Raw genomic sequence first — 72,089 nt, 5'->3', positions numbered from 1 at the left:
AGATTCAAAGAGGCCTCCGATGTGGAAAAGATCCTTGAAAAAGGGTCCCTTGTATTTAATAGGACTACGGTTTGTGTGGTGCCTTGGGAGCCAGTGTTCGACTCAGCTGAATCTCTACAAGGGTTTCATCCAGTTTGGGTTGAGTTTGTGGGACTGCCTAGCTGGCTGTGGGAAAATCTCAGGATGCTTGGCAGTCAACTGGGCACCCCCTTATTTATACCTAGCAAGAGAGGGTTTGGCAGAACCTCAAATAGGGTTTGTATAGGCTGGAATGCTTCTAAAACGCCACCTAAGAGCATGGTAATCAATGTTGGAGCTGGGCTTGTTACTATTCCGCTAAACTTTGGGACATACTTTGGAGCATGTTTTGAATGCGAAAACTTTGGACACTTCGCCGAGGATTGCCCCATGAAGGCTAGTGGTAGTGCAGCTCCAGCACCACAGGTCCCTAGTGAAAAGGAAACCCCGATGGAAGGGTTGGAGAAGCAAGGAGGCAGTAACGAAGGGGCAAATGCAGGGAAGGATAAAGAAGCTATGGTATGCAACAAAATGGATATAAAGATGCAGGGAAAGAATGTGGAGAAATTGATTCCCATACAACAAATACTCGAAGGCTCATGCAATGGTAATGTGATCATTACTCCCGCTGCTACCCCAAAATTTATGACGGTGATAACGACGACGATTGTTTAAGTCCCTGGTCTGAAAAGAGCCAAAAGGGTGAAGGCAGTGGCAAGAGACTCCAAAGTGCTCGAAGTCGTGAGAACACTTGAGGTGAAAGGATCTGCTCCATCCTCCACCCCTTTGAAAGGAGGGGGGTATACTATCCCACTTCACAATCCATTTGTAGCCTGCAAGAAAAGAAATCCCCTGACTTGGAACCTCCGGATTCTCCTGAGACCAAGGAGAGGGGGTGTGGGAATGATTAAGATGCTGAAGAATTCGTTCCTCTATCCCAATGAACCCCTCAGTAATGATGGAGTCTCTCACTATCCAATCTTGGAACATAAAGGGGTTGAAGACCCGTAAGAAGAGTACCCTATTCTGGGAGGAAATAAAAAAGGAAAAGTCACTCAACTGCTGAGCCATCTAGGAACACCACTTGGATGCTCATAGCAAGAGAAAGCGGGCTCTAGGAAAGAAACTTGTATTCTATGGAGAAGGAAGTAATGGTTTCAGTGGTGTCCTCGGCATTGCGGACAGGGAATTGGAGCCGAAGTTGGTTTTGAACCACCCCTCCGGCAAAATCCTGGGGATTAGAATCACATGGGAAGGGCATCCCTTCACCATTGTAAATGTGTACGGCCTTTGCAGTGCAGAAGATAGAGCTAAATTATGGATGCATCTTAGAGATACTCCTATTGAAGGAGAGTGGTTATCGGTTGGCGACTTCAATATGGTAGAAAAGAGCATAGAGGCTTGAACTCGAATGAACATTGTTTGTGTGTGTGTGTGTGTGAGTGAGTGCGTGCGTGTATGTGTGTGTGTGTGAGAGAGAGAGAGAGGGGGGGGGGGGGGGGGGGGGGGGGGGGGGGGGAGGAGAAGAAAAAATATATTGAGATCTATTTTATAAAGTTTTGCGCAGAGAGTGAAAGGACATCTAATGCCGATGGAAGAAGGAGATGGTTTGGTCTTGAGAGTATGATGTGGAAATGTCGAGCCCCGTTTTGTCAAGGGCTCCAACCAGGAAAATGGATAAAACTGTTTTGAACGAAAAAGTTTCCTCTGGGGGAACAAGAGATAAAATGGGCTCAGCTCAAGGGTTTAAATTCGAAGTAAAACCCTCAGAGTGAAGGAGATATTGAAAAACTGCAGAATGCAAGAGCTAGACTCGAGCAAGAGCTCAAGGAAGTCAACAAAATGGTTGAGTCCGATCTTTTTTTTCTTATAGCAAAACTCACAATTGTGAGTGAATTATATTGAACAGCCCAAAAATTTGCAAGGTCTTGTCATGCTCTTGCTGAGCCATGACATCATCCAGGGACTGTAATTACATCGACTATTAGGGCAGCCACCCCCACCAACCCGCAGCCTCCTCCTCGATACACAAGGTCCATAAAGTTGTCCTTTTGAGATCTTTTATTTACCGATGGCCAATATTTTCCCCCGTCCTAGGCATTCCATCTCCTGACAACAAGGCACAAGTAGTCCTAGACCAATCCTCCGAGTGTTGCTTGTGCCCGAGCGTCCATATTAGCACTTTGCTTTCTTGAGTAATTTATGTGAAGCTTGCCACCTGTGCAACTCCTTCAAACACACGGCGGTTCCTTGTCTGCCATACATTATGTAAGAAGAAGTACCTGACAATTTGAGTGCTGATGAGGAGGGCAGAACTACCCAAATTCTTACCTCCAAGAAATTAATCAGTCTTGAAAAAACCAATTTTCCATGTTCTTTGGATCCACTTGCATATTTTCACTGCGAGGCCTCTGATAGATGGGCATTCCATGAATAGGTGGGCCAGATCTTCACTAGCCAACCTGCACCCCAAGCATCGATCTGTCCCAACCCCTCTCTCCTGAATCCTCACCCCCGTCGGTAGAGCACCCCAAATTACCTTCCATAGAAATACCTTCATGTGTTGCGGAACCTTTGGCTTCCAGATAGTCTCCATTACTTGCTCCCACCTTTCCTCCGGCCATTGTTTTTTCCATATCTTGTTAAGGGGGCTAGAACAATTCTTCTTCAACATCATTGTATGATAAATGCCTTTAGAATGGGGTTTCCATAAGAGACTGCTTTCGGGACATTTCCAGGAATTCTAGTAAAACTTTGAATCATAGATTGGCACACTACATTATCAAGCTCTTTCATCACTTTGTTGACTAGCAAAACCTCCAAGCTATTAGGTTGGTATTGAGTTACCAGAAGGTCAATGGTTTTCTAGCTGTTGTTGTCACTGTCCCAAAAGTGCCCAAGTCGATTCAGACCCTTATTATTCAGTTTCTTGGTTGTTTCTATCCAATATGAATTTTGTGGCAGATCTACAACTTTGGAAAGCCAGGGGGACCAATGAAAAATGGAGTTCTTGAAGTATCTGGTTTCTTCCCCCCACTTTAGGACTCCCGTTGCGCTGTTGCTTTTCCTTACCAATTCCCCTGAGCAGTCCCCCCAGACTTAGGGTAGACCACGTCGCGACTGATAGTTTGTCATGAACCTTTACCTCTCCACTTTCCACCTTTCGAGCAAAGTTTAGCTGCTTCTATCATATCTCTGATCATGATAGCCCAAGCTTGATCCTGTTTAGCCAAGGAGACTACAAATTTGGCACAACAAGCTTCTACATCGGTCAAAGGGTTCAGAATTCCACGGTCTCCTTGATTCATTGGCCAAGCGACTGACTCCCAACAGGCCCATTGCCATGGCCTGGAGGATTTCGTGTTGTTTTTCCATAAAAACCTTTCTACTGGTTTTAAGAACTCTTTCCAGTGACACTTAGCCATCTTGAGAAGCGGGCTAGAGAAGGCAATATAAGGGAGCATAAAGGCATTAATCACTTTTATCCGGCTTGGTAATGGGAGAAGAGCATACTCCCACCTACTCATTTTTGTTTTGATTTTTTCAAGTACCCATTGGAATCTTTGTTTGTGAGTTACGTCCACCCCCAAGGGGGCCCCCAGATGTTTGAAAATATTTACTTTTGTGACAGTCTCTCCCGACTAGTCAGAAGGGTCAAGTGAGTCATTTTCCGACAGGGAGATCAGCCTTGACTTCTCTATATTACACTGGGACCTCGAAGCTACTGAGGACGTTTGTACAATCTCCAGAGATTTCTTGACGACCTGGGGGCATGCCTTCAAGAAGAGGAGAGAATCGTATGCAAATAGTTTTGCTAGTAGTTGGTTATTTCCTGGTAAAGCAAGGCTTTGCAATTCCCCTCACTCAGCACTAGCTTCGAGCGTCATGATTAAACAATGTGATCCTATGGCAAAAAGCAAGGGGGCCAGAGGGCATCCCTGGTTAATAGACCTTTTGACCTTAAAAGAGCCCACTATTCTATCGTTAAATAGGAGCTTTAACTGGCTACCAGCCCCAGTGCACGTATAAGTCGACATAGGCGAGACCCAAAGCCTAGAGCTTCCATAACTGCTTCTATATATGTCCATGTTATTCTGTCATAAGCCTTATCAAGGTCCAATTGTAGCAAAATGCACTCTTGCTTTGTGTAAGTTGCGTATTCGACGCCCACTATTGCTGCCAAGATGTTATCGTAAATGGACCTTCCTTTGATGAACCCATGTTGATGGGGAGAGATGATCTTAGTAAGTAAGGGGGCTAGTTTGAGGGCTATTGCCTTGGAAATAATTTTGTAGGCCACCAACATCATCGTTATAGGGCGCCAGTGTTTCAGTTGAGAACAAAAAATTTGTTTGGGGATGGGCTTCATAAGCCCTCTCTTTACATTTTAACTCCAACGACCCTTCGGCAATGGCTTTGTTGGCCAAACTTGTGACTGGGACCTTGAAATCATCCCAAAATTCTCTAAAAAATTCCATCGTCATCCCATCCCAACCAAGGGCTTGTCCTTGCCAAGGGCTTGCAATGCTAGTGAACATTAGTCTTCGGAAAATGCCCCTTCCAGGCTATTAGCGTCTGGCTAGGGAATCCTTCTTCTTGACACTAGGTCCCTCTGGCTTCATCCACTTCCCGGGGCTGGGGATCTCTGGCCGTCCAATGATTTGGCTAAGATAGCTCAACATCAGACCAGCCATCTCATCTTGGTTATGAACTGTTATCCCTTTCTCATCATAGAGCGAGTGGATGTGGCCCCGGCTCTTCTTGATTTTTAAAGCCCTAAAAAACTGAGCTTGATTAGAGGCTTCTGGTTGTAGAAAGGTCTCCCTGGAGAGAAGCCTTGCCTTTTTGATATCTTCCAGGTGCTCATTAGCAAGATTAGATTTGGCTCCGAGCCATCACTTGTGCTCATCCTCAGTAGCAAGCCCATTGGCTTTTATGCAGGTAAGCCGTTGTACCTCAATTGTAAGATGCAGAAGGTGCACCTCCCTAGCTGTTTTGATCTGGGGGACACGAGGTTTTGATTGCTTTCTAAATACTCCCAGAAAATAGGTCCCACGCATTGTGTTTGTTGAGATCGACATCTTTTGTGAGCTTTACCCAGTGCTTTCTTGGTTAGATTCGTGAAAAGAGGGTCTTTCAATAGGTGTGCCCCTGTTACTAGCAGTTTTTTATCCACCTCTTGGGGTCTGCTCCTCCCCTTTATTCTTCTTAAAATGTATGTGCAGGTGTATGTAATCCGAAAGGATTTTTGTTGGGACTACCTTCATCTCTAGCAACGACGGTATCTAGTCAGCTTGGTGTGAGCAATAACATATGTCAAGCCTGGAGGTAGTGCGGGCATACTGGAGACTTGTGTAGGTGAAATCAGGCGTGTTGTTCCATGGGCCGACTTCCCATAAGTCGATCATCATCCACTTTTTGCACAAACTTTGCCATTTAGTCCTTTCCGAGCCAGCCAACATACTGGCGGATCTTGTTCTATCTTGCTCTTTTCTACTATATTGAAGTCGCCAACCGATAACCACTCTCCTTCAATAGGAGTATCTCTAAGATGCATCCATAATTTACCTCTATCTTCTACATTGCAGAGGCCGTACACATTCACAATGGTGAAGGTATTCCCTTCCCATCTGATTCTAACCCCCAGGATTTTGCCAGAGGGGTCGTTCAGAACCAAATTCGGCTCCAATTCCCTGTCCGCAATGTCGAGGACACCACTGAAGCCATTACTTCCTTCTCCATAGAATACAAGTTTCTTTCCTAGAGCCCGCTTTCTCTTGCTATGAGCATCCAAGTGGTGTTCCTAGATGGCTCAACAGTTGAGTGACTTTTCCTTCTTTATTTCCTCCCAGAATAGGGTACTCTTCTTACGGGTCTTCAACCCCTTTACGTTCCAAGATTGGATAGTGAGAGAATCCATCATTACTGAGGGATTCATTGGGATAGAGGAACGAATTCTTCAGCATCTTAATCATTCCCACACCCCCTCTCCTTCGTCTCAGGAGAATCCGGAGGTTCCAAGTCAGGGGATTTCTTTTCTTGCAGGCTACAAATGGATTGTGAAGTGGGATAGTATACCCCCCTCCTTTCAAAGCGGTGGAGGATGGAGCAGATCCTTTCACCTCAAGTGTTCTCACGACTTCGAGCACTTTGGAGTCTCTTGCCACTGCCTTCAACCTTTTGGCTCTTTTCAGACCTGGGACTTGAACAGCCATCGTCGTTGTCACCGTCATAAATTTTGGGGTAGTAGCGGGAGTAATGATCACATTATCATTGCATGAGCCTTCGAGGATTTGTTGTATGGGAATCAATTTCTCCACATTATTTTCCTACATCTTTATATCCATTTTGTCGCATACCATAGCTTCTTTATCCTTCCCTGCATTTGCCCCTTCGTTACTGCCTCCTTGCTTCTCCAACCCTTCCATCGGGGTTTCCTTTTCACTAGGGACCTGTGGTGCCGGAGCTGCACTACCACTAGCCTTCATGGGGCAATCCTCAGCAGAGTGTCCAAAGTTGTCGCATTCAAAACATGCTCCAACGTATGTCCCAAATTTTAGCGGAATAGTAACAAGCCCAGCTCCAACATTGATTATCATGCTCTTAGGTGGCGTTTTAGAAGCATTCCAGCCTATACAAACCCTGTTTGAGGTTCTGCCAAACCCTCTCTTGCTAGGTATAAATAAGGGGTGCCCAGTTGACTGCCAAGCATCCTGAGATTTTCCCACAGCCAGCTAGGCAGTCCCACAAACTCAACCCAGACTGGATGAAACCCTTGTAGAGATTCAGCTAGTCAAACACTGGCTCCCAAACGCACCACACAAACCATAGTGCTATTAAATACAAGGGAGCCTTTTTCAAGGATCTTTTCCACATCGGAGGCCTCTTTGAATCTCACTGAACAAAAACCTTTAGTTAGGTAGAAAGTACTTTCAATTGCTCCTCCATGTCCAAGAATTTGCGGGCCCTGAATCCATTGAATCATCTCAAAATTGTTCGAGATTCTTCCACTGAACCCAAATACAAGCGTTAGCTTAGCTTGCCTTGCTAACTGTTTTTTTATAAGTGTTGGTGGAATTGCTACAGTGATAGCCTCGAGAAGTAGGTCCAAGGGTCCTCTGGGCAAGTGTTGATTGTTTAGCAACTGATGATGCCGTGTTGGAGGGTGCAGGGAATGCTTCGAGCCACCAATTCTGGAGTTTCTCTGTTATTGATATTTTTGCAAAAAGCGAGGCCTCCCTTGCTATCTTGAGTGTGGGTGGTGGGCATCCCCATATACGGATCGCGATCGATTACAACTTGCTTGATTAGTACCAAGCGAGACATCAAAGTGACTAGGTTGCTGAAGACACAGGTTTGTAGGAGTTAGAGGGTGGGCCGATTTTGCTTTTGCAAGTCCAGAGGGTCCTTGCCCAGGTTTGGAGCGGAAGGTGTTGAGAGTGGAGGCCTTAGCTTGGTCTGAGCTCCTACAAGGCCTGGCAGTGCGGTCTTTGAGCTTGTGGTCAGGGATCGCGATCCTTTGGGTGTTCATCGATCGCGATTGACCGCCAGGCAGAGAAGAATTTAGTTAAGAAAGGAAGGAAGCACCAAGCACCAAAGCTTTAGAAAAAGAAAGAAGAAAAAAGAAAAAAGGAAAAAAAACAAACAATCAAAAACAAAAATTGTCCTCTTGGCACCTAGTTGTCTCGTGCTACTTGGTAATGGAACTCGACACTCTGGCCGTAGACGAAGATATTGTCAAATTTTTGCATATGTTTGTGGCAGAAAAAATACTCGAAAAGGAGTTAGAACCACACAAAGGATGATACACACAAGTTATGTGTGTGTGTGTGTGTGTGTGTGTGTGTGTGTGTGTGTGTGTGAGAGAGAGAGAGAGAGAGAGAGAGCTACCTTCTACCTTTTTAGAAAATTCCTAATACCCTATATACTATCTCGAAGACCTAGCAAAGCAAGTTTTATTTGACTCAAGATGTGTGTGCGTGTATATATATATATATATATATATATATATATATATATATATATATATAGAGAGAGAGAGAGAGAGAGAGAGAGAGAGAGAGAGAGAGAGGGATATCTAATTGACAAGGCCAAACTCTCTGTGGTGAACTCAAGATGTGTTGAGAGAGGGAGGCGAACTTTTAAATTCATAGGAACACTTCCAAGAGACCTCAAGACCTATGTGAGGAGTCTTCAACTCGGAGGCACATGTGCGTGCGCGCGCGTACACACACACACACACACACACACACAGGGAGGTCCTATACGATCTTCTTGAATGGTGACCCTATAGTGTACTTGAGTGCATGCACTCATTTTTATGTCCATCTTAATTCCTCTGTCATGTCAGTGTTATTATCATTGGGTAGATTAAAAAAATTATTAATATAGATGATAGAAAAATTTTAAGTTTTAATTTTCCCAAACTCACAATAGTGAGTGTATATATATATTGCAAAATCAAAAAAGTTACAGTGGCAGCCATGCTCCAATCGCCATGGCATCTACTTCCAACAATAACATCCTACCCATACATCAACTGACAAAGGGAGCCACCCTAAGACCGTAAGTAGCATAAAGCTCCCTGACCACGAGGCCATGACACCGGGAACCAAACATTGAAAGATAAATAGAGAAAAGTCATCTTTTCTTCTTCCTTTGCTTCTGTAGATGATATAAATTTTATCCATTAATGTAACCACCATTGTATAATTGATACTACATCACAAGAACACAAATCTAGCATTGTGTTTTACCCTTTGAAATGGAGGTTTGTTTTATAAGAATAAAGCCCATGCTAGACACTCTCTAAGAAATCAATAGGGTTAGGATGGTGGATTTCAGGGGTTGTGGATGCGTCGGGTGTCTCATCTGATGACGCTTGTTTTACAGTTGTCTTGGGTTACGCTCAAGAGACTCTGGTTCAATCGCACGAGCTATAGAGACTTTGCTCCATCTGCCTCCCTTAAGATCTACCCTAGGGTGGTCTGAGGCTTTTCTTTTTTGAGCTAGATACCGCGTGGGCGACGTTCTATCCCCGCCTGCAGTCGATGCTTGCTCGCCTTCCAACTTCTTGTCATATGTTAAGGAGTGGATCGCGATCCATCTCCCTTTGGATCACAACCGATGTAATAATCTTTTGCGAGTTGGTGGCAATCGTGATTGATGATCCCCTGTTTTTTCTTACTCCAAGGTCAACAAACCTATCATCCAATCCACACCCCTTTGTTCTACAAGCTCTCTAAACCCGCCAACCAGCAAAGAAGTCCTACACGAATTGCGATTCGTTGATGGCACTTAAGCTCAAGGGAGAGAAAAATAAAAGTTAAGTGTGTAGTCTTTGGGGCTCTTATCCCGGGTCATGACGGCTTTAGTTCTAAAGTGCACGGAGAAAGCAAACAAGCCTTCATACGCGGAAGTAATGATGGGGGAGGAACGGGGAGACTAAGGTCCCTTCACCAACCAGGAATGGTAAAGGCCCGAAAACAATCGGGGACGGTGTAGGCGGAGAAGGTGATAACCCGGAAGTGGTAGGGGGTGGCCAGAACGACATATTAGGAATGAATAAAGAGGAGTAAGAGGGCGCAAGGCCCCAATTGAGAAAGAATTAAAACAGATATTAAGCGTTCTGTCCTTGAACAAAAGGAAACTATAAGAAGTTGAGACACCCTTCAGTTCTTAGGATGCCACAAAGGGGGACAAGGCATACCAAGCCCTTAAAAAGACACTCCCTCAAAGTGTGAAAGTGGAGGACGCACTCACTATTGCCATTCCTCCTACTTTGGTTAACAACCGCTTGCCAAGATGGCTAAATCTATGCTAATCTTCAGTTTCATGGGCAGAGTGCTTGCAAAAACTGAGCTAATCAATTGGCTCCATAGCCCCAACGTCCTCAATGAGGAAGAATCTATTTATAATGCACAATACCTAGCTAAAGGCTTTTTTCTGTACAGCTCAGTGATGAGTTGTGGTAGTGGCCAAGGTCCTGGCTAGAAGTCCGCTGATGCTTAATAGGTCACCAACATGCGTGCTCCCCTGGGATCCTTCCTTTGAATCCCCCAATGAACTCTAGGACATGTCCAATGTGGGTAGAATTTGTAAGCCTCACGTTGTGGCTGAGAAGTGATCTAAAAGAGCTTGCAGCAACACTAGGCACCCCTCTGCTTATACCATCTAATAGAGTAGTGGTCTCTGCTCCCAACAAGGTGTGCATACGATGGGATCTCAAAAAGCCCCAATGTCATAAAATATAATATCTAACTTTACCAAATGATTTTCTCATATTAAATTGATTATTTAATATGGGAAGATAAAAGGAGAACAAGAGTTAGGATATAGATATGTTCTTCTAGACATATCTCAACAGGGGACCGAAAGGAGAAATGGTTGCATCTCAATAGGGGTCCAAAAGGAGACGGTCTACCAAAGAGCAATGTGCAATAAGTGCTTCTAGACTTATCTCAGCAGGGGACCAAGAGGGGAGATGGTTACATCTCAGTATGGGTCCAAAAGGAGGTAGTCTATCAAAGAGCAACATGCATCTAATGGAGCTTAAAAGACCTTAGGGTTAGCTTCATAAAGACCTCCAAAGGTTAGTGTTAAAAGTACTTAGACCTTAGGCAAGCTAGGGCTGTGCTTGAGGTGGGAACCCGACCCAAGCTTGAGATGCTTGTCATGCTTGGTGACTAAGGTGCTTGTCATGCTTGATGAGTAAGGTGCTTGAAGTGCTTGCTAACTAAGGTTCTTGAGGTGATTGTCGTGCTTGCTGACTAAGGTGCTTGAGGTGCTTGTCATGCTTGATGAGGAAGGTGCTTGAGAAGCTTCCCATGCATGGGGAGTAAGGTGCTTGAGTAAAAAAAAGACCCTACAAAGGAGGGGGAAAGCCTCAAAGTTAGGGGAATCTTTGACTTAACCTCCCACTCACCCAAAGGGCACCCCCTTTCTCAAGGGGCACATGGACACATGTGAAGCTCTCCCTATGCTTAGCCACATGGTGTGCTTGAATCCTATTGGCTTGGCTAAAGAGGGGTCCAATGAGCTTCTAATTCAATTCAACAAATATCTAGATATTTTCAAGCTCTCTTTCAAAGGGGTAAGGAGGACACTTGTCCAAAGGCTACCCATGTTGCTTGAAATGCATTATGCATGTAATTGGCTAGGCTTAGAGGGGTCCAATGAGCTTCAAGCTTGAGAAAAAAGGAGGGGTCGACCAAAGCAAGCAAGGGATGTGCTTGGGGTATAAACCCTCTCACACACTCATTTTTTACACATTCTCACTTGGTGAAAGTGGAAGAACTCCATCTCCTTCACCAAGCCTTGTTGAGAAGTTAAGAGCCTACACCAATACTCTTGACTATGGAATGCAAATCCAACCAAGAGGCATGCTTCAATGCTTAAGCTTGTCATCTTCTCCATCTTCATTACTATATTATTATGCTATGCTAAGAAAGAAGAGTAGTGATAATTGAGGAACTATTTCTTTCTCCTATAAATGTTTCTTCTTCCTCTTCCCTACCCTCATTCCCCGCTAGCTCTCTCCACCTTCGAAGGTGTTTGAGGCCTTGGGATTGAGGCCGGGGATGGTTAATGATTTTACAAAGTTTATGTTATGCTCGTGATGCATGAAGCTTTCCATGTTCATAGCATCACCAAGGTCACAAGGAACACAAAGATTGTATTATACCAAGTCTGTCTTTATGGGAGAATTTATAATACAAAAGCCTATTGGAGCGGGGATCGGCTCCACATACATCCAATCCTCAACTGTTGTCAAGTTCTCTAATTCTTTCTCTCTCTTGCAAAAGTATTGTTCATACCAATTTAATTAAGTATAATGGTTATGTTTCTACCGCTAATTAAGTTCACTCTCTATGTTCTCAAAGTAGTCTCACAAAGATGCTCTCTTTAATTCTCCTAATTCCGCTATTCTCAAAAATCATAGGCCATTTCCATTACACCCAATCTAAGAATCTTGTAATGAACATAGGGACTGGGTTGAAGGTTATCCTGCTGAACTTTGGCACCTTTTTGGGGCGTGCTTCAAGTGCAATAAGTTCAGACATTTTGCTCGATCATGTCCAACTGCTGCAATAACGTCCCCTAGCCCAGTTTCTGGTGAAGAAGAGACTCCACAGAAGGATGCTGGGAAGACCCCAAAAAAAGGACAACACAGCTAGAACACAGGGTCAATAGGGAATGTGTAGAAACAAGCCAAATCCTTCTTAGCAATGCTAAGGCCACAATCTGTTATCATTTTGCGTCTACTACCCAGAAAAAACCAACATCCCCTATGATTCATGTGAGAGATAGGCCCTTGGGGCATTCACATATACCAGCCTCCAAATATGTTGGCACGGCTTCTCAACTTGACCACTGCTATTGCTCGCGTCAAGGCGACTAACTGCCCCAATGACTGGAATTGACAGTGGTAACCTCTCAGAGTATGTCGGATCACCTGCCATTAAGCATAAAATTCAAGGAAATTAAGCAGGAATATCATTGTCCCCAACGGTCTAAGAAATTACTCTCGTTTGGGGCTCACCTCTTTAAGGACCCACTTTTCAAAAGCCTCGCCCTTAGAGCTACGAGCAAGCTTAGAAAAGACGTAGGATCAAGAAGCTTTAAAGCCTGGGATATTTTCACCAAGAGCATGCAAAAAGAAAACAAAATTGTTAGCCCAAGAAGAAAAATACCAGGAAGGACGTCTTAAGCAGCTCGCTGATGAAGTTGAGCTTCTTACCACCAAAAAACAGGAGGAAACTGCTTCAAAAGCTAATCATAGAAATGGTTGGAAGCTAAAAGGGACCTAACTGACCACCAACTGGAGGAGGTAAAGAAGGTCAGAATCGTATCTAGAGAAACGTTTCTACAACCGGAGGAGGCCAACCATGCACACTTCTTTAGGGCCCTCAAAGTCAAAAGAAATAGGGGTATGGTACATTCATTCACAAATGGCGAGGAAAAAGATGTTAAGGATCCGGATGAAAGGGCTCAACTAATGCTTAACTACTTAAGCCAAATCAGAGGCCAACCCGAGGTTCTCTCCCAGGAGGTGGATAATGCCGGATCAACTCTCCTTGAGAGTGTTAAAGAACGATTGCCCTCTCTGAAGCCAACAGCTTGGAGAAGGGGTTCACCAAGGATGAATGCTCTCTAGCATACAGACTCTTGGCAAAGAACGATACCGGATGGATTAACTACTGAATTCTTCAAAGAATTTTGGGATGATCTTAAGTCCCCAATCACGTGAATGGCTAATGAAATTGATGGGGTCTTCAATGACCTGAGCATTAAAAGAGGCCTCATCAAGCCTATCTCTAGACAAGTATGTCTTTCCCAGTTGAAGCATTGGCGCCCCATTACGATGATGTCAGTTCTCTATCCCTCAGGTCTCATTCTCTCCCTCCTCTTAGACAAAGTCCTCGCTCCTCACCAGCATGGATTCGTAAAGGGGAGGTCAATCTATGATAATAGTCTGGCAACGATGGTCGGTATTGAATATGCTTTTGCCACTAAACAACAGTGTGTCCTGCTGCAATTGGATCTGGATAAGGCCTATGACAGGATCACATGGTTGTTATTGAAGATGTCATCAAGTCTATGGACTTTGGGCCCCGGATGTGCCAACTCTTTGCGCTAGTAGCCAATCAGAGCTCCTCTTCAATGAAAGGATTGTGGGGGGCTTCAAGGTAAAAAGATCGGGTTGTCCACTTGCCCCTCTGAAGTTTGCCATTGGATCACATCCTTTGGTAACATTATCGAAGACAGTGCAGGTAAAAGGAAGATTCAAGGACTTATTTACCTAATAGCAACCAACTTGTGACTAAGCTCTTTGTGGATGACTCCTTGCTCTTTCTCAAAGCATGCTCTCAAGTCATTAGGAAGGCCCTAGATATTGTACAAACATTCTCCTTAGCAACAGGGTCAAAATTCAGCATTGAAAAGTCGAGATTAATCTCTCTCTCTCTCTCTCTCTCTCTCTCTCTCTCTCTCTCTCTCTCTCTCTCTCTCTCTCTCTCTCTCTCTCTCTCTCTACAAATGACTCATTTGATCCATCAATGTGGACATGGGAGATTGTAACGAAGGGGAGCATCTTTTGGCACCTGGGAGGCCCTTTGGGGGTAGATGTAAACCACAAGCAAAGAGTCCTTTGAATGATGGAGAAGGTGAAGAGCAAGATGCGAAGGTGAGAGTGCTCCTCTCCTTTTCGAGCAGAATAAGAGTTATCAATTCCTTCTTGCTTCTTGATATAGCATTCAATGGGCCATTGCTCAAGCTTGCCAAATGCAACTGGAAAGAGTTTCTGAAACGAGTTAAGAAATTCCTGTGGGAGAATAGCACTAAAGACTCTACGCCCTAGCAGTGCGCTAAGTGGGAGACTGTTGCCAGACCTGTGGAGCAAGGCGGTCTCGGGATTCTTAACCCTAGCATTCATGTGAAAGCCCAATGCACCAAGCTTGTGGTTGCACTCAAGAAACAAGACCAGGCTTGGGCGATTATGACTAAAGCTATGATAGATAACTCTAAAGTATGCTCGGAAGGAGGTTAGTGGAAAGGGCTGGAAGGGCAAGACAAATTGCTTGCCCCTCATTGGGTTGTCCTTAAACTTGGGGGAATGATAGGAGATCTCACTTGAAAATGCAACAGGGCGACGGAGTCCTTGGAATGGTTTAGATACTTTCATAATTCCATAACTCACTGGTTCCCTTGGCTCTCCAAGGCTAGTAGCATCTTGCTCACCCCTTTTTGGAGAGAAGTTGTTAGGAAAATAAATAACTAAGGTATTAAACGTCTTGGTCAACTCTGGGATTACAAGAGTTGTAATTAGAAAGGAACGGACCAACTAGCTCTCCAGTATACATAAATGGGACAGAAAGCCTATTGATTAGTTGAGCCCTTGAACAGGTTATTAAGGTGTGTTTATCAAACTGTGAATCCAAATTCTAGTGAAAATCTTGGCAATGGCCTAAGAATAGACACTTCCTTAAACCTCCAACCAAGGAAGTTTACTGCACACTAACGTATTTGAAGGATTGGTTCTCTCCGCATAATAAGCAGTGGATCAAGCATTGGCCTGAGTCAAGGTGGGAGATAGTTATGAGGAATATATGGCGCCCACCATGGCTGCATAAGATGAAGGTGTTGGTGTGGAAAGTTCTATGGGGAGCCATCTCGACTAGGGTGAAGGTGTGCACTAGGGGAATTGGACCAGATAGATGTCCACAATGTAGATCGGCTAATGAAGACCTCACTCACCTATTCAAGGAGTGCCCAAGGGTTTGTGGCCTAGCTGGGAAAATCTGCAAATAGGTCCAGAAAATATGGAAAATAGGTTTCTTCAAGAATGACCTTTTTTTGGGAGGGAAGGTGTTTAAGAGTTAAGAGATTGTCATCGTCACATAAATTGTGAGATACGGTTGGTTATTCGAGAGCACATTGGAAACAACTAAGTTTACAAAGATAATACAAGAGAGCAGAGAGGCGATCATTGCCATCAAGAGACATATAAACTTAGATGAGTGCAACAAGGCCTTAGATGCCACTATGACTAACTCTCTTGGGTAAACCTATAAGCTCATCTCTTGCCATGGGTGACTCCCCCTTCAACCGATGTAATCATGGCCCTGGGAAGCTGTCATGGCTCAACACGGGCATTACAAGAACTTGTAATTTGTTTGCTTTATTGATATAATCTACTCACAATTGTGAGTCTTGCAAAAAAAGAAAAGGGATTACCATAGCAACGAGCAGGTCACATACTAGTTCCCATCATAAGATATGTGATTGATGGAGCTTGTGAAATGTGGTGCCATTTTATTATGTGAACAAGCTCACTTGCACGTTTTGTTGATTACATTAGCCAAAGAATCCATAAGATAGAATGCCCTAGTGTGTTCAAGGAAAGAAAGAAAGGTGAATATTGCGAGTATGGCAAAAAGAGTGGTGGACCTCTATATCACAATATCAATGGTCAAGCCGAAGTAGTTGGTCATTTATGAATGTGGCCCGTCATAGTTATTACCTCAATGAATAGGCCACATCCATAGTTATAAGAATTTAATTGGCTAGGGCATAGTGAGACCCGCAAGAAGTTAGTTGGTATCTTATGCACTAGGTAGTGTCTCACCCATCCTCCTCCTGGAGGATTTAGCTTTGATAGTTTTACCACAGTGCCCCAGAAGTTGGAGTTTTAAGTTGCCATGAAACAACTTGAAATTGACTCATTGCACTATTATTTGGTAAGGCTTAGTGCATCCATAGTTTAAGATGAGCCTAATATGAAGAAGGTTACAACATTTTGTTAAGGTGGTTGCTCAGTGTGTTGCCCTCACTAACTATTATTCGTGACTAATATTGCAAGGAGAGACGATCACACTATTCAGTCTAGTTGGGTGTACACCAGTTGTATTTTGGACTAATTTCATGGTTATAGCAACTATCCTTGATGGTTGAAATGTGTCTAGGCAAAGGGAGCGAGTTGGGTTTGCTTTAAACATAAATGAGGTGCTAATTTCTCTATATTTACTAAACCATGAAACAATACCTCAGGCACATCATCATGTAACTTTTCATACAGGTTTTAGCTAGAAACCTTGACCATATGGGGTGGTGCTTTTTCTTTACACCACATGCTTATCATATCCATCAATAGTGTGGCCAGAAGGGTCTTACCCTCCCTCCCTCTCTCTCTCTCTCTCTCTCTCCACACACACGTGTGTTGGGGCCCTATGTCTAATCCTACCATCTCAATTCGTTGCCTTTTCTGTTTCCTCTTCAAATGCGAAATTCACCTTTTGTAGTGAGCTTTATCCACTCTGATTCCAGTCCAACTCCCACTCATGCTCATACACTCATGGATCATGAGTCATGGACCCAAAATGAAAGTTGTTTCTTTACTATAGATAAAAACGTGGTCTGTCCCAAATTAGCAAGGCCAAGAAGCTCAGTCATTGTACGGTTAGAGGAAATTCATCAGAGCAACTAACAAACAAATAATGCAGTATTGCTTTTTCAGCTTTAAACAGCGATTTGAAAGTGTGCGCTGTATTGAAAATTGTGTATCTGTATATTTCTCACATTTCCAATGGATGAAGTTGTGTGTGTATATGATCACTGTTTCATAAAAGTTGGCATGTGCATACGTATATTGACTTTTAAAGCATAGATAAAGAGAAAAGTGGTTGTGGTTGCCGGCTAGCTGCTTTCACTACTGCCTCATATATCAAGTCTTTTCGTGTGGATTATTAAAATAATTTTACTCATGTGCGGGAAAGGCATGGCCTGTAGGTAGTAGGAAAGTGGGAAATTGGACATCCCCATAGGCCAATGCTCAACTCAATTGAATTGTTCTCCTACTTTCTATGCGATTTGCTACAAACAAGATTGGCATAGGGCAATGCTCAACTCAATTGAATTGTTCTCTACTTTCTATGTGATTCTGTTGGGGGGAGAGGCCTAACTATGGACGTAATTGCTTCGGTTCCTTCGAGCCCCGGCTAACCACTAACCGGCGAGGATGTGGAGGTGAATCATTTGATTCCCTTTTCCCTCTATCAGCTCCATACATTCTCCACAAAGATCATGATGTTTATGTGTGGTGGAACATAGCAAATGGAGCACAATAGGGTAGTCCTACGTTCCGGTCACGAATGGCTCCTCACCACTGATGTGACTCACCCTACTATAGTGGCAATGCAAAACGGACCAAGTAATGTTCGGGAAAAATGTGTCTCAGTTTAATATCGTGCCGTTTTCAATTTCAAAAATGCCGATTGAGGGCAAGGGGAAAAGGAGAAATTCTACCCCAAAATAGAGAAAAATAGTGTAAAAACCCAAAAAAATGACCTGATTTCCTAAAATTTCCTCTTTATAAAATCAAGAAAAAGGAATTTTGTAAGGGAAAACGATTTTTCCCTAACACTGGGACCAAGAGAAGGGTTATGAGTCATGACGCTTAAGCCTTAACCACTAGATGATGAGGTCATATGGGAGCAAGAGAGAGTACTAGAAAACGTGTACTTACATGAAACTGCAAAGGAAGCAAGATTCTCTTTCCAGCTTTCATGTAATTGAGCAGCGTGTGAGGAGAATGGAAGGCTTTTGGAGGGTCTACACAATTGCATAATGAGGAGTCGCATGGCTTGTTTGTTCTGTGTGTTTTTTTTTGGTTGGGATGGTGGGTGGTGGTTGTATGGACTCTGCAGCCCCACAACTTGACGGAAAGGGAGGGAGGGAGGAAGGAAGTATAGTGAAATGAGGGTGGCTCTGACAAGGGGCACATGGGCGTCATTTTTTTTTCTTTTGAGGGAGCTTCTTGTTATGGCAATGGTGTCCAATCATTGCGCTGAACATGTGAATGCTTATGACGCTTAACTGTCTTTGTTTTTTTTTGGCTCTTTCTTTGCAGCTGACGCTGTGAGCTTTTCAGTTGAATGAAAGCCAAAGCTGCGAGAAAGAAGTCTACGAATACTTTAGCATGAAAAATCACGGATCTGGAATTGTAACGAAAGAGAAATTCCCTCCACTGAAGAAATCTTCCGTGGCATGCAGGCGAGGGAGGCAGTTCACGTCGCTCGTCCTGCTAGCCACCATGTGCATGTGCCCATCACTGTAGCATCAACAGCATCCTCGACTCACCACCTTCGCGCGCCCGCGCACACACACACACACATTCTGCAAGCAAGGCCAGAACTACAAGAGAATGGCAAGTGGATGAGCCAAAACTTCCCTCAGCTCTCTCTCTCTCTCTCTCTCTCTCTCTCTCTCAGCCACACACATTGATATACTAGCATCGGACTTCTACTCAACCTCTGCATAGCTTTCTGCTCTTAAATCGCTTCTGGTCTCCTCTGTCTCTGCCTCAACTCGCCTAACATAACCAAGGTAAACAAACCTCTGCAACCTTCGCCCGGTAGCGGTTGTAGGATGCCCTCGCAATTATTTGATTTTCTGAGTCGTGACTTTCTTACATGCAGCTTCCCGATTCAGTATGAGAGACGTGGATCCAGCATTTCGCCAAGGCGGCGTCGGTCTTCAACTGTATCCTAGCCAACTTAGCTCTTTGAATAGAAGATCACCAAATCATTAACAATTCCGTCAACCAAAAATGTTGATCGACCAACAATAAGAAATTCTGACCTCTGTTTCTACCTGCTTTAACAAAAAATTATCTTAGTAATATAAAAGGAAATTTGAATGTCAGCTATTTTGTTGCATTATGGCCTACAAACCCACAAGTTAAAACCATTCCTCAGATTGTGTGCATCTGCAAAAACCCACGTTGAAGCTTGATAGAATTTTGGCTCTGCTTAATGGCAGCCATGCCAGTATTCAAATCAGCGAAACAACTGGCCGCATCTCGGCAACAGAGACCCTAGTTGACATGGCATCTTTACACGATTGTGTGCACCAAGATTGCAAATCAGCATCCTAGTCATCCATAGAAGCATTTTCTCACTGGAACAATTCTCCATTAACACTTCGAAGTGGGCTTGAGATATGGCAGATCAACGACTCTCGACCCAAGAGACTAGAGAAGTCACAGCATGGCCAATTCTTTACCGAGCAGGCTTACATCGTTTTACAGGTGTTCACTCATTCCAATTGCTTCTAACTCATCATTCAATGGGAATTGCAATCAGGTTGAACCCGCTCAAATAGCTTAAACGGTGGAAAACAACTATTTGTACTCAATGATTCCTAGAAGGCAGTTTATGGTTACAATTCATTCTTTGTCTGCAGACTTGTTCACATCCAACCGGCGGCTTTCAACATAACATTCACTGCTGGAGTGGAGCATGCGCAAACCATGTAAGAGAATAACACCCCTTCTATCCATCAGCCATGTTCAGCTAATTACTCTTATAAAAGATTCCTTTACATGGTGGTGGCTGCTTAACCCTATGTATTATTAATTAGGGTGATGCAGCAACAGCAGCCATCAAAGCTGTAGAATTGAATGCATCTCTAGGTGGTCGTGCTGTACAAATACATGAGAAGGCAGGCTATGAGTCAGACAGATTTCTATCATACTTCAAGCCCTGCTTCATTCCACTTCTGAACCACAATAGCGCTGGTCACACTACAAAAACTCCTTACAAAACTCGCATGTTTTTATGTGAAGGAAAGCATGTAGTACGGGTCAAAGAGGTATGAACAGGTCATCCTCCTTACCTGGGTGGCCCTGTTTTGGCTTAAATCCCTACCCAGCAATAAATTTGCACCTAACATTGAGCTACGCAGGTACCATGCAGCAGGTCATCACTCAATCATGATAGCATATTTGTGGTTGACACTCAGAATAAAATATTCCAGTTCAATGGTGCCAACACAGATATGTATGAACAAGCCAAAGCCTTGGATGTCGTGCAGTACTTGATGGACAATTTTCACAAAGAAAAGTGCCCAATTGGAGTAATTGGTACCATTGACAGTTTTTTAGCTCACAATTAGCAGATATAATTAAAATTGGTGGTCTCTCACATACTATTTATAATGTGCACCTGGTTCAGAAGATGGAAAATTTGTGGCCGACATGGATAGTGGAGAGTTCTGGGCCTTGTTTGGTGGCTTTGCACCTCTTATGAAGAAGATGGAAAGCGGCAGTCAGGAAACAGAGCTGTCAAGCAGCAAGCTTCATCTGTAAGCTCTCCCTCTTGACTTGTTAACATAAGCAGCAGTTGGCATTGATTCGCCACAACAAGACCCAACTACATGTGGTTCGTTGGAATTAAAGCAATGCTCTATCTTCAGGATCCAAGACGGTCAAATAAAGAAAACTGAAGCCTCGCCTGTGAAAAAAGAGCTGCTGGATACAAACAATACCTACATTTTAGAATGCGACAAGGAAGTCTTTACTTGGATGGGTCATAGTACTTCCCTAGAGGACAAGAAGGCTGCTGTTTTGCTAGCCGAGGTGGGTGCCTCCACTGCTAACATATGATTCAATAACAAGGAGAGTTTTTCGAGCCAGCCCCTAAGAAACATTGTGTTACGCACAGGAATTGTGCTCAAAAAAGCGAGACCCTCATCACACCAAGCTGATATGTGTCAATGAATACTTTGAGCCTATGGATTTTCGTGCGAGATTTGATTTGTGGCCAGCCGGCAACCAAGTGACTTGCTCTGAAAGTGGACGAGAGAAGGTTGCCGGTGTGTAACAGTATTCTGAAGCATAGCAAGAACTTTTGTTTCATTTTGCACATTATGCCCTTACCTCTGCTGTCAATACTTGCAGTTTTGTTGAAGCAGAGAGGGTTCAATATTCAGGGGCTCTTAAAAACAGCACCTACCACTGAAAAGTTGCAGCCGATGAGCAGCTCTGGAAACCTCCAGGTTTTCTCTTTGTTGAGGTGGATGCTTATTGATGTCCTTGTTGCAAGCCACTGTTGGCGTACTGACAGTTTTGTACTGAAAGGTCTGATATACTTCTCCAGGTTTGGTGTGTCGACCGTGGCTCCACAGTGTGTCTACCACCAAGTGAGATGGTGAAGTTTAACAGCAGCAGATGCTACGTAGTGCTTCACTCATGTTCAATGAATCAAGAACATGAGGATTTTGTATATACATGGCTTGGTCATCAAAGTAGCATGGTACACATCAATTTCCTTGATCCTTTAGGACAAGTTTTTTGCACGATATGATACGCATCATATGCATGAGTTTAGATTGCTCTCATTAGCATGTGAACCATTTACATACCAATTTCTCAGGACACGAGGGCGACAGCTGCAAGCCATGCCAAGGATGTCGTTGGCTCTTTCCAAGGAAAAGCAGTTGAGGTAAGAAACTTGCCCTCAAAACATTGAACCTTCAAGCAATCCACACAAAGACTTCGTAAGAACAGAAACTAACATGCATTGGCTTGAGTTAAATTGGACACAACTCACTCATTTTATGATGCTTTTGTATGGACTCACTAACATTAGGATGCATCTGGTAGGTTCAAATCTTTCAAGACAAAGAACCAAAACACTTCTTGTCCCTTTTCAGCAAGCTGATAGTTACAAAGGTTAGATCACCTTTTGGCTATTTACTTCTGAATATAAATGTTACTTGGTTGTCAAGCTGAGAAAAAAAGCACCTTGCAGGATGGAGAAACTGTTGGAAGACGCAGCTTATTCCAAATGCATCAGTCTGGTCCCTCAAAGTGGAGTGCTGCTCAAATCTCATTGGTATCATTTTCTTCAAGACTTCCACACTGAACAATGATGCTCTCTTTGACATAATTACCTGCACACTAATTATCCTTTGCTAAGAAGTTAGAACAAAGAATAGTAACCAAAAGAGCTATTCTACTTGTTGCAACCACATAGAGACAACTTTTAAACCTAAGATTCTAAACACTCAATTCCTGAAATATGTGCCGTTCTAGACAACCTTGAATGAAGAATTCGTGCCAAAAATACCAGTATGGCAAAAAAATAAAGTATTATATTTGTTCAATATAAAATACCTGTAATGGACATGTTAAACGTCCTGAAAGATCACTCAGGATAGTCATGAAAGCAACAACCTGCATAGAGCGTCAATCAAAAACTGCAACCGACTCCTCGGTAGTGCAAGGTTCAATCACGATACATCAATGTAAGTTAAACGGATGATCGATCAATGACCAAAACTAAAGCCATGGACGAGACAATAGTAACATGTAAGATAAGCGATTGTTGATTGAATTTTCAACATTTTTGATATAATCATCGAGGTCATGGGCGTCTCGATCTCCCTAGCTCCAATGCTCGGTCAATGAGAGTACCGCGGGTGTGACTATGAGCTGAGCTTTGCAGTGGTGGCTGCTCCTCTATCTGTCCAGTGTCTAGTGTGAAGAAATTTGTGATCTCTCTTTGGGATTGTCTCTCTCCAGATCTAGTAACTCAAGTAGATACAAGCCAACATATCTCTGGTCCTGATAGCTCATGACTCTCGAGAAGGGTCCGAAGCCTTCTCTGAATAGACAGTGGAAGCGACCCCGCATCTCGTAATACATTGTGCACTGACATATATAATGTGTCTCCGTCTCTGGCTCTCTATGGCATAGGCGGCATATTGCTAGCTGTTGGTATCCCTCTGAATCTACCAGTCTCAATCTCAAGCTGGTGTGAAGATGTCCGTATCTGACCAATGGCACACCGTAACTCATGAGATAGGTGTGTATCCATATAGCTCGATCAAATCACAAACCCATCCCCTGTGAGTTGGAGAAGATGCTCTCTATAGAAAGACATCTTCGTGCCTAACTCTTATTTTGCCTCTATCCATGTCCTCCTGGTGTCCACAACTGGGTCAGGTCCTGGCGAATGAGTAGTAATTTCCATCCGTGTAAGAGATAACGATGGTGCATTGAGGGAGTACTGGAAGGGAGGCAAGTTGTCCATGCTGAAGCCATGTATTTGGAACCATGATGACATCTGTGCATACCAACATGATGTGTCCTCCTGTAAAGCTAATTGTCTGGAGGATTCAAGTGTCAATCTAGCATGTCTGTCTCTGGTAGTATCCCATAAGCTGTGCATAAAGGAGACTGATCTGGTAAGCGCCTCTATCTCCATAGGGGGGGCACTAACTCCGCTCTAATGATCTCGTGTGGCATTGAGGCCTTGGCTCTGATCAGCCGAGAGATCATAGATACGAAGGGCCTCTCCATACCTCTCCACCCATCCTGACCCACAGAGGGCCCCCAAACGTGAACCAGCATAGCTGAAGCTACCAACTTATCAAAGAGCCAGAGCTTTGTTCGGGGTTCCTGGAACTGAACCTGCGAACACATTCTCTCCAATCCTCCCAAGGCCACATACGCTCTGGTCAGTCTAGTCTCTGCTGCTCTCTTCAAAGAAAACTTTGGCCCAGTGAAGACTACCTCAAGATACTTGTATGCATATGTGTACTCCACAATCTCCTGGCCATAAGTGAATGTAGGTGCTGATCTCCTGATCCATTGCGGTGTGGTGTTAAACACCATAACCTTGGTTTTACCAAGGTTTACACACAATCCACTATCCTTCGGAAAGCTATGTAATGCATCCAAGTGTCGCTGCATACCCTCCGGTGAGTCAGAGATCAACACAATATCATCAGCATATACAAACAATGGAATCCATGTCCGTGCCAGCTGGGCACCTCTGTCACCCTCTCTGTCAATGTAATCAGAAACCTCATCTATATACATAACGAATAGAGTAGGAGACAATGGACAGCCTCGTTTCACTCCAATAGTGGAGTGAACTAAATCAGATATAGCCTCTGAAGTGCGTACATGTCCCACCACTGATCTGTATAGAGCCATGATCCCCCAAATCAACTCAATGGGCACTCCCATCTCGTGTAGTTTGCGCATCAATCTTGCTTTGAGGAAATCCACAAAGCTACAAAAAATCCGTCTCCCATGTTCCCTACCCTCCTCAATGATGGCTTTGAGTGCAGAAGCCTCTCCTAAAACCGGCTTGTCCCACTGCTCGTATGCCCTCACTCTCTACCCATCTGCTCAACTGCTCCTCAAGGATAGATGCATACAACCGTGCCAATTTGTGTCCAATCATAATAGTACGGTAGTTTCCAGGCTCCGTAGGATCACCTGCCTTGAAGATAGACACAATAGTAGACAATCTCCAAGTCTCAAGTAGACCCTCACACATGACACGATTGAATAGAAGTGCAAGAACCTCTGCCATCATATCTCTAGCATGTGTAAAGTGCTCTGCTACTAGACCATCATGATCATATGCCCTCCTGCTCCTCATCCTGTCAATGGCCGTCTTTACCATCTCAGTGGTAAAGAAGGTACTCGTAGATGGGCATGGCTCAAGAGGATCTGGAAGGGGTGTCTGTCCAGGGACCGTATATAAGGATGTTGCATACTGACTCCACACATGAGGAGAAGTAATCACTGGGGGAGGGGAGTGCTCATGAAAGAAACGCCATGTCTCTCATGAGTCTCTACTCAAGAACAATTGGTATGAGTCTTGTTCCATTTGAGCTAGGAATGCTTGCTTCTTATGTCGCACACGATGCCTGAAGACTATCCAAGATTGTCTGTGATCAATGACCCCTAGGAGAAGATCCCTTTGAAGTTGTGCTCTCGTCTCTCTACACTCCTCATCATACCAATTGTTATGAGGCATGGTCCGAGAACAGCGTCTCTGATCAGCAGGTTGAGTGTGTGGGTATGCCTAAGAACAATTCGTATGTCTTCTTACACGTGGGGGAGGCCGTTGACACTTCCTGGATGCTTCCTGAGAGAGAGAGAGAGAGAGAGAGAGAGAGAGAGAGAGAGAGAGAGACTCTAAAACATTAAAAAAATACAAGAAACACTTGTGAAACCCTAAAAAACAAAGAAAATCGGCATCGAAACCTTAAAAAACAGCAAAAAACAGATTTAAAACCCTAAAAAACAGTTTCAAAACCCTTAAAAACAACAAAAAACAAGGACAAACATCTAAAAATAGCAAAAAAACAGTTTCAAAACCCTATAAACAGTTTAGAAACCCTAAAAACAGTAAAAAGTGGTGGCAAAACCCTAAAAACAATGAGAGAGAAGTCCAAACCCATGAGACAAGGGAAGAGAGAGAGAGAGATGACACCCAATGGGGTCCCAACCACCCTATCAAGGGCCCCCCACACCGTTGCCGATGTGGTATTTGTTTTTGATTCCGTAAATGGAATGTGTACACATGTAATACCTCAAATGCAGACTCTACTGACACCTCCTCAAGACGAGGCACCTCAGGGGCTGATTTGATGCACCTTTGGATCCTTCTCAATGTGGGGTTGCCGATGGCCACCAGTGACCAAGGGGCTGATTTGCACTCCCGATGTGAGAGGAATGAAGGGCTGAAAACGCAAATCTCAAGGATGCCGATGATGGACAGCAATGGAGCACTTGATGGGCTGCCAAAGTATCGGACCGCAACGTGGGTGGCTAGCAATGGCAGATTCCGCGCTCTTCCGGCGACGGAAGGGCTGAAAACTGAAAACGCTAGGGGCTGATCTGCAACTGCTGATGGCACCGGGCTGAAATTTGAAAACGTTGGCAGATTTCATGCAAAAACGCCAGGCTGATTTGGGAACCGAATATGTTGGAGCTGTCCTGCAACTAGCGCTTTTAAATTGATGACCAAACGCTAGGTCTGCTGCTCCCTATATAGGTGAGGAATTGGGCTTATGAATTTATTTAGGCTTAGGTAAGGCAATCTATCCACCACACCCAACAAATAAATCATTAAAATGATTTATTAAAAAGTTAGGCCGGGGGGGGGGGGGGGTCAGTTTGGGTGAAACTGTTACACATCTGTCCACTCGGGAATCCGATTGACGCAAAGAATGGCTCATTGGATTCCTCTAACCTAGAACTACATGCACATCATGCCAGATGCCGACCGTAGCGTAATAACATCTGTCAAAATGCGTACACAAACCATTTATGCAAGAAGGTTCCAAAACTGTTAAACCTAATCTAATGGATTCGTCCAAACATGCAAGTCCTACGAACATGCTCACAAAATTGCCAATCTAATCCTCCTAGGACTCTAGACACTCCTATCTAGGAAGAAGGGGAAAACAGGCTTTGGAAGTCAATGAAGCTTGTCCACATGGCACACAGAGCCATGTGCATATGACACTTCCGCTATTGGAGAACTTTTTGTGTTCTGAGGAGCGCGTACAAATTGTAGTGTTTTGTTAGCTGTAGTGGGCTTTGTGTGGACGTCTGACAATTCCAACCTTCAGTCCTTTTGGTATTCTATCAATGATCAATAATTTTATATGTTACGATTGCATCATTTAGATGCTTATGGTTTTCGTCACTTATTGATCATCATCTAACATTGATGTATCATGATTCCACCTTGAACTACCGATGGAAAGTTTGCACATTTATGTTTGATAAACTATTCTTTTCATGACTATTCTGAGTGGGGGTTAATGTGTCCATTGTGGTTCTAGGGTCTTTTATGCTTACTTTTTGTAGTTGGTCAAGTTTTTTTTTGCGAGAAAAAGATCCTTCCATTAGTTTAAAAAAACTTGCCCCATGGGCTACGGACTACCTCTACTAGAGAGGGCTACATCAAAAGGTGGGGAGACTCTCCCCATTAAAAACAAGATATGTGCAATGATGGCTAAATCAAGATATGGGAGATGGAAACAACCACAATGGTGAACGATAGTGCCATCTAGGTGCCCCATAAGCTATGGTGAAGAAAGGCCATGGTCGCCAAAGTCACAAGAAGGCCTCACAGCACTCCCGCATGCGGTCGAAGTTGCCCTGAAGCCTCTCAGATGTCTCGTACAATCTCTGCCGGTGGGATGGGTCAAGCCTCAAAGATGCAGAATTATCGAGCTCTCGAGATGAACCAAATTGTCAGGCTACAGATGAGCTCCCAACAACTCTCTCTATCTGTGCTCCATTCTTGAGATACAAGCTCTCTGGCGGATTGAAGTCTAAGCCAACCCTGCTGAATCACAATCATCTTGCTAATCATCCTGCTCATAAAAGCCATCTTGAAACGAAGTGTTGGGCCTGTGAGGGTGGACCAAGCTATAGCACCCCAAGTGTATTGACTAGCTGTCAAAAGTGTAGGCATCAATCGAAGAATCTAAAGCCAAACCTGTTGTGCCATGGGGCAATCCCACAGACAGTGGCGTTGTGTCTGAAGTGTATGGTCATTGGTGGCACATGCAACAAAGTGACCGTTGTGCACCAACCAACTCCCAACTGCAGTACCTCAATGGGCAACTAGCCACTGGAAAATCTTGACTCTCCTCGGGGCTGTCTGTTGTCCCACATGCACCCCTAAAGTCTACCAAGAACTCAATCATGAGACCCTCCTACCAATTGTCCGCTACAGCAAAACGAATGTCTCTTCTCACTGTCAATATGTGTCGTCCCAACCTTGTTGTGTACTGGAAAAAAGGAGTCCCTGGGTGATTGGCTGGAGTCAAAGAATCCCATCAAAACCACTCCCCTGGGTTGCCGGCTCTCCCATGACCATAATAGGATAAAGGGGCCAACATAAGGCCACTTAAAACATGGAGGCCAATAGAGGGACATTCAATCTTGAATGATATAAATTATTTAATAGGATCAACAGTTTTCAATGAAATTGATACAAAAAGATAGCTCATATTAAGCTCTTGCCATTCCCAATGCCATCCCAATCATAATTCTCATATTTTTTGGTGGTATTTTCCATTTACTTTGAAGGTGGCCTTGTTTTGGACCCCGGTTCGTTATTGGGCCTTGACCAAGCCAACCTAACAGCCCGAGTATCAAACTACAGTCCCTGGGGGAATCCATCTGAAACCCTCAACTGGCATCAAATCAAAAACCCTCACCTGGCATCCAATCAGGCCTAGGCGCACTACCAACCGAGAAAGCCACTGTCTTTCTCCAGTTGATCAGTGCACTTGATGCACAACAAAAGATCTCAAGAGTCTGCTCACACCTGTGAAGGTTGGCCTCTTGGCCATCTAAGTACAAGGCTGAGTCGTCTGCAAACTTACCATCCAGTAGCTCATCTCCCCGAATAGGGAGCGCTAAGCCACGTAGCCAACCTGCTGTGAAACCAAAAACCTGCTCACCGCCTCAGCATAGAATAGGAAGAGGAAGGGGGCAAGAGGGCAGCCCTGTCTGACCGAACGTGAAAGCATGAAACGATCACCTCTACCTCTTGACAAAAGAACCAGACTGTGTGCCCGTCTGTACAGAGCTGACACACCTCTGATCCAAGCATCTGAGAAGCACATCTTGAGTAGAGTGCCCTCCAAAAAATCCCAATCAACTCTATCGTAGGCCTTCTCAAAATCGAGCAGAAGTATCACCAGATCCTCACCACGGAACCGCACGAGGGCAAAGGCCTCCCAAAAAGTAAAGATGTTGTCAAGGATACTACGCTCCTTGACAAAACCTGTCTGTGTCCCATGTATAATGCTCTCTAGAAGTGGCTGAATCCTCAAACTAAAAGCCTTGGCAAGAATTTTGTAGGATGAGTTGAGGATGGTGATGAGTTGCCACTGTCGAATCTCATCCAAGGAGCCACCCTCCTTGGGAATGAGGTAAATCAAGCCCTCACTCATGCTGTCAGGCATCTCTCCTATGTGCAGGATGTACTGAAAAGCACTGCAGAGATCTTAACCAAGTAAGTCCTAGTACTCAAAGAAAAAGCTGGGAGTCAAACCATTCTCACCAGCACAGCTACCATGGGAGAGTGCGCTTAGAGCCGCGTGTAGCTCCTCTAGCTGAAGAGGAAGCTCAAGCCTCTTGCGCATCTCCTCAGTCACAAGACAAGGCATCTGTGCCCACACCTGTTCTTCGCATGCATCCTGGCGCTCTGACTGAGACTCTGCAGACAGTAGATCTCGGTAGAAGTCAGTAGCAACTGCACGCATATCCTCAGGCTCTAAAGCAACTGACCCGTCGGGCTTCCTCAACTGACTGACCTTGGCATGCGTATGCCGGGGTCCCACTGTCTCAAAGAAAGCGCTTGTCACTCTGTCACCCACCTGGGTCCACTGAGATGCCTGTCGATGGAAAGCAATCTCATGGCGCCTCTCCTCTGTGCTGACAAGCTCCTGGCGAGCCTGCTGCAATTGCTCCTCCAACCAAGGACTGTCTGGATGCTGCTCCTGCATCCTCTGCAGGGAAGCAACGCCCCCTCGGAGACGCTGCTCCTCCTCTCTCGTTGCGGCCAGGCGAGCCGAAGACTCTTGAAGAAAGAGTCGACTAAGCTGAGCAAGTCCTGAGGCCACTCTGTCAACAGGAGAATCCTGCATGTCTAAGCTCTTTGTCCAAAGAGCCTCCACTCGCTCTGTGAGCGCAGAGTCCAGCAAGACCCTCTCAAGGATGCATAGCATCGTGCTCCCCCTCCTTTGCCTATCAGTCACTGTGAGGATCACTGGTGCATGGTCCGAAAAGGAAGTCCCACCCAAGTCACAGAAGTGATCACTAGTGTAGAAGCGATCTATCCGAGATAGATTCACTCCTCCCACTCTACGGTCCAAACGAGAGAAGGCCAGGCTGTCAGGTGGCCTCACAAAGCTAGAATGCTGCCTCATATCTAAAACCCACAGTCATACATAACCGCTCCCAAGCTACCAACTCATCTCCATGCACAGTAGTATGGCTACCTCTAATCAGTTGGGTCCTCCAACATGTTGAAGTCTCCCCCAATGCACCATTGCTCTGCCTGCGGGGCAGAGACTCTACAATGTGAGCCCAAAACTCTGCACGTGTGCTCGCCACATTGGGCGCGTAGATGTTCAGGAAGCCCATGAGGCAACCCTAAACCTGCATGGTAATCTATTGAGCCCTGCTTGGCACAATAATCCCTCTGCCCACAATGGCTTGCTGCAAAGAGTCCGCAATGGTCATACATACCCCACCCTGGATGCCTCTAGGTCCAAAAGCAGCTCACCAAAACGTCTCACAGCGACCACGCAAAATTTGACCACATCGCCGAATGCGGCTCTCACAAAGATGATGCTCCTGTAGCATAAGAATGTCAATCTCACCACCCACAAGGCATCTCTGCAACTCCTGACGCAGCCGACCCCTCTGACGCTGAAACTGGGGCCCTCCTAATCCCTGCACATTCCATGAGATGATCCTCATGGAGTCAGTGAAAGAAAACAGATGCTGCCGCAGCAACCAACCTCGCTATCTATGAGACCGGTTTGGATGGGGAGTAATCCGCATCCAAACGACCTCTAGACAAGCGCGCAAGAAGTGACTGTCCCACCCAGGCCCAAGCCGAGTGTGCAGCCTGAAGGGCTACATCCTCTGTCCAAGAATCCTCATGCACAAATACATAACAAGGAGGGCATTGAGTGTCAGCAAACAAATGCACCACAATGTGCCTGCAACCCATTGCATCCGGAGGCGTCACGTTGAACTTGGCAAGATGCCAAAGTGTCTGCACTAGATCTATCACCACTAAGTCCCCTGTGTGGTGTGAGAACTCGGTAGCCTGAATCTTGAGCCAGTCAAGGACTGTGTTGGGTCCACTCTGTGTGATCCCTACCACACAACGGAAAGGAGAAACCCACCGCTGTGTCCAGAGCCTTAATGGCTCTAGCTGCAAGAAAGAGGACGTGGACTCGAAAGCTGACCTCCTCCAAGTTAGGAGAAGAGTCACCCAAAACCGAGTGAAGTTGTAGTCAAAGGAGTCCCAGCGTCTGCGAATGTCGAAGCTAGTCAGACCTCTAGGGACTACTGCAAAGGGAGAAGTGTGCACCAAAAAAGGTGGCCTCAAGTGGGGCTGTCCCTCTCGAGCCACACGGCTCGTAGAGAAAGCACTACCAAGAGAACGCCTCGCGGCAGAAGCGTGTCTAGTACCTTGCGTCTGAGGAGGAGTGGAAGAAGGGTCGGGAGATGAGGTTGTGGGCCCCATCGAGGAGAGAGGAGGGGCGGGAGGCGAAGGTGGAGGGGAGGGGGAGGAGGTGGGGGAGGCGGAGCGGCAGCGTCTGAGGGAGGAGGCGGCGGTGATGGAGGAACTGAAGTGGACGGGGCCTCCTCAGGCAGGTCCTGCTGAAGGGGGTCAAAACGGTTCCCAGTCGGAACCCAGTGTTGCTGAGCTGCAGAAGATTGGCCACCAAGGGGAGCAGTGGGGCGAGCCCTCCCCCGTTGGAGGCGGCCAGGCACCTGCTGCCAACCGTCAGCTATCTGATCACTCATCTCTATCGATGTACCAGCCTGTGCGTCCTGTGTATCTGGCTGCTTGGCATGCTCAGCCTTGGGAGGCTACGCATGCGCTATGGGTCGAGGTCTCCTGCGAGGACAGGCCTTTGCCAAATGGACCATCTGTCTGCAAATAAAACACTGGTTCGGGAGACCCCAATACTCCATACTCTGTCTGATCCATCCCCCACTCACCCTAGGCAGCAATACCACCTTGGAGAGGGAGTGCGTGTCACGAACAAGAACCCACATGGTAGGCAAACTTGCGGCCTTGGCCACAACTGAAGCTGCAGTGCGTGGAGACTCTAGAACTGTCCCGAACATGGAACCAATCCTGGGTAGGAGGGGGAGGTACTCTCGCCTCAAGCCTGAGAAACAGACCGAAATCGGCAAGTCTACCTCCCCCTCGAGCACATCTGTAGTAGGGTCAAAACCGTGATGCCAACATCGGATGTAAGCTCGAGCTGCTCGGATGCCGAGTGGGCTCATCGAAATCATCTTAGCCGTCATGTCTGCAGACTCGAACTCTACCTGATAGTACCCTCTCCCGAGGATCTGGACATCGATGATCTTGCCCACATCGGAGAGAAGACGGGCCTGTAGTAAATCCCGAACCTCGCCTTGACTGGGCTAAGTGCCAATGATCTTACAGATGACCGAAGTGGCTTGCAAGCGCTCCACTTCAACCATCAAGCTCGCTATGATATAATCATCGAGGTCTACACAAATCCCGTGGGCCAACATAAGTAGATTGCAACATCTCCAACAATAAAAAGTAAGACCATAGAGCCATGCATGACACAATAGTCATTGTCCAAAAAAAGTAGATTGCAACTTGACCAACCACAAAAAGTAAGCATCAAAAGACCCTAGAACCACAATGAACATGTTAACCCTCATGCATACCCACTCAGAATAGACATAAAAATAATAGTTCATCAATTACAAAGATGTAGACTTTCCATTGGTAGTACAAGGCTAAATCATGATACATCAAAATAGATGATGATGATCAATAAGTGACCAGAAACATAAACTATAAATGATACAATCGTAACATATAAAATAATTGATCATTGATCGAAAAACCAAAAGAATTGAAACTTGGCTTTGTCAGAGGTCCACACAAAGCCGGCTATGAAAAATATCCACACATTGAGAACTAAGGATTTTCATTCATGGCTATTGTCAGAGGTCCACACAAAGCCTGCTACAGTAAATATCCACACATAGAGAACTAAGGATTTTCATTCATGGCTATCATCAGGCTATGGGAAAATGCATCAAACAAGTCCCATATCCGATGTATAAATTACCTAAACATCCAGTGCCATCCTACGATGTTCACAGCCAGATAATTCAAATGTCGTGATTGATGGTGTCTTCCTTTCTAAAACGAATGCCTTTGAACAAAAGCCTTTTCAGAGCGTGCGTTTTGTGTCCCTGGGTGTGACCTATTCCTGCAATTAGAGAAAGTTTTTTAAGAGGATTAACATGCTACTTTAAGGTTTAATTTGGTGCCTACAGAATCTTCTACATGTAATCAGTTGATGACTGAGCATATAGTTAATTGTATGTTAACACTCTGAGCAGAATCGGAAAAGTCAAAACACTATGTGCTAGCAGTGTTACCATACATATGTGCGTTTGTAACAAATTTTCATTACCATCTGCAGGTTGCCGCATCGTTAAACTCATCAAGTTGCTTCTTCTTACAAACAGGAGAGGGTTTTTTCACATGGTATGGGAAGTTTACTTCAATTGAAGAGCAAGAAGCAACAGAATCTATGGTGCATTACTTAAAGGTAAAGAAACCCAACAGGCACCAACCTTTATAAAACCTATGAAAATACAAAGTGAATAGACCTAGTAGGAACATAGCTTTCTTGTAAGTGTGTGGAATCAATCTTCAGAGTATGGTTTCTTGACTACCTTCTGATAGCCGGTTCTAAGTTGCTATACCAGGGCCCACATCCTACTGAGAGTCTTTTCTTTTGTCTCACTCCAAAAGCAATTTTACGGATGAGATAGCTTTAATAGGGCACACAAAATGAAGGTCTCTCTTCTAGCCACAAGAAAAATCATATTGAAGAACCTGAATTAGACTGCACTATATGTTTATGTGTATTGTTTTAAGAAAACATAACTGATAATGATTGCAGGGGGTGCTAACTACTAACATTACTAGAAGAAAAGGACGAATAGTAGATAGGAGCACCATGGGGATACTTACACCCATCTAGGTTGATCACTTCTTAGCACACCAAAGAGAAGACTTCTAATAAGGTCTCTCTCATTCTAAATCAAATGGTCCATTATTTCAGCCTGATGCAAAGGTAACCATCTTGAAAGAGGGATCTGAGCTACAATCATTCTGGAGTATACTCGGAGGCAGACAAGTTTATCAAAGTCACCATGAACCCACAGAAAGTGCCAGAAACCCACGCTTGTTCTCTCTTACTATTCACAAGGGTAATTATTCCATTATACATGCAATGTTCATAACACATTTATATGTAGTTGCAAAAGTTTAGGAAAAAAAAAAGACCAAAAAGCCCAACAGTAGCTGAAGCACCTGCTAAGCAACACTATTGGCTTATGGCCATCAAAAATTTGCCATCAAAAATTCAAACACACAGGGAAAGAATGTCAAATTAAACTAAAAAAAACAACTATATGACATGGGAACCAATAGACTTAAGTAAAGCCGAAGCAGCTAAATTAATGACAACCAGAGGGGTTTTTAGGAAATCAGCTAGCTCCCTTACATGACTAAAATCTACCATGGAACAAACAAAGGGCTTGCGTACAAACTTCAAGCACACTAGGCGCTTTGGACTACAGGGTTAAATGCAAGATCACACTCTATCTACCTTTCAAAGAAAATATAGATACACATGCATATACATATATTATTACATACACATTCATAGGCATATGTATCTAGGCATATGCACATGCACACAATTACACTTGCACCGTTCATGCAATCAACATACAATACAACAGCCTTGTTTAATTAACAATCCCTTAGTTCTTGGTTGCCTACGAAGGTGCAAACTAATTTTCCCTCTTATCTTGTGAATGCAACTCTACATGGAAATTTCTCAAATGAAAAGCAGACCAATTGAAGGCAAGTTGGATTCTTTGATAGCATGTTGAGTTTCTTGCTGACGCATGCATATTTTGAGCTTTTATTACCTCTTGCAGGCTACAGAGGTGTTCAACTTCACACAAGAAGATTTCTTGAGCAATGAAGTTATGATTGTTGACTGTTACACAAGTGTATTTGTTTGGGTTGGAACGACTGCAAGCACAACAATAAAACTGAAAGCGCTTGAAATTGGACAGGTAGCATACCCAAATTTTCAAGGTGATTATAATTGTTAGAAATCAATCCTTTTTATAATGCTTATGAAAGAAAAAACTACATTTTTACAGAGATTTTTAGACCTTACCGCCAGATTTGAAGGCAAGTCTCAAGAAATGCCTATCTATAGAGTACAAGAGGGCAGTGAGCCTTTGCTTTTCACATCACTATTTAGCTGGGACAGTACTAAAATCAAGGTAAGATCCTTCTTCTCTCAATGATGCCACATGAATAATTAAATTAAGGTTCTAAAAAATACATGAACCTAGTTAATATATGGAAAACTCATAATATCTGCAACTTAAGAGGTTCTCCACAACCTATCCCCTGAACACCCTGAAATTTTATACCAGAAAGTAGATTCATATATTTGTAATCGACACAGCACAGAAATGATGTTACTCTGAAGAAGTCTGAAACATACAATATGTCAGCTAGATTTGGCTTCTGCTCCCCCAAATACAGATGGAAAAAATAAACCATCAATTGTCTGATTATGGATATGGGATACAGCTTCAATGGTCTCAGATTGAAGATAAGATATGATATAGAAAGATGTAAGGGTCTGAGCTTGAAATAATGTAAAATGTCCAGCATGCGGCAGTACACATGGGTTAAACAACACATAAGAGTACTCATCAACAAAAGCATCTACAAAATTTCATCCAAGGAACGGGCCGGAAACAGATATGCAGCATGGACACACACACACTCACCGATGAACATGCTAGTCCTCTAGAAACTACAAAAGCCAGACCAAGAAAGGTACTCTGGCGTGGATATCTCTTTGTCTCTCATTCCAAAAGTCGATCCGATGTGACTCCCCTGGTACCTCCAGCACCCTCTTGCTTTGCGACAAACAAGCAGATGACAAGTCTGCCTGCCATCAGCAAAAACCCCCATCAAAATAGGTAGTATTAATTTTGAAGCATTCATCACAAAATCAGTACCACCACCTGTGCATTAAGTGTATGTATGGTGAGGCTTTGTCACAAAATCAGGCCACCACCTGTCCACCAAGTCTATGTATGTACCGTTTCTTATGCAAAAGGACAGTGCACAAGAGAACTGGTTGTGGAGGATGTGTATTGACTATCGAACACTCAACAAGACAATAATCATAAAAAGAAATTTTCTATTCTACGGATGGATCACATTCTAGACAAGTTGTAGGGATTACTTTCAGTCGGATTGAACTTAAAAGTGGTTATCCTCAACAAGATAACCATCAAAAAAAAAATTCTTATTCACGGATAGATCCCATTCTAGATAGGTTGAGCAGATTCACTTGTTTCAAACACGTTAATTTATAATATGTTATCACCAGATCTTAGCGACATCCAAAACACCACTACTTTCGGCTTGTATGAGTTTTTGGTAATGCCTTTTGGCCTTACCAATGCTCTTGCAACTTAAATAACAGGATGATGGATACAATACTCAGGGTATATAGGCTATTTGCAGTGACTTGCGTTGATGACATTATTGTCTTCTACGAAAAACGAGCTGAGCATCTGCCATCGGGAGCGTTCTGCTCAGGTTTCTCCAGCCTCAGGTAGTACACATTGGTCTGTGATGGCAAAAAGATCGAGCTTTTACGCGTATTTAGAGTGCCAGGCGTCAGTGAAACAAAAGCCAGTTGGTATTGAACGGAAAGATTGAATTTGTGGGTCATATAATCTCTCCACAGGGGCTATGCACGGATCCAAGAAAGGTAGCATCAATTAGGGATTAGCCAATCTTTAGAAATGTGCATGATGTTACAAGTTTATTGGGCTTATGTTCCTGTTACAAATGGTTCATCAAGATCTAGCACAGATTGCAGGACCCTTGCTGTCACGTGCGCAATGCACTAGAGCCACACGTGGACAAGCTACTGCTACAATCTAGCATCAGTCTTAGTTTCTAGCCTAGCACTTTGTGAGCCTCTAGCAGGAGCACCCAGCAGTACCAAGTATCTTTTGCAGTACCCCTCAACATCTATAGCAGGACCCATCAGCATCTCAGCAGTACCAAGCATCCCTAGCAAGTACCCATCAGCATCTCAGCATCTAAGATCATTGTAACAGCATTGTGCAAGTAATAAAAAACAAGTACTTGCTCTGGCAACAGAGCAAGGGGGCCCTTGAGGGTGGTTGGGTCCTGGGACCCGGCATGCAATGTCACCTCTCTTTTCTCTCTCTATGTCTCTCTTCTTCATTGTGTTCAGTTCAGTTTCTCTTTTCAAGCGAAGTAAGGTAACCTTGTGCTTGTGCGGAGTACTAGATCTGAGGTAAATCCTCCGCTACACCTGACATTGGTCTCTGCATAAGTGTACCAAGGAAGGAGTTCTTTCCATTGGGGGTTAGAGATAGATTACAGCATTTGAAGATCTTGTAACACCAAAAAAGAATCTATAGTGAGCTTAGTGCTAGACCCGAGCTAAATCCTTTAATACTTCCGCTACATTGGTCTCAGCATAAGTGTAATAAGGAAGGAGTTCTTTCCATTGGGGGTTACAGATAGATTACAGCATTTGAAATGTCTTCAAGAAAAGCTCACTACAGATTCTGTTTTGGTGTTACAAGATACCGGATGGGGCACCACCATTGCCAGCGGAAGATAACAATTGGACCAAGCTTTAACACTTCAACCTTGGACAAAACTTTCACACTTGAGACGAGACACGGAGTGGCGGAGATGCATTGGCCCCTCAACTTGGCACCTCTTGCAATATTTCTTTATTACTGATCTTCTTTGATGCGATTTCCAAGAGGATCACACTTCCAAACTTGGCAACTACATAAGCCTAAGAATGACTCCCCCAAGGCCCTTAACTTATAGGCTCTCGGCCTCTTGCTTTCACAAAGAGCTCAAAAGCTCCAATTCAGGTCCAAAAAAGGTCCACAAAAGTCAAAACTTTGAATAACTTTGGCCGAAAAGACTGCATCGTCCAAACCACGTCAGCGTGTCCATATTGAAGCCACATCAGCACCTAAATTTCCTACCAGGATTTCTCGTGTGAAATTTGGCGCAATTTCCACAATGACGACCTCAAACTTGGTCCTTCTCTTTTGACAAGGCTTTACTCCCCCAAGGCCCTTAATTTATAGGCTCTCAACCTCTTGCTTTCACAAAGAGCTCAAAAGATCCAAAATCAACTGCTTTAAATTTCAAGTCCCAAAAGCTCCACAAAAGTCAAAGTTTTAAATAACTCTGGCTGAAAAGGTACAGCGTCCAAAACTATGTCTACATGTCCATACTGAAGCCACATCAATACCCAAACTCCCACCATGATTTTTGACATGAAATCCTATGTGATTTTCGCAATGACCTCGATTTGACATTTGGTCCTCTTCTTTTGGCAAGGCTCAATCTAGCTCTTACTCCTCTTCTTTGGCAATCGCCCTCGATTACACCTACAAAAAGAAACCCGATTCTTGAGCAGACACTAACTTCATGCATGCAAGCCATCCTTGCTAGACAGTACATTCTCCAGCATGTATCAACACAAAATCCAGTTTTGCAATCGGAATCTATCTAGTCATCTCATCCTTTTCAAATCTCTTGACGACAGTCTGTCTAGTCATCTCATCCTTATGAAACTCTTGATCCACTAGTTTTACCATCCATCCAGTTTATCGCATCCAATCCAGACACTTTGATGCACTAAGACCATCAATCTAGTTGTGTTCATCAAGCCGAAGCTCTTGATGTACTAGAGTTAAATAAATGCTTCACAAATGCGGCAGAATGTCATGCCAAAGCTAAATGCAAATGTCACACATGCATTCATTGTAAACATTAAATGCATAAAAACTCTTCCACAACTGTAAGTTACTTAGACTCTTGTCTAGACTCTGTCTGCAGTGTGCACAGAAGATTTTTAGTTCTTCCAAAACTATATGGTACTCAAATTTGTCTATCCACATAGAAGATTTCTAGTTTTTCCACAAGTGTAGAGTAGTCCGAGTCTCGTCTATCCACACAGGAGATACCAACCAGATCCAAACAAGTTCAATCCATATCAAACAAGGTCTGACAATACCCATACAAGGTTGAAACAGGTCCAAACAAGATCAGACAAGTTCAAACAATATCCAAACAGTATTTTCAAACAAAAGTCAAACAAATTTGGACAATGGTTCCAAATGCATTCTCGAACAAGATTGAACAAATAGTCAATCCCTTTAGCAAGCAGGTTCTTGTCCTTGTATCCATAGAAGTGGATATTCATCTACCATGCTTCCAAATGATTGTAAGTCCATCTTCCTTGGTCCAAAACAATCCCACTATCTGTTATCTATAAACAAATAACAAGAGGATTAAGAAACATCAATTAGCACATAGGTTTTTGTTGCTGAAAACCCTAATTTTTGGAATGAAAATTCGTTCGCGCCAATGTGTAAGGCTCGTCGAGGAAATTAACCTTGACTTTTGCAGCTTCTCCAAATTCTCATCCATTGCCAAGATTTTTAGAGTTCCCTAAAACCGTCAAAAAGTATGCTTTTTTGGTTGTCTAAAGCAAAAACAAGCTTATGAAGCCATGCAAACTATTTGAGAATGATTGCTGACGCTTGCACACTTCTCCATGCCCTTCTAGGTCGGGTAGCCCTTGTCAATGCTGGTCAAACCTGTCAAAAAAGTAGTCATCATGCTCATTGTTGCCTCCTTGCTTGTCTCTTCCTCTGCTATCACATATAAATAAATATTAAATATTCATATTTTTCTACAAGAATCTCTGAATTTCTCTTCTTTCACACACATACTTCTTCATCCCCTCTTTCTGCCATATTTTCTTTCGACTCTATTACAGGCTTGGGACACTCCATGCGAAAAATCAATAGCAACACACGAACAGAATCTGCAAAATCACTGAACTTTGAGAGAGAGAGAGAGAGAGAGAGAGAGAGAGAGAGTCGACATGGCACGTCAAATTTCCGATCAAGACGCACTCGTACCAAAGATTGGCGCCCCTTTTGGTATTTCTTTATCATTGCTCTTCGCAAAGTACAACTTCCGAGGGTCCAACTCTCTTTGAGACTCTGCGTCCAAATGCTCTTCGGAAGAGTGGCCCCAAGGGCACTTATAAACTTACAAGGGATGCCCAAAAGCAGAGCCCCAAAAGCATCATGTCTACAAGCGATGCACCCAAAAGCTTCTGCTCTCAAAAAATGGCACAGTCTACTGCCCAAAACAACCATCGCAACACTCAGAATTCCGTACAACCTGCCACATCATCGGCCAGTGCGATTTACGGCCAGCCAGCCCAAAGGTTCAAGCTTTTTAAATTTTAGGCTTTAGGCCACTCGACTGGTGCTCCATAAGTTCTTTCAATTGGTAGGGGTTAGGTTTTTAATTCCTAACCCCCATTAGGCCTCTCGCCTAAATCTTCAAGCTTCAGAACGTCCTCTGTTCATTGGGTTCAGTTTCCAATGTCCTCTCGGTCATTTTTTTTCCAATTGGGCACGCCACATCATCACTTTGTGACATTCCTCCCTCTTGAAAGAATTGTTATCACCCTCGATTATGCCTGCAAAACAACCAAAGGACAAAAACTTTCTTCAATAGATATTGACTCTATGTACCCATGCACCAGACTCCACCAATCCAGAGGGTCTCAGATACAAATCATGATTATTGTAACCTATTTAGCAATCACATCCAGACCGCGCTGATCTTTTCAGAGATGTCTTGATCTACTAAATCTTGTTACTATCATATTCATATTCTTTCTTTTTCATAATTCAATCAAGCAAACCATGCCCATGACCATCCCCACAAGATAATACATCCACATAACATGCTCAAAATCTAGAAAAAGAAGATGCATATTATAGTAATTGGTTACACATCAAGGCCCTAGTATCTCATCTTTAAGACCATGCAGTTCACAAATCACACACTTCGTTCACATTGAACACTCATGTTTCAATCATTCAACCTAGCCATCTCATTCCGTCCAAAACTCTTGATGCGCCTAGATCACTGTGCAGTCATCTGATCCTTCTAGAGCTCGAGATCCACGTACACGAATATCCAATCATCTCATCTAGATAGACATCTTGATGCACTAGAATCTCATTCAGTTGTCATTCACTTAGCCATCACATCCAGATCTCGTTGATCTCTAACAAATGTCTAAATGCACTAAATTCAAATCATTCATCACACAAAATGCTATAGACATTTCATCTTTCTCTACATGTCTCTAGCATTACACACAAACTGCTGTATGAACTCAAGGGCTCCATGGGTGTCCCGGTAGCCTCAAACCTGACTGCTTGACCCCATCCTTGAACTCCTTGATCTTCTTGTCATTTTGTTCTCTATTTGAACTATCAGAAGAGGATGAAGTCTCCTCCTCTCAACTACTAGATGGGTCCCCGTGCCTTCTAGACTTTTTCAAAAATCTGCTTTTCTTGTTTTTTCTCCGCTTCTTCCGTCTTTTCTAATCCTCTCTGGAACTAGCGGACGACAAACTGCGGAACTGGGTCATCCTCAAAATGAACACGCTTCTTGAATCTATTTACCACCTCGAAAGTCGCCTTCCGGCCCAAATAACCGGGAAAATCCACTGATTTCCTTTTCTTCCGAGAGTGCTTTAAGCCTTTCATTAATTGGTTCATCTTCTTCTCCAGAGCTTTGTCAAACTCTTTCTGAGAGTACAATTTCTTCTTTTCAGCGCTCGGCTTTTCTTTCAGCTTCACTACTGTCTTGACAAGAGAATCGACGACCTCTCAAATCTCGAGTGAATCTCACCAATCGGGTAATCCTTCAAGTGATTCACATATTTCGAGTCTTTGTAGTACTTGATCAATCTTTTCACATGTGTCAACTTGCAATGGACGTTTGTACTCCGCTCTGCCAAGATTCCCCACCGGAAATTTACCGAAATCTCCGTTGGTTTCCTTTCATCCCACGCTAGGTTTCAACTTTTCTTCATCTCCCCGCAAACTAAAGGTCAAAGGAGTGTTGTCTCTATCAGATTCTCCGCAAGATCCCATGTGTATTCGAGAAAAGATCAGATCCTTCCTAAAAGAAGAATCGTTCTAAGGTTTGATACCACTCTTATAGGCTTGGACACTCCAATCGAGAAATCAATAGTAATACACAAACAGAATCTGCAAAATCACTGAACTTTGAGAGAGAGAGAGAGAGAGAGAGAGAGAGTTGACACGACACGGCGGAATTCCGACGCAAGATACACTCTCCCCAAAGATTGGTGCCCCTTTCGGTATTTTTTAAGGTTTTAGGCCCCTCGGCCAGGTACCATAAGTTGAAAAAACTTATTAAGTTTCTTTTAGCTTAGGCCACTCAGCTAAGTTCCATAAGTTGGACAACTTCTTCTACTACTTCTTTCACTGGGGTTTGGCGAAGTCGAAGCATGCACAGAGAGCTCTGATACCAATGTCGAATGCAGCGGAAGGTTTAAGTATTTAGCTCCGATCTAGTACTCCGCACAAATACAAGGTTATTTACTGCACTTGTAAAGAGAAATTAAATTGAGAGAGAGAAAGAGAGAGAGTGCATGCCGAGACCCAACCACGCTCAAGGACCCCCTTGCTTTGTTGTCAGAGCAAGCACTTGCTTTATTACTTGCACAATGTTGATACAATGGTCCTAAATGTTGTTGAGATGCTGATGGGTACTTGATGTAGATGCTTATGATGCAGACTCCAGAGGGTGGAGATATTGAAGCCGAGCTAGCCACGGGGCAAACTCAGAAAGTGGTACCGCTAATTGGTGCTCTTTCAGTGACTATCCAAGATTATCATGGAAAAGCCGATTTCCACATTATGAAGTTGCGACGTTCTCTTGGGCCATTACCTGATGCAGAAGGACAAGCCAATCGCCCTCAAAGTTGGTTGTCCGAACAAAAACCTGAATGAATTTTTCAGTAAGAAATGATGTTTGAGAATGCTTGCACATACTCATGGCCCGAACCCTTGTGGTTTTTTTACGAGGGGAGTATTGTTGTTGTTACTCATCGCCCGGACCTGGATGGTTATTTACGGGATGAGTATTAAGAAGTATGAGCAGCGGTTACTCTCAGCACCTCCAAATGACACAGGCTGTGATCCGGGGGGCGTTTGGTTGTAAAAGGCCTCTATATCTCCCGGCCCGGACCTTTTTAGGTTATGCGGAGGAGTGATGAGGGAGTCGTTGAACAGCTCATGGCCCAAACCTGGATGGTTATTTGCGGGGGGAGTGTTCATCGGTGACTTGTAACATGCATATGTGAGCATTTCTGTTACATTGTGATGTGCCAACCACCGAATATTCCTTATTGGATGAGATTCTTCTGGGAAGCCAACGACCCAGGAAATGAAGAACTCCAATCTAGAATGAGACTCCTTATTGGATGAGATTCTTCTGGGAAGCCAACAACCCAGGAAATCAAGAGCTCCAATTTGGAATGAGAAAATTGATTGTCCATCGGAATGACCCTCGAAAATTTCTTTTGAGCTAACCTGAGTTGTTTTGCAGATATGTTGTAATCGCAGACGAGTGCTTTCTATCAAGAAGAGGCGATGTCACAAACTGCAACGTGTCAAGCCAGTGAGGAACGGAGCCGACTAGTAGATCTCGACCGAGGGGCTAAACCCTAATAAGAAGTCCTACAAACTTATGAGACCCCGTCCGATGGGGCCCAGAGGACCTAAAGATTAAAGCGGGACCAACACACACACACACACAGCGAATTCAGGTGCTGGCGTGGCAACCAGTACGGATTTCCATGAATCTTGCTGTTGACGTGGCAGGTGTATGGATTTCCATAATTCATGCTGACAGCTTTTTGGGTTCAGCACTTTTGGAGCAGATGCTTTTGAGTTTATAGCTTTTCATTTAAACTCCTTTTGAATGGCCAAGGGCCTTTAAATATGAATTGTGGGCTCTCACTTTGGCAGTCTACCTGCAGGAGATGCACATCAAGAGCCACAGAGTACCTTGTTTAAGCAATATAAAGAAATACCTAAACGGGCGCCACGGTTTGGGGCCAGTACTCTCAGGGGTAGAATTCCACCACTCCGTGTCTCGTGTGCTCTCTCTCTTTCACTTCAGTCGTTATTGAAGTGCTAAAAGTTTGTTCAGTCTGTTCTTTTCTATTGGCACATGGTGCCGTCCCACTTACAGGTGATCAACAAAAAGAAGAGTGAGCCTTACTATCGGCGGTTCACCATACAATTTGCAAACATAGCTTTGCCATTGCATACCCTTACTCAAAAAGGGATACCATTCACTTGGGGACCTTCACAAATTACTGCATTTCAGCAGTTCAAGCAAAATTTGACTAAAAGGCAATGTTGACTCTACCAGATTTACACAAATCTTTTGAGATTTGTTCTAATGCTTGTGGGAGCATGCAGTCTTGATGGAGAACAGCCACGTAGTAGCTTACTAGAGTCATGTAGTAGCTTGCAATAGCGAAGAGGGTTGCACAAATTAAAATTCAACTGTGATCCTTTTTGTTCGGTTCTTTTCTTGCAAGTTCAATTTACGTGTTCAAGTGGATCATCAGCTTAGCAGGTGATTACATTCGGGAACTATCAACACAACTAGGAAGTGTGGAGTTCTTTCTATGGCTTACTGCTCATCAAAGGGTTAGTGGAAAATTGGCTAGTTGGGTTCAACCAATTTGTGCCTTCGCTTTGCAAAAAGGCCTACGAGACTAGAAGACACTGCATTTGAATTTTTGGGAGTGCCCTACAGAGCAAATAAGGCTTTAAGGGCTCAGTGATCCATCTATGATTTAAGGGTGAGGCAAATTTCTATAACTCACACACAAGGCCCCCTCTCCCTTTGCTCGACATGGAACGGTAGATGTACAATTCAGGATATGATCCATAACAGCACGCACTGTTGCTGTTGATGATCGTATCTATAGGAGGCCACAAACACATTTTGGTGCACCTTGGTGGACCACAAGAGTTTACACGAGCAGCAGCAGAACTTTAAGATAGTTGGGTGCATTGAGTGTGATGATTTCTTCCTCAATCTACATTTATATATCCCCACCAATACCCAAGACAGTTGTGGTAGAGCAAAGAAAGAGGTTAAATATGACTATCAATCCACCGCGCCTGCCAACTCTTCCTCAAGATCATCCACTTCAAATTCCTCCAGATGCGCACACTTTCAGCTTGCCATATCCTTTGTGTTTCTTGGGCAATACTTTCTTCATAATAACATCCTCTTTACATATAGTTTGCTTGAATCTTGCAAGGATGCAGTCACGATTCTCACAACAAATTGATCTTGGTTGGGCAATCCAGAAGTTAGCAAACTTAATGCATTGCTTGCTTGAAGAGAGGTGGAATTCCCTTTTCGTTTGAATAGGTTTGCCACAGACACGGCTAGTCTTGAAGGGGCCTTTAGGATATTCATTGAACATCAAATCATCAATGTGGGCCTTTTAGTAGGCAAATCTTGCTCACTGAATTACCTGTAACTTGTATCGACATGCAATGAAATGCCACATCAACTAACTTCTGCAGGTATACTCAAATTACAAACATGTCTCAGAAAATTTATTAAAAATTCTACAGTACCCTGACTAAGAAGAATAAATCTCTATTTAAAATATATCTATAAACTTTTCCAAATAAAAGCGCATTCTTTTCTTGCCTGCAGCACTGGCAGCAATCAAAACATGCAAATAGAGGGTTTCTAATCGACTGATTTGGCTGCTGCAGCAATCCCACACTGTATTCGAGCGGAAACTTCTCTCACTAAAAGGAGAGCCAAAACAGCAGCAAGAAGTAAGCAGTATAATCCTCATAGTATATAGAAGTTGTAAGTTCACAATTTGATTGATTGTGTCTGTTTCAATAGCAAATGACCAAGACCAAAAAACTCTCACCCCTACCAAATGAGAAGGGCTTCCAGCCAATAACAGACAAGGCAAAAAACACTCAAAAGGTGACATTCAGAACCGAGCAACCATTCAGTAAACTTCGCCAGCCACCAAAGAACAAAGCAGGACGTGACAACACTGCTGGAAAATCAAGTTCTATCTCAGGACTATACACCATGTTTGAGCTCCAAAACGGAAGGGAAGCCCCCCCAAATACTCCTATTGTCAAGCTGCCCACTCTCTCCTTGAAGCCAAAAAGGCCAATCAGGGAGACACCTCCTCCCACTCCATGTTCGCGAACAACTCCAAGAACAGCAATATCGCCCGCCATAGCTTCACTGACATGTGTATATGAATCTTACAACGACAGGTTTGCCTTTGCCTGGCCGGGTGAGCACTATCTTGCCTTTATACACAGTTACTTGCACACACACAGAGACACGTAAAATCACATACAGCATACAAACATTTAGTTTGACACCCTTTTGTGAACCATACTTTCAAGAAAAAAGTAACATATGGGATGGGACACAAGCAACTAAACAATTTGTGTGTGCGCGTGCGTGAGTGTGTGCGTGTGTGTTTTCTAGAAGAAACTACAATTTGAAACAAAAATATACAGCAGAACTGGATATAATGATTCAAGTTAGCCTGCAAACTCGCAAAGCTGAGCAATACAGTAATCATATCAGTGTTTCTTAAATTTAAGCAAGATAGATAATGCTGCTTAGCACGGGATGCTGCTTAAATTTAATTCTTGAGGTTTACGCCGAAAGAGATGCTTACCCACAGGAATGAAGCTAAGGCATGAAGAAAGAGCGTTGAGCAGAGACGTGGACGCGTTTGATTTCGAAAGCGTGGAAGTTGATGAAGATGAGGCACACCAACAAACGCCTGCAAGTCCGAGTGAAGCTCAGGTGGACATGGCTGAAGAGACGGAGCGGCAGTGCTACCACTCGTACGAGCGCTTGAAGGTGTCTTCGGGAAATCCGGTCTTGCGGATTGACAGCTCCAAAAGAGAGGTAAATTTCCAGTTTGAACGAGAGAGAGAGAGAGAGAGAGAGAGAGAGAGCGCGAGAGGCGAAAATGTTCATTCACCCCGGAGACCCAGCGGCCAGCCTTTTGGAAAGGCTAGCCTCAGGCCCGTGTCACACTGGGGCAGGCAAATGCGGTCCAAGCTGAGATGGCGCGCCGGTGAAAAAAAGCGAAGTTGGCCGCGAGGTATTGTCAGAGGGGCGGTCTCGCTTGCCCGGCCATCTTCTCAAAGTGGTGGACAACTGAAAAAGTGAGGGCGGGAGAGCGCGAGAGAGGCCTTGAGCCCTATCCTGCAACGTGAAACGCGCCTGCAACGTGAAACGCGCTCGTCAAACCACTTGGCCAATGCCTGTTCGCTGAAGCCTATAGCCAACATTTTAGTATTGACCCAGTGTGACATGAAAAGGCTGCCACTGCCTGCAAATCCCCATGGGCGCCCGTCCCTGTGTGACACGCGCCTCAGCACTATGTAAGAGTGGGTCTTAAATGAAGCTAAGGCGGTAGGATCAACGGTGTGGAAGTGTCGGCACAAAACTAAATGTTGCGGACACAAAACAAATGCGTTCGAAGTTGAAAAGGGCAAGAAAAGTATAACTTGGGTCCACTAGATTATGACCGTGTTCTGGCCCCTCCCCTTCATTTTTGCAAGGCTACCCTTTACTAATTAATGTATCTCCTTAACTAGGTCCTTTTTTTTTTAAACAATAAGGCGCAGTGAATTATATTAGAGAGAAAATAAGATATTACAAGCGAGGTAGGCAAGGAGGCCTACAGGGATAATTACATCAAAGGAGCAATGTACTGTTACTGTTGTACTACACAAAAAACCATCCCTGGCTAATGATCGTAGATACAAGATACAAAGTTCATCTAGCATTGGGGAAGACATTGAGGGTAGAAGGAGGGAGAATGTATGGGAGATCATGCACTGCCCGAACCAGAAAATGAAGTCGGTCAAGGAATCTATCTGCATCTTGAACTTTAGCGATTGTGAGGCTAGCTTCCTACAACATCTCTTCAGTCCAGCCAGAGAAAGTGTTGGATTCTTCTTCAGTAAGAGGGGGAGTAGGCAGGTAAGCATTATGTGCATGGAAGACTGTGTGGATCCTCCCAAAGATAATGAGCCTGCTCCTCCAAACCACAGCTTTCGCATAGTTAGCTTGTCTTTCCTGCAAAGAAAAATCGAAGAACAAGACTTTCAGGCTAGGTGCCTGGTAAACTCCTTCAAAAAGGAACTGGTTCTTTGCCTCCATATTGCCCAGAAAAAATATGCACGGGCCTTGTTCTAGGCCTCAGAGAGAATACCTATATTATCACCCAGAAGCCATTGTTTCCAAGACAAGGGTTTGCCTAGCAATTTGTTAAGAGGAGATAGAACAGGCTTATTGACAATCAATGAATAGGTGATGAACAGTTTCAACAGAACTTCCATATCTGCAACAAATCCCATTGTTTAACCCAGCTTGAAGAGACCTCTAGCCTGTCCATATGGCCTTGTGGAGAAGAAGCCATAGAAGAAGGGACTTCTTTGGGGGGATCATCGGACTCCATAGCTGTTGGAACTTAAAACACCATTGCTTCCTGTCAAAGTTAGTGCACCACCTTCTATTAAGTGAGATGTGAAGAGGTGGATCAGGTTCCAGGAGAATAGGTTGAGAATGTGTTAGTTTGAACTGCCCTCACCAAACAAAGTTGAAGAAAGAGGGTGATTCAGCTAGCTGTAGAGTCCAAGTCATTTCCTTTGGGAAGGAGGAGATTATGATAGTGATGAATTGAAGCTCCCAGGGGGAGATCTCGTAGGCAATCAGGAGCTAATCCGGAGAAATCCATCTGTTCTCAGTGGAGTTCCAAAGATCTTTCCGCTTTCTAAATCCTTTTTTGGAAAGTTTGACTACCTTGCTGCAGTTGTTCGAGGAGATCTGTTCTGTGTAGTGAAGTGGCCACCAGGGTGAACCGTCCGAGATTAAGTTGCCACAGTCTTTGGATTGCCAATTGATTTCAAGGAGGTGCCTATACGTGTTCCAGAACTTCCAAATGGAGAGGAAGAGATCGGAGCCTTTGCCTTTAACTTTTTTCAGCCCGAAGAAAATGGTTGAGATCGGCAAAGGGGCAAAGGCCTTCAGCCCTTCTAGATAGAAGGAGTTGCGGTTTTTGAGAAGTAGGACAGCCCAGGGCTCTTGCTGAAGAGCTCAAACCATGAGTTTGAGGACCAACAGGTCAGCGTTGACCTGGATGTTGACAATGCCCAAGCCTCCAAGCCCTGTTGGGAGCGTCACCAACTCCCACTTGACCTTGGGTGTTTTATTTCCTTGAGGGTCCCCTCGCCATAAAAAATTTCCTGCAAACCTTGGTAATATCTTTAAGATGGGAGCCAGGAGGTCTCCGTCAAGGTCGGGAGTCGGGGGGCAGTCAATCTACGCCCTCCATCTACTGCACATTCTTCTGCGGAATGTGGTGCTACAGGGCTTGGATGCACGCCATGTCAGCAAACGGAATTTACCCAACCGTCGGACGACGAGGGACCTCCAACTCAGCAGGCGGAATGTGTTGAGCTGCTGCCACATCAGCGCCAGGAATTTGAAACTGTCGCTAAACTGTCTGACCAATCGCGTGCGCCGTTACCTGCTCTCAGTCCGCTCAGGCTTCACTGCAGACCCCCCTCCTCCCGACTCTCGACGGCCGGGAAAGGACTCTTAGTGTCCTTTCCCATGAATAATGGCTCCCAGCATTGGCTCCCGATCCCGCCGGTCGCCAGTTGGTCGCCATTATCATGGGAAAGGACACTAAGAGTCCTTTCCCTACACCATCATGAAAGAAAGAAAATGAGATACGTTGTGATGAAGTGGTTGATGACGATTATTCTCCCAGCTATTGAACCTTGTAGACCACTCCACCTCTGTAGCTTTTTACGAAATAGGTTGCCCATTCCCACCTCTGTTTGAGGTTGACCTGAAACCCCATGGGGATGCCCAAAAGCCTGAAAATCTGGCCTTCTTCAATTTGTGTGCATCCTTGGTCAAGAAGGAGTTGAGGAGGATTGGAGGAGGCCTCAAAACCTGTTTTGGTGTGATTAACAACAGAACCTGAAGCTAAGCAGAAAATCTCTAAAGCTGCCCAAAAGTGCTGAAGAGATTGACTATCATTATGAAGAAGAGAGTTAGTGTCATCAGAAAAGAGAGAAAGGCACATCTGTTTCCCGTTGGGGAGGTCTATCCCTCTAATCAATCCCTCATCTATTTTCTTGTTGACTAAGCAGTTGAAACCATCTGCAGCTATAGCAAATAGCAGGGGAGCAAGGGGGCACCCCTGTCTGATAGATTTCTGCAGGTCAAAAGGGTCAGAGAGAGCATCATTGATGCAAACCCTGGCATTAGCATTACACAACAATGTTTTAACATACAAAACAATATTAGGGCCAAATCTCATGGCTGAGAGGGATCTAAGTAGGAAGGGCCATTCAATGCGGTCATAGGCCTTGTCGTAGTTGATTTTGATAAAAATAAAGTCCTGACCCGATTTCTGGGCATATTCAATGCCTTCCCAAATAGCAATGACAGTTTCAAGGATCCTTATGCCCTTAATGAATCCCTTCTGCTCTATGTTAATCCACCTCGCGAGGATGTGAGAAATTCTGAGAGCGATCGCTTTAGAGAAGATTTGTAAGCAGTAGTTAACATAGTGAGAGGCCTCCAGTTAGAGAGCTCCTCCTTGGGGCCTCTTTTATGGAGCAATTTGATTATCCCTAAGTTAATGGTTTTGGGAAGTGCTTAATAATGAATAGATTCCTCCCAGACCCTGAGGAGAAAGGGTATAAGTGTGTCCTTGAAAACTTGGAAGAATTCGGCGGGAAGGCCGTCAATGCCTGGGGTTTTGGGTTTTTTTAATGACAGGATGGCTCTGTTTAAATCAGCAGCCAGGGTTCTAGAATCTTCTGGAATGACATTTTTGCGAGCTCTGAAGATTTCCTCTTCCGCTGCACTTTTAGCTGGGCAGTGAACCTCCGAGAAGCTAAAGAGCTGTTGGAAGTGTTCTTTGGCTAGGAGGAGATTATCTGCTTGAGAAGTAGCCTGCTTCTCCTCAGTGGACAACAAGGGGATGTGGTCTCTAATAAATTTCTTCCTTAGAACTTTAAACATTTCCTTGGACGGTCTGTCGACTATTCCATTGATTTTGTCCTGATTAGAGAGGGAGGAGTCCGCTTCTAGGGAGGCCAAAAGTCTGTACTTTGCAGCTCTACGTTCCTTACGTATGACAGTAACCTTCTTCCTGAAATCAATAAGACATTGTTGAATTTTCTTGACCGCTTTGGACCAAGAAGCAGAGGGACTGGAGTCTGAGTTGAATTCTTGCCTCCAAATTTTTTGGACTGCTTGCTGGACAGCAGGGAGATTGAAAAGAGAAGAATCAGTATGGAACCATCAAATTTTTGAGTTTATTACATTTATGATCGAGGATGCCAACTAAAGGATAGTGTTTAGAGACACAGGTGGTGATGGACGGAGAGGCTTTGACTCTGTTGAAGGTGTTTGCAACTTCTGAAGACACATACATTCTATCTAATCGAGCCTTCCTTGAGAGATTCCCCCTTGAATAGTTCTGCCACGTGAACTCGCCCAAAGTCCAGCATCTTTCAACTGGTGAGAGTCCTTGAGGTGCTTGCCAGACTCGTTTTTCCTTACCCTGAATTACTTGTCCACGGTTCTTGAATCTATCTTCCGAGTCCTCAACCATGTTGAAGTCTCCTATAAGAATGCTAGGACTAGGGATCCCTAGTAAAGATTCCCAGATGGCAGTGCGCTCAGAGAGTGATCCTGTTGCATACACACTTATGATTCTGCAATGGAGGGGGGTTGGAGCCTTAATTGAGCACCAATGGTCTCCTGCCTGGAGATCAAGATCAGCCAAGTTCCATTGCATAGGAAACCCAAGGGCAACCCCCCCCCCCCCCCCCCCCCCCCACATTCTCTGTTATGGTTGGATACCAGCCATTGGTGCTTAGCAGAGATCTACTTCAACCTGTTAAGGAGGTCAGGGCCATTAATCTTCACTTCTTGGAGAGTTAGAACGTCTGATGGGTGGTCAGATACCCAAGCCTTCACTTGTTGGACTTTCAAGGTAGAGGAAATCCTTTGACATTCCATGGGTAATCTTCATTTGGGGTTTGGTCTTCTTAGGGGTACTAGTAGGGGTCGAGGAAACAGTGGCGTGACTTCGCTTGTTTTCCTTGGGTGATTCCATGGGGGCTGGGTGGTCCATGCCTGAAGAAGAAGGAGCTTGGTTGAGGTCTGGGGTGGAGTGTTTAACAACATGGGCATCTTGATCATTAACCTGTTCTTCGAGGGGAGGGCATGATTCATTATTCGAGTCATCCATTTGGGAATCTTCTACCTCAGAAAGTTCCCAATCCTAAAGAACACAAAGAACAACAAACTTGTTGCCAACAGGTTTCTTAGGTCTTGCCTCACCTCTAGCTTGCTGGTCAAACTGTTTAGAATGGACCGGTGTCGGACACTCTCCCTGTGATTGAGGTTGAGGGGCACCATTGGGCGGTTTAGATGGTTGGTCAGTTTTAGGAACCCCCCGCCCCCAAACCCCTCACTTGAGTCGGTTGCCTTGCGTGCTTCGTGCACCTCGTGTTTCCTCACATGGGTAAGAACCCTGTCACGCTACCTGCCTAGTGTCGTGATTCCCATGAATGAAATGACCCCAAAATCGTCACGCAATGCCCAGAGGGCACCCGTCATAGCCACGTGCACAAGGGAACTTTCGTCCTTCTCTGTCTCTCTTCGTGCACAGCAAGGGGCCACACTGCCGGTCATATACCCCGCACTCCGCACTCCACTGTTCTGCGCTCGCATGTGGGACTACTCCAGAGCCACATGGCAGCATAACATCCATCCGGCCCTCAAGAACTTTATCACATTTCAAGTGAGAAAAAACTTCCAAGGCCCTTTTAATTTTAGGCATAACTTACTGCTCCTCAGTCCTATTCCGATGCTGTAAAGCCCATCTGAAAGATCATCACCACATATTTGGCTTCACATAAATAAATTCAAGACACTAAACCCTAAACAAACTCTAGTGAGAGGAAAACGATAGAGTTAAGAGAGAATAATTATGGATGCAAGGATACTTGTTTATATAGAATACAAAAACCTTTGAATTTCCACTTTCAAGAGGTTTTTGATTTCCTAATACTTACCCTTCACTTTTGCATTTAAGGTATTCAAAAGTGAACCTTGTTGAGATCAGTAGGTGATACATTTTGAAAATGCATTTTAGTAGATCATTCAAAAACTCCACCAGTTTTCTCTCTATCTACTTCGTGACTACAACTAGTGCTCTCTCTCTCTCTCTCTCTCTCTCTCTCTCTCTCTCTCTCTATAAATCAAATTGCATGCATGCTATCACGATGCAAGCGTTCTTCTCCATGCCATGCCATGCTAGTCAGCCAGCTGATGTTGTGAGGGAGTCCATGGATGGACTTCAGGTTGAGGTTGCCATTAGTCTAACTCCAAAAATTTGCATGGAATATAGCGTATCAACCCCATCGAGAGGGACTAAAGCCCCCTCTACGCATTCCCCCATGAAGGTTGGTGTGAAAAGATGCATTGAGACAAAGTCTCTTTTTGCATCCCATGTGCAATGAATGAGTTGCACATGCATGGAGCCAAGTTGGCACATTGCCCACTTTCTCTAGAACACAATTAGTCACCACCCAATGTCAATATTGGGATCTACCAAGCAACCATGCTGCTCAAATGCTTTCTCCTCATTAGAAAGGCTCGTAATATAGGGCTAGCTAGTTCTTGTGGAGCTACACGAGACTGAAATATTGCTATCCAAATGATGTCACAACAGGTATCACTCAAAGGCATATATATCTATCTATCTATATATATATATTATATGTAATTATCTCTTTGCATTAGCCTCCATTAGAGCCAACTTTTTCTAGAACACAATTAGTCACCAACCCATGTCAATATTGGGATCTATCAAGCAACCGCGCTGCTCATAAATTCCTTCTCCTCATATAGAAAGGCTCGCAAAATAGAGCTAGCTAGTTCTTGTGGAGCTACAAGAGACTAAAATATTGCTATCCAAATGATGTCACTACAGATATCACTCAAAGGCATATGTGTGTGTGTGTACGTACATACATACATACACACACATACATATATATGTGTGTGTGTGTATATATATATATATATATATATACAATGATCTTTTTTTGCATTAGCCTCCATTAGAGCTACACGGGTGCAATTGTTCCTTAAACATCAAATCTCACACGCCATTTTATCGTTGATAGCATGTGTATATAAACATGTATAATATATATACTCCTGTACAATTAATCTTATCTATAGTTTCCATTGCGTGATCTTTCTTACATTGGCCTCTATTGGAGCTACATCATTGTAGTCATTCCTTGCACATCTAATATCATTTCTTACATCGTTGTAGTCATTCCGTACACATCTAACATCATATGTCAGCTTCTTCTTAATAGCAAGTCTAGTCCTCCAAGGCCAACATGTCTAGTCTTGCATGACATTATTGGTACCATTATTTTTGCATCGTGGCAAACATACAATAGGTAGACCAATGGAAAAACATAGACTAAAGAGAGGAAAACTCAAAGAAGGAAATGCCATTGTTTGGCCTATCTTAGCCCTAACCAATCCAACTAGGTTTTATAGTGCTTCCTTGCTTTTTCCATTGTTGGGAGTCAACCACGAGCGAGTTTGATATATAAACTTGCACTTTGTTTTACCACCATGTATTTTAGAATGAGCAAGTTGCTTTCTTGCCTCAATATGTCATGATCCACTCATCATAGGCATGACAGTAGATTGTAGATAGTGCATTTATGTTTCTCATTGATAGTCACATTGTACGATTGTCGCAAGTTCTTCTTTATATTTCTATAAAGCTTGATTAATCTTCGCAATGTGTACTTGAAATTGTTCAAGCATGACTTTTAGATTATGTGAACCACCATTTTCCACTTTGCAAGAGGTGTTGTTTTAATGGTCTTAGTACCATGCCTTCTTGCCACAAATACTCTCTCTTGCGCACTTACTAAAATTTTTCGTTCCTTTTTTTAGTTGAAAAGTACCATTGTGGCATAAAATTTGCAAGCAACTAAAGAGAATTATGAGCCTTCCTCGATGAAAGAAAGGGAGCACTCAAGTCCTCAAGTGATTTTATCTTTTTTTTTCATGGTAGTAATATAAACTCTCTTTTGCATTAAGTAGATCTCTCTTTGTTTCATGGTAATAGTATAAACTCTCTTTTTCACTAAATAAAACTTTGCTTCATACAAAGGATAAAGAAAACTCGGTAATTTGTCGATTTTGGAAACATTGCATACAAATAGAGAAAGTGAAGTACTCCCCTTCAAACATTTTAGACAACATTCCTTCTAAAGCTTACCACTTTGATTTTTGCTTGTTGTAGGCATCGAACCCTTTATTTACAAAGTGAGATGGCATAAATAGGAAATTTATAATTGATTGATGGCTTGACTTTCTATTAAAAGTTTTAAAGGTTTTTTTTTTTTTGGTGTTTATTGATCACAGAGTTATCTTTCAAATGAGGAGTTTCAACAAGTATTTTTGATGGACAAGGATACATTTTACAAGCTTCCAAAATGGAAACAAGACAAATACAAAATGTTGCTTGACCTCTTCTAAGCATCATACAATAAAATAGCTTATGCAACTCACAATTGATTTCTTGATCATAAGCCTTCACTCAAGAGTATGTACATTATTAATAATGCAAGCTTGTTATCAATATTTGGTTAGAGCCTCTCTTGGTTGTACTTGAGACCTTGCCCTCTTTGTCCTTGACAAACACAACCATTCATGCATAGACATGGAAATGTACATATGTCAAACGAACATTTGGCATTCTACCAAATCTTAATTCACTTCATATTTTAGATGTATTTCCCCCCCAAATAGGTGTGCCCAATTTTTGAAACCAATTGTCTTAAGTGGAATCTAGGCAGATTCTTGTATGCCATTCTCTATTGTTTTCTTATTGAACAACTCTATTTTCTTGCCTTTTTGAAACCATTTGTCTTAAGTGGAATCTAGGTAGATTCTTGTATGCCATTCTCTATTGTTTTCTTATTTAACAACTCTATTTTCTTGCATCGTAAACATCCCATTTTGCATGATTCTTAACATTAGTGAGATCCTTCTTGCACTTTGTGTAGTTTTTATGTGTTGTTTGCTCCATTGTAGAAGCTCGTGTGATAAGTATGCATCCAATGCAAGAAAATATAATAATGTGACGGAAAGCATATCCGCATTTGCAATGGTGTGCTTTGATACATGTACTTTGCTAAGCATACAAAGGAGAATTATGTTTAAGAATTGCAGGTGGGTCTAATCTCAAGAAATTGTTTGTATGTCAAGTTCATTCAATTGGAATGTTATCATTACCTCCCCATTGACATATGTAAGTGTGTAACTTTTTGGAACTTAAAAATCCCCTCTTAATTGGATACTCACATATTTTAAGGTGGATCTGCCAAGGAAATATTCTCTCAAGGTCTTGTTATATCCATGATCTCTCCTACTCACTGAATTTCTTGATTCTACTCCCTAGAATCTTCACAGATTCCTCACATTCCTTCTCGCAACCTAGAGTAAAACTCTCTTCCAAGAGTAGCAGTCAAACTCGTGACATCATGCATTGCATTGAGGTCGCTCTATGCTAACCATCCCACCCAAAGGACTTCATTTTCCATTGTGTGATCCTCTTAGTACAACAAGAAGGTTCTAGCCTCAAGGGCTATTGTCGATGGTGACGCACGCAGGCATGTGTTCCCTATTTGTATGTGACACCCGCTAGCTTGCACTATTCTCCCCTTTCCTACTTGATTATGCATCGACCTGCCACTTGCCCTAGACATCTACCCATGTGTCCCCTCCACCTCGCTATCCTTGCCACAATCTCCTTCTTCATTTTGTTTTTCAGAGGGTATCTCCTTAGATATCATCTAAGGACCCCAAGTTCAAATATCGTACCATCTATGTGTACCTAAAAGTAGAAGAAACAAAGTACCACTTGAAAACCACAACTTAGTACAAGTAAAGGCCTCATTTGCTTTGGCAATTTATGAAAGAATTTTCAAAATGACAAATAGATCTCAAGTTTAGGTGCATGGAAAATAGAAAGTCTTTTCATTGCATGTGGCATGAAATCTCCCCTCTCCAGCCACATGTTTTTCCAATCGTTGGTTTTCAATGGATGCATGTCATGTTTGCATATGTTTGGTCCACATAGCTCATGTCCTTCAAGCAAAAATCTACCATGCTCCTCGTAAATTGTCTTACTCAAATGATCAGAGCGGCGGAAGCCAAGTCGAGGACCATATTTTGGACATGCATGATTGCCCGAGTAACTCAAGCCTGAAAAATCATAAATTAAAATATAAAAACATTGGCATAGCCAAGAATAACATGTATAAGAGGGTCTCAAAGGCACTTACCTGAACACTCACCGAAGCTTGGTCAATCATGCATGGCCCACATGAGAATGCCTTGCACATATACATTTCGTCGTCCGATTGGTTGGGACATATCAACCACATCGATCCCTGTCCACAAGATTTGGAGTTCTTTTATAAGTGGTGCCAGATAGACGTCCATGTTCTTTTCTTTGTACTTTCTTGGGACGATTAGTGACAACAACAGATGTCCCTTCTCGATAGCTAGCTATGGTGGAAGATTATAATTAACCAAGCAAATAGGCTACGTGTTCCATGACGAACTCCGTAATCCAAATGGGTTTACTCTGTCCATTGCCAGACCAAAGAGGATACATCGAGGCTCATCCTTAAATGTAGGCCAACTTTCCTCTATGTGCTTCTAGAGTCAGCGGTACCCACATCACATCATCTGTCGATCTAGTATTTGAGTGCCATGTCATCAAAGCGGCTATAGACTTGCACTTGAATATGCTCTTTATTCTTGGAATGATAGGAAAGTGTCGAAGGACCTTTGCAGGGATAAATTTTCCTTGTGTCCTCTCTATACCTGTTTGATCCACAATTGGGACACTATTCCAAATTTCATACTCATTGCAAAAAAGTATACAATCATTAGGGCATGCATGTATTTTGTGATAATCCAAGCCCAAGTTAGTAAGAAGCTTTTTAGCATCTGGACGGGTAGGGGGCATGTGATTGCCTTCCGGCAAGATTTGCTCGTTTAGCAACCTGTTCGTTACATGAACAAGTCAACCCCTTGATCACATTATTGAACTATAATTTGCACTTTGGTATGCTTAGATACAATGTATTTACCTGAAAAGCTCTGTGACGGAGGCGTCAGACCACCCATAAACAGACTGCAAATTAAGCATTGCCAAACCGGTACGAGAATTGAGATTTTTGCACCATTGTAAAGAGGCATACGTGCAAGAGTTTGCATCATCTCACCCTCTGTATCGTTGCTATCATGCCGTCGATATGGACGGGATGACTGAGATTGGTTCTTAGTATTGCCTTGAATGCTGTCGTCTTGTATGTTTTCAATGATGGGATCCATGTCAAAGAACGCAATTAACATTTGCTCCATCTCTACTTCTTGAAATGTGGAATCAGGTATTGGTTGGGTGGACTTAATCGATGGCTGTTCGTTTGAAAATCGTCTTCTTTGGGATGAAGTTCGAGCAGTATCTACTTGCGGAGGTTGATCTACCGTCTCCAGACCATGAGATCGATAACGCAGGTCTTGTAGTTTCTCTATGGAAAAGAGACTGTTATTGCGTATGTGTTGGTCGCAGATTTTTTATTTTTGAAAGATCTGATGCTTGCAATGCGCACAAGGATACGCCATCCTATCGACGACACTTTATCTACCAATGATGCAATAAATAATTAAATCACTCTTGCTATAAGTACACACTACTAACTACATGACAATACATGACAACCTCACATTCTCTAGCCATGTCCGATCCCCGCACACCTCGGTCTAGAGGTGCACGGAAATTAGGACCACAAGGTAATAATCTCGTCTTTATTGGTCAATGACTATATATTAGGTTTTTTGAAGTCTGTGTGCACTATTGAAGTCCGATTGCGTTATTTACTTTGTTTATCAAAGTCCGTTTGCGTTTTTGAAGTACACAAGTAATTTTCGAAGTCCGTTTGTGTTTTTTCTACTATTTGTCGCTAGCTCTAACAAGCTCCTGTTCTCTAGCCATGCCCGATCTCCGCACACCTCGGTCTAGAGGTGCATGAAGATCATGACCACAGGGTAATAATCTCGTCTTTATTGGTCAATGACTATATATTAGGGTTTTTGAAGTCTATGTGTGCTATTGAAGTCTGATTGCGTTATTTTACTTCGTTTGTCGAAGTTCGTTTGCGTTTTTGAAGTACGCAAGTCAATTATCATAGACTTTACTATTTGCCGCTAGCTCTAACAACCTCACATTTTCTAGCCATGCCCGATCTCTGCACACCTCGGTCTAGAGGTGCACAGAGATCAGGACCACAGGGTAATAATCTCGTGTGTATTGGTCAATGACTATATATTAGGGTTTTTGAAGTCTATGTGTGCTATTGAAGTCCGATTGCATTATTACTTTGTTTGTCTAAGTTCGTTTGCATTTTTGAATTACACAAGTCAATTGTCGCAGACTTTTGCGTCCGAAGTCTGTTTGCGGTTCTGGTACTATTTGCTGCTAGCTCTAACAACCTCACGTTCTCTAGCCATGCTCGATCTTCGCACACCTCGGTCTAGACATGCACGGAGATCAAGGCCACAAGGTAATAATCTCGTTTATATTGGTCAATGACTATATATTAGGGTTTTTGAAATCTCTGTGCGCTATTGAAGTCCGATTGCATTATTTTACTTTGTTTGTTGAAGTTCGTTTGCGTTTTTGAAGTACACAAGTCATTTCTGAAGACTTTTGCGTTTCCAAAGTCCGTTTGCGGTTCTTCTACTATTTGCCGCTAGCTCTAGCAACCTCACATTCTCTAGCCATGCTCGATCTCCACACACCTCGGTCTAGAGGTGCACGAAGATTAGGACCACATGCTAATAATCTCGTGTGCATTGGTCAATGACTATATATTAGGGTTTTTAAAGTCTGTGTGCATTATTGAAGTCCGATTGCGTTATTTTACTTCATTTGTTGAAGTTCGTTTGCGTTTTTGAATTACACAAGTCATTTATGAAGACTTTTGCGTTTTCGAAGTCCGGTTGCGGTTTTTTTACTATTTGTCGCTAGCTCTGACAACCTCACATTCTCTAGGGCATGGCATAAGTCTATTTTTAAAATCTTTTTGTATTTTTGTAGTCTGTGTGCGCTATTGAAGTCCAATTGCGTTAGTTTACTTTCGTTTGTCAAAGTTCTTCTGCGGCTAACACTAAGCGGCTAGCCCTAAGCATGTAGTCTTCAACAGCCTAAATATGGAGTAGTCCTTCCGAGCGGTAAGCGACTAAATACCTAATCAGTTACCTATAAGAGACAAGCCCTAATAAACCATTTGAATCCCGATTAAACCTACACAACTATCCCTAAGTTGCCAAGTGACTAAATAACAAAACTAGCCGAGCTGCGTGTAAGACTAAGCGGGGTCAGCTAAACAATTCAATACGTAAGCAGCTACACGCTCTATTTCAACACCTAACCTTCACCGATCTAATTGCAGATCAGTCCTAAGCGATAAAACCACTTATTACCTAAACCAGTTAGCATTAAATGACTAAACCTAATTAAATGAATAGCCTACGATAAATCACAATTACAAAAATAACAATATATTTTTTAAATTTCTAAATTTATTTACACAAAAACAACAAAACTAATTAGAAAATAACATAAATCAAAATAAATCTTTCTTTTAACGATAAAATGTAGTTATCTTTCTTAGCTAATGATGATTTTTAATTAATATTACTTATAAAATTAAAAATATGTGTGCATCGTATATAGTGTGTTTATATTATTTAGTGTGCATTTTTATTTACTTGCGTGCATGTTTATGTGACTGTGTGTGTGTATGTGTGTATGCAACAAAAAGGAATATTAGAGCAATCACATGCGGCCTATTTGAGCAAGAAAGAGTTGGAAAATCATCCTCAAGCCTGCAAAAACGCGCATACACACACATACACTATATTGCACAAATCTACAAGGAAACTTGAAAAGAATCTCACCTTGTTGATGGGGAGTAGTCCACGAGTGAGAATCTCACCTTCGGCAAGTCGTGAGGCAGCATATCTGCATCAAGTGAGGAGGAGGAGGGCAAGAGAAGAAGAGAAGAAAGGAGGAAAATGCGCAAGAAAGATCTGCGGTTCTGTTTTTTGCAGGGTCCGCAGGTACAAGTGTCAGTATACGCGTTGGTATGAACATTGGTATGCGCGTCGGTAGAGTCACCTATATAAGCGTCGATATGGGCATCGAGATGAGCGTCGAAAATTTAAAAATTAAATTAAAAAAAACTTGATCTCCCTCCAGATTTATCGACACGTATACCAATGCCCGCCATTGACGCCGGTAATTTGACGTCGGAATTTAAGCGAGCTCTTGTAGTGAGTGCTTTTACTGGTGCCTCTAATGGTAGTGCAAAAACATCTGATTGCATCAAAATTGACGAGTTGGATGCACTAACATTAGGATTCGCATTTCCAGTTTGCTCCATGCTTTTCTTTGTAATTGCTATGTCCTTGTTGTTTGGACAATCTTCTAGAAAATGTCCACCTTTTCTTCCAAAATCTGAGCAATACACCATGATGGGTGGTATTTCACTTGGTTCTTTCATCTCAAGCTCTTACTGAGAAGTTTCTGCTTCTATCACTACAAGAGGTTGTGTGCACTTGTGACGCTGTTAGCGACGAAAATACATTCGGTTTTTATACTCCCCGGTGTCGCTAAAGACCGTCGCTAACATCGTCGATACGGAAACGTCGCTATGAGCATCACTATAACTGTCGCTATACGCATCGCTATAGCCGTCGCTATATAGCGACGATGATAGCCAGGTTTATAGGCCACCTATAGCGACGTTTATAGTGACGCTGCAGAGCCTTATATAGCGACGGTCATAGCGACGCCTGAGAGAATTTTTTTTGGTGGCAGGGCACACCCATCAACCATACTGAATGTTTCAATAATTGAGTAAACCTAAATGAATCCAAGATAAGCCCAGATTCACCTTTGAAAGAAAGTGCAAGCTTAGATATATACCCAAAGTAGTCACCCACAAGACAATATAACCATTAACTCCATCATCCATAGTATCATTTGCATAATAAAGATACAAAACTGACAAAAGTAAATTGATGAAAGTAAATCAATGACAATTGTACACATCATAGGCAAAATCACTTGATTGTTAAACTTTGCAAATGTAATAGTTACAACACCATTGTCATTATTGTAAAAATATACATGGTTTTCCAATAGTTACAAAAGGACGTATATCTCATGATACATATGCTATGACAAAAGGAAACTAATTCTATCTAGCTACGGCTAGACCGACGTCGTCTAATCAGACGTCTCATCGCGTCCAAGCGGCATATCTGTCGATTCTCCAAAAAAAAACAATAAGACAGCTTTCTGTAAGTATAAACATATAATTTATAAAACAATACAATAAATAGAAAAGAGTAAACCCTAATACTAACCATGCCACCGCGAGAACTCAGAATGTCCACCAGGGCGTTCAAGCCCTTCCTGCCTGCGTACTCGCGCTCGTACGATGTGGGGTCATGTCCTATCATCGACCACTGTCAAAACATACAAAGAATCCATTATGTTAGAATTTAAAAACCCCTAAATCCTAAACTATCAAACCTAAAGGGAAATGTGAAAACACTTACAAAATCGGCCTCAAATGATGCCACCCGCCGCTCCCCAAGTGGTGTGAGCTCCTTGCCTCTACTCGCGCTCTGACTGTCTCCTTTTGTTGCTTCCACTTGTCGGGATTCTTGCGCGTTGCTTTCCTCGCATTCTTCCAATCTTCTTTGGCCAGCCAATCTGGTCTGTTCCACCCATGATTTATTGCTTTTTGCACTTCGGAACTCTTGTGCTTGCAGTATTCGCGTACTCGAACCTTCATCAGGGCTTCATTGAAGCGATCATCCCGTGTTGAAACAGGAAACTCGTCATGCAACATGCTGATGACTCTATCTTTTAAATCACTTGGTACTTCACTCCAGGTGTTTAGTATGTAGTGTCTAAACACCTGAGAGCAAAGACCGCGCATGTGCGAGATCATCTTCTTGCCTTCATCATCCAAGATGATGCCACAGCTGAAGTCGATGGAGTAAGGCAAGCCCTCTCGTCGGTGACGCATAAACCTGGGTGTCTCGGCAAGGGTCTCTAGCGGCGTGTCGATAGGGGTACGGACGTCAGGTGTCTCCATTGGAGTCTGGGCCCCGAAGCGAGGAGGAGTGGCGACTGGAGTGACTCCTAAAGGAGTAGCTAGTGGTGTGTGGCTGCTAGGAACGGCCGTCAGCCGCGCAAAACCTTGTGTAGATGGCGATGTCGTGGCTGGTGTGGGGACGGGCAAAGAAGGGAAGGATAAAGAGCCTTGTCGAACACGAGGCGGTGTCGAGGCATCGGCGGTGGAATTCCCACAACAACCGCGAATTTCTGTGAATTTGTAAAAGCACTGCGCTCCGGGTGCGATAAAGATTGAAGCTGCATCGCGAAGGTCTGCTCATAGAAGTTGCTTGCCCCACCACTAAATCTAATTGATCGGGTGAAAGAGACGCTGAGAAGCAGTAGTAGTGTTTCTTAGTGTCTCTTTCACCCGATCAACTAGATCTATATTGAGCAGACCTTCGCGATTGCAGCTTCAGTCTCCATCCCACTCGGAGCGCAGTGCTCGTCGTCCCTGCTTGTGAGAACATACCTAGAGCATACGTACCTAGAGTGGACACAAAGACCATTAAATACAATGACACAATGACGCATATAGAGAGAAATGGATAAAAAACCACGTGAATACAGTATATATTATAAAATGGAGCAAAATTGTTCAAATACAATATTTATGGCTTTAAGAGGTCTCTCTCTCATCCTCGCAAAGCTCATCATAACTTCCTATATCTATATAGAGCTCTCCGTTTAAACAGATGTCCTCCGCTTCATTTTGTAGATCCTCTGCATGCACCCCATAGAGAGTAGCAGCTTGATGCTCGTCTGGCACCACCTCAACGGCTTTTGACTGAGCATCTTCTCCGATCTCCTCCATTGATGCCGCTGTGATTGGCACATGATAGCCTTCATACGTCCGTGCACTACGAGGGGCTACCTCTATGACGTACCACCAGTTTGATACAGACTTTGTAGGATGAAAATATCACCTGCCAGAGCCACATAACTTACATGAGAGCTTCCAAGCACATAACTTCTAAAATTGGATGTTAACTATTTAAATACTTGTTCATAATGCTCGGGTAGTACGAAAGTATCTCTTAGGTCAGTCCATTTCTTAGTTGAATCCACCTCAAGAAAACGAGACTCTCCTCTATGCATAGTAGCGTTGCGGCCCTCCATGATTATCTTGAACCATTGCATGTCGAACAAGTCGACAAAAAATCCTCTATAATTGATCCTCAAAATCTCTTGTAGCATGCCGAAGTAAGTGAGTTCCGCCACCACAAGATCTGCATCAGAGGACCGTCGTCGACTAGACTATTCAAATTTTGCCATGATTCCATAATCTTGAGTAAAACGCTTTTTGTCGATCCGTTCCATCCTAAAATGTCGACCTTTACACCATGCTGCTGTGTATGACTTATACTACAACCAACAAAGATTATGAGTGGCCGTTCAAACATCTAGAAAGTCACTAGTCGTACATTGCAAACTTACCTTGGTCGCGCAACCCCGAGAGTACTCCCACTCCTCCTCAGTCACTTCTTCACCGCACTGTTGTGCGCTTTTCAATTGGTTGTGCAACCATCTTAAGCTTATTAATGTTGGTAGGCTCTCCAGACCTGTCGGATAGTGCATCGGTGGTCGTCTTCCCCATCTCCACTCGATTCGTGCCCTTTGTCGCTCTTGTTTTGCATCCTCATATTGTGAAATCCACTTTTGCATCATTGGATTGTGAAGCATGCAAAATTGGTTGATTTTAGCCTCTAGATCTTCCATCATCTTCTTCTCAACACCGAGATTGCAGATGAAAATCCCAAATATGCGCTCATCATCTATGGTTCGCCATAGCGTGTCCCGGGATTTCTCCAATTCGTCTATCCACTCTCCAATGTACACTAGGGACTCTGATACCAGCCTACCTTCTGCCATGCTTCCCTCTGGACGTGCCTTCTGATGCACATATCCCTTGAGTGTTTTTATGAAACGTTCTAAAAAGAACATCCATCTGGAATGTATTGTGCCAGTTATTTCCACCTCATTAACTATGTGAACAAGAAGATGCACCTGAATGGTTAGCATGGTAGTAGGAAAGTGTTTCTCAAACATGCACACAACCTCCGTAGCGTTTAGTTTGGCGAATGGTATGGAGTCTACATTGATCTCCTTTTGTGAGATCCATTGCACCAACTTCGCAAGTTTGTAGATTGTGTTATGGACGTCAAGAGACAAACATCCCTCAATGGCCACCGGTAAAATAAACTACAAAACACGTGCAACAATAATATTAAAGTCCACACACGAATTTGTTACACAATTCCCACTATAATATATTCCACTATGAACATACTTGACACATTTTATGCCAGTCGTGTGACTTCAAACCGATAAGCTTTCCTTCTTTAGTAAAACACGTTCGGAGCGAGTGCATTATGCCAGTGGGGGTCCGCACAGATCGAATGGTCTCTTTTACTTTGCGTTCTTGGGCTCCATTGAAAATCCATGGCGCTTTAGGGAGTTTTATCGATCCATCGGATGCTGTCTACGACCAATATTGCTCCATACAATCCACATTTCTAAGGTCAACCCTGGATCCCAAATTATCTTCCTTGCTGGTCAGATGGTCCCATAGCAGATTACCCACATTCTTGAATATGTGCATTGGATCGAGCAAGTGATTGATCATGAGTCGGGGCCAACATGGTAACTCGTACCATAGAGAGAGTCTCTTCGTCCCTGGGGGCAAACCGTCATCACACAAGTCCTTCTGCTCTAACCATGCTTGTGCAGACATCCTCGGTGGCTCTCTTCCCAAAAAGCCATCGCGTAACACATGATTCTTTGGAAGATACGCTTGATGACCTTCGTAGATTTGCTTCTTCAATGAGGGCGCTCGACGTGCATTCAGTCTCGGTCCACATGTGACACATGCTCTGTATTTGCTTGTTTGAAGCCTGCATGTATACACATGATAATAGATAAGCTTGAGAAAAACCAAGATTTACAGTGTTTGAGTTTAAGTGTAAATCACCTGAGCATTCTGTTAGTCCGAGATAGTCATGCATGGTCCACATTAGAATGCCTTTGATCAAAGCATTCCGTCGACCTGTGTGTCGGCTCATATCCACCACTTCTATGCCAATCCATAATTGTTGTAGCTCTTCCAATAGTGGACGAAGATACACATCCATATTCTTCACTTTATACTGCCCCGGCACAATCAAGTTTAGCCATAGGTGCGCCTTCTTCGTAGTCAACCACGGGGGAATGTTGTAGTTGACGATGACAACAGGCCATACACTGTAAGATGTTGATCTTTGACCAAATGGAGTTACGCCATCCATAGCCAGGCCTAGGTGCAGATTTTGAGCTTCCATGGCAAAATTCGACCATGTTTCATCTATATGTTTCCAGGCTACGCGATCTACAGGAATCCGTAGCACACCATTCGAAGATTTATTCTCCTCATGCCATGATGCTAAGGTGGCCATGGACTTACATTCAAAGAAATGCTTAATGCAAGGAAGCGTAGGAAAATGTCGCAAAACCTTTTGTGGAATTTTTGTTCCGTGGAGATCTACTCGATATCTCTCAGAATCACATTTTGGACACTTCTCCATATCTATGTATTCCCCTCTGAAAAGAATGCAGTCGTTAGGACAAGTGTGGATCAAATTGTAATCCATCCCCACGTTTCATAAGATCTTTCTTGCTGCCTCTCTGGAATCTGGCATCACATTATCAGTTGGCAGTATGTGCTCTTTGAGCAATCTACACAACGAAAAAAATACGGTACAATTGTGTAAAAATCTATCAGATCATTATACATCTAGAGTTTTTTATTAAAGTAAACACATTGTTGCCGATCACCTGAAAAGCACTGTGGCGCTAGTGTCACTCCATCCAAACTTTGTCTGCATGTTGAGAAGAACCAGGAGCGCCCTCAATCTAAAAACATGTGCTCCATCATACAATGGCGTATCGGCTTCACTTTTCATATCATCATAGATAAGCCTTTCTGAATCCATGATCGTCTCGATCATTTCATTGATATTGGGCTCAAACATTGCCTCATTGGGAATGTGGTCTATGTGATCATCCCCCGAGATGTCAGAGGCTACATCTTGTGGCCTCACATATGCTGCTTGAACAAAGCACCTGCGAACCCGTTTATTGGGTTGCAAGATTGCTGCTTGTTGGCCAGCATCAGAGTCCGACGAGTTATAATTGGCAACAACTCGATCTATAATAGATGGATCAAAGTTGCCAAATTCGCGAACGTGCTACAAAGAAACACGTCTTGTCTGTCACACAACATGCTTGCATTGATTACAAGGACATAGGATCCTTGTTGAGAGATAGGTGTTTCGGTTGGACGGCCCCACATCCTCGTCACTACTCATAATGAGGGTAAAAACCTTATAACTGGACAAAGAATTTAATCTTCTATTGGCATTCTCCATCTTTTATCTCTCTCTCTCTCTCTCTCTCTCTCTCTCTCTCTCTCTCTCTCTCTCTTTGTTCACACTGTAAACTACCTCACATGCTCTAGTCATGTCCAATCTTCGCACACCTCGGTCTAGAGGTGCACTTAGATCAGAACCACCGGGTTATAATCTCGTCTTTATTGGTCAATGCCTATATTTGTGGGTACAAGAAATCTGCACACCCACGTCTACATGATAGTGCATGTAGTGGACAAAACCCCTTTGCCTCTTCTCTAGCTATAGCATTTCATAGCATCTTAACATCTTTTCACAGTAGATCTTTGTTCGAGGGATTACTTAACACATTACAAGTTGGCCTCCAATCTGAGTATCATGCCGTTGAAAGCTTTCTAGCTTAAGGTCGCATCCATAGAGAGGAAGAGAGGGATCACCGTTCGTCTAACTCTAATTTTTTTACCGTAATCTCGAAGGTAGACTCCAATATAAAAACTCAATCCAAAATCTAATCTTAAATCTAACCTAATTGAACATGTGGTGATTCGCTCCATTGAAGGGTAAAAGACATACCAATGGGGCTACTAGCTGCGTAGATGTGAATGGGCCTCACTTCATAACACGATTTTGAGTTTCAAATTCGTCATTTGCTCTCCCATGCGCTCTCTCTCTCTCTCTCTCTCTCTCTCTCTAAATTTAATCTTCTATTGGCATTCTCCGCCTTTTATCTCTGTGTGTGTGTGTGTGTCTTTCTCTCTCTCTCTCTCTCTCTCTCTCTCTCTCTCTCTCTCTAAGAAAAGGTAGTCCATCGAACATAAATCTAGATCTAATTTAATCTTAAACTCAAAATAAACCTAAATCTAATCTAATCTATCGTAAATAAACCTAAATCTAATCTAACTCAAAATAAACCTAAATCTAATCTAATCTAACCTAAATAAACCTAAATCTAATCTAACGTAAATCTAAATCTAACTTAATCTTAAACTCAACATAAACATAAATTTAAATGTAATCTAACTTAAATTAAATTTTAACATAATCTCTTTCTCTCTTTGTTTTCTCCCCTTGCCTCTCTCTTTCGTCTTCTCCCCCTCTCTCTCTCTCTCTCTTTGGTTTTTTATTCACTCTCTTTCTCTTTGTTCAACAGGTCTTGAGTTCAACTCCTCGTCGGCTAGATCTTTAAGGTCTCTCGGGATAGTTTCCTACGACAATAAAACTCTCTTCTTCTCGGGTGTGTGTGTGTGTGTGGGTGTGTGTGTGCCAATAAAAAGAGGAAAATGGTATAACCTTTCTATCACCCAAGTGTGGTAGATTGGCTATGCCATTTCCCTCTTGAATAATAGGTCTTGAGTTCAACTCCTCGTTGGCTAGATCTTTAAGGTCTCTTGGGATAGTTTCCTACGACGTTAAAACTCTCTTCTTCTTGTGTGTGTGTGTGTGTGTGTGTGGGGGGGGGGGGGGGGGGGGGGGTGTGTGTGCCAATAAAAAGAGGAAAATGGTATAACCTTTCTATCACCCAAGTGTGGTAGATTGGTTATGCCATTTCCCTCTTGAATAACAGGTCTTGAGTTCAACTCCTCGTTGGCTAGATCTTTAAGGTCTTTTGGGATAGTTTCCTACGACGTTAAAACTCTCTTCTTCGTCTCTCTTCTCTCTCTCTCTCTCTCTCTCTCTCTCTTTGTTTTACATCTTTCTCTCTCTCTCTCTCTCTCTCTCTCTCTCAATGTGCGTGTATATGCATTCTTTGTTTATGCATGTGTGTGTGTGTGTGTTTTGTTTATGCATGTGCTCTCTCTCTCTCTCTCTCTCTCTCTCTCTCTCTCTCTCTCTCTCTCTCTCTCTCTCTCAAAAACACAATGTGTGTGTGTGTGTGTGTGTGTGAGAGAGAGAGAGAGAGAGAGAGAGAGAGGAGAGAGAGAGAGAGAGAGAGGAAGGGAACATGAGAGAGAGGATAGGGAAGGAGCATTCCCGACTCTCCTTCCTCTCCTCGTGTATGTGTGTGTGTGTGTGTGTGTGTGTGTGGAGAAGAAAGAGAGAGAGAGAGAGAGGGAGAGTGCGGGTTACCTCTTTGCTTGCTTGAGCGTCGAAAACTCAGATATGAGATCTGAGTTTTTCGGTGCTCTCGGTTTATTTTTTACCCCTGTCGACATCGCTATGAGCGTTGTTATGTTACAAATAAACTAGCGACGCCCATAGCGAAGCCATGAATTTTAACTTTTAAGCATCGCACTACGAGCATCGCTGATGTGAAGTACCTCTTGTAGTGTATGCTGACCAAGTTGTCAACTTCTTCTTTTAGAACATTGAGCATCAAGCTATAGACTGCTCCGTCTTGACCTTTGTACTATCTTTGACTCAGTTCTCCAATTTGACTTGCTTCTATCAGTTGATCTGTTGGATTATTCACTATAAACCATGTACAATGACCCTAATTGTATATGCACTAATTGTATGGTTTGCTGACTTGTGTAAATGTCTGGATAACCACTTGGGTCAATTTTTTGGACTTCTCTGCACCTCATCTTTGAGCTTGCAATACCTAGCTCCACCAAAATTTGTGAATATCTGGGAGTTCTCTAGATCTGGCTTTATTTTGATCAATAATATCTTGGCTCTTGTGTTACTGTTTCTGCTCATTATATACCTATGGCCTTTTGAATTTGCATTTAAAACCTTGTCTCCACTGTAACCATATAGCTGTAAAATTTGCTCTTTCGCCCTTGTGCCTATGTCGCCACTGCTACTGACTAGCTCTGGTCCACTTGAACTCTTGGCTTGAATTGAATCTGTGCTGGATTGGTTTGTAAAAACTACCTCCTAGAAGATTTTGATGCTGCTTGGTCAAATTTCTCTTGCTTCGGCTCGACAAAACTGCTTGGTCAAAGTACTTTTGTAGTTGACCGCTCTTTAGATTCACAAGGGTTGGGTAAACTCTAGCTTGAATGTATCAAACTTGACTACGATCTTTAAAACAATGAAAATATGGCCCTTGGATAGCCTGTCCTACAATCCAATGTGATGTGTGTTTGTGGTCGTCCAATTCTAGACCCAATTTGCAATGCAATTACTTGCACTCGCCAATTTGTGGCTTGCACAATGACTTCTAGCTAATCGAATGGATTACAGCCGCACTTTTCAAAATTGGGCTAGAACACTAATATTCTTGGCCAAAACGGCTACCAACTGACTGTTGATGAATCCCCTATTTCTAGGTCTAAATCCTCACGAGTTTTGCAACTCGAACTTGCCAATTTTCACCCAAAATCTGTTATTCTCACCCCTGAATTGCAATTTCGACGCGTGAACAATTCCCTAACGGCTAAATTTTACTCAAAATTCAATTTAGTTTCAAACTGAGCTTCATGTGAATGTATTCTAACTAGTCAGCTTTCAACACAATTTCAATTTCCCCATTTTGTGCAGTTTCATTTTCACTCGGTTCATTTTCTGCTCGCTTTTGAGAAATTTTGATTTTTTTTGCGGCTCACGGCTCACTTCGTTCTCTTTTTCTCCCTTTTTTGGTTTCTTCTGGCTTTTCTTGCTTGATTCGCTCGCTTCGTCTCGTTTTCTCGTCTTGTGATGTGAATATTTGGCAACCTTTTTTGCTTTTTCGATGCTTTTTGCTTTTTCGCCCTTTTTTGACTCCTTCCCTTATTTTTATTATTTTTTGTGAATTTTGAGTTTTCTATTTTATTGGTATTTTGTGATTTTTTATTTTTAAAGACTTTTTTTGAATTTGGTAACTTTTATTTATGAATCTTTGTTTTTTTGTGATTTTTTGAGTAATTTATATATATATATATATATATATATATATATATATATATATATATATATATATATATATATATATATATATATATATATATATATATATATAAATATATATAAACATATATATATGTTTTTGTGAAGCTTTTCTTGAAATTTTTAATGAATTTTAGTCGACTTTTCTATTTTTTTGTGAATTTTTAAAACCTCTTTTTTATGTTTATGGATTTTCTTGGCTTTTTTATTGTTTTTTATGGAGTTTTTAAATTTATTTTTAACTTTGTATTTTTTCTATTTTTTCTTGTTTTTGTGTTTTTTTAAACTTTACTCTTTTCTTTTTAAACTTTATAAAAAACGGTCGTGGACTTATTGAATAAATCTATGAATATAAAATTACAAATTAACTAACTAAGTCTAATTCTAACCTTACCTAACTTACCTCGCTGAGCTGGAGTCGACAAGGCGATGATGACAGTGATCCTTATACGATGACAGCACCGATGGCGGGCATTGAATGCAGCGATGGCGACAAAGATGACGTAGACCATGAGGCAACACTGCTCAATGTGACTG

At 43.1% G+C, this 72,089-nt stretch overlaps 1 protein-coding gene across 5 annotated transcripts; it reads left to right on the top strand.

Annotated features, from left to right (window-relative positions):
- The first annotated feature begins 18,643 nt into the window (after positions 1 to 18,643).
- Positions 18,644 to 56,003, top strand: LOC147455419 (villin-3-like). Of its 5 annotated transcripts, XR_015188347.1 has the most exons (24): positions 18,645 to 18,900; positions 18,993 to 19,056; positions 19,504 to 19,603; positions 19,759 to 19,827; positions 19,936 to 20,166; positions 20,260 to 20,437; positions 20,529 to 20,658; positions 20,770 to 20,932; positions 21,018 to 21,168; positions 21,254 to 21,351; positions 21,453 to 21,608; positions 21,729 to 21,797; positions 21,959 to 22,027; positions 22,107 to 22,190; positions 33,358 to 33,486; positions 34,006 to 34,153; positions 34,801 to 34,814; positions 34,892 to 35,032; positions 35,123 to 35,248; positions 45,728 to 45,793; positions 45,867 to 46,278; positions 46,681 to 46,910; positions 55,041 to 55,157; positions 55,515 to 56,003. XR_015188347.1 is itself a non-coding variant. In XM_086514196.1 (23 exons), exons 2-23 carry the CDS (start codon positions 19,007 to 19,009, stop codon positions 55,626 to 55,628), a joined length of 2,925 nt encoding a protein of 974 aa, XP_086370322.1. In that variant the 5' UTR covers positions 18,646 to 18,900; positions 18,993 to 19,006; the 3' UTR covers positions 55,629 to 56,003. The 5 variants fall into 5 exon arrangements, 4 of the variants coding, with proteins under 4 accessions (XP_086370323.1, XP_086370322.1, XP_086370321.1 ...); XM_086514196.1 differs by lacking the exon at positions 55,041 to 55,157 and having other exon boundaries at positions 18,646 to 18,900; positions 20,532 to 20,658; XM_086514195.1 differs by lacking the exon at positions 55,041 to 55,157 and having other exon boundaries at positions 18,646 to 18,900; positions 34,804 to 34,814.
- Positions 56,004 to 72,089: the final 16,086 nt, after the last annotated feature.

Source organism: Adiantum capillus-veneris, chromosome 6 (genome assembly GCF_014529385.1).
Source record: "Adiantum capillus-veneris isolate H3 chromosome 6, ASM1452938v2, whole genome shotgun sequence".
Taxonomy (NCBI): domain Eukaryota; kingdom Viridiplantae; phylum Streptophyta; class Polypodiopsida; order Polypodiales; family Pteridaceae; genus Adiantum; species Adiantum capillus-veneris.
The sequence above is the reverse complement of the archived record's forward strand: the minus strand, read 5'-3'. Positions and strand labels throughout refer to the sequence as shown.

Coding starts and splice junctions, on each gene's coding strand:
- LOC147455419 (XM_086514194.1), top strand. CDS start 19,007: ATGAGAGACGTGGATCCAGCATTTCGCCAAGGCGGCGTCGGTCTTCAA. Junction 19,828..19,935: donor GTGGAGCATGCGCAAACCAT/GTAAGAGAATAA, acceptor ATTATTAATTAG/GGTGATGCAGCAACAGCAGC. Junction 46,279..46,680: donor GTTTGCCTTTGCCTGGCCGG/GTGAGCACTATC, acceptor GCTTACCCACAG/GAATGAAGCTAAGGCATGAA.